General features: G+C 50.1%; 1 protein-coding gene across 1 annotated transcript; it reads left to right on the forward strand.

Annotated features, from left to right (window-relative positions):
* The first annotated feature begins 7,043 nt into the window (after window positions 1-7,043).
* On the forward strand, window positions 7,044-43,205 carry VSTM2L (V-set and transmembrane domain containing 2 like). The gene is made up of 4 exons (XM_063076253.1): window positions 7,044-7,344; window positions 31,745-31,914; window positions 33,702-33,752; window positions 42,495-43,205. Exons 1-4 carry the CDS (start codon window positions 7,224-7,226, stop codon window positions 42,765-42,767), a joined length of 615 nt encoding a protein of 204 aa, XP_062932323.1. The 5' UTR covers window positions 7,044-7,223; the 3' UTR covers window positions 42,768-43,205.
* Window positions 43,206-54,826: the final 11,621 nt, after the last annotated feature.

Genomic DNA, 54,826 nt, shown 5'->3' on the forward strand with positions numbered 1-54,826 from the left:
TTTTTGACATATTGGGTTAAATAGAATGTATCATTAAAGTTAATTTTACCTGTTTCTTTCCACTTTTTTATAAATATGGCTCCTAGCAAGTAAAAAACTGTGCATGTGGCTCGCATTTTACTTCCCTTGGACAGCATTGGTCTAGCTAATTACTAACAACCATGGAATATTTAGACTGGCATTAACCACGCCATTAAAGTTGGTTCAGGAGTTTCAAAACACTTCTACAAGCAGGGCCTTGTAATTGGCAGGGACCCTGCTATCCTGCCGTGTTTAATAAGCACCAGGCTTGCAGGGCGAAGGGCCCTAGCAGCTCCCCTCCCTGACGCAAATAATTACCTTTGATGGGGATTGTCATTAGGCTCCTTGCTGGGACGACACAGATACACGCCATGTGTACTTCTTACTGGCCTTGATAGAGTGCAATTTATGAGCTTGGGTTCAAATCTGAGAACCAAGGCCTCGAGGGATGCTATGTACTGAATGTGTCCCCCCCACCCCCCAATTCATACGTTGAAGCCCTAACTCCCAGTGTGGCTGTATTTGGAGTAAGGAAGTAATTAAAGAAGGTCATAATTGTGGGGCACTGATAGGATTAGTAACCTTAGAAGAAGAGATACCAGAGAACTCTCTCTCTCTTCTCTCCCTCCCTCTCCCACCCTCTCCTTCTGCAAAGAAATCATGTGAGCACACAGTGAGATAGCAGCCACCTCCAAGTCAAGAGAAAAGGCCTCAGAATGAAATCTACCTTGCTGGCAGATTTTGAACTTGATTTTGAACTTCTCAGCCTCCAGAATTGTGAGAATTACATTCCTGTTGTTTAAGCCACCCAGTCTGTATTATTTTGTTATGGTAGCTTGAGCAGACTCAGACAAGGGGTTCTTTAGGCTTTGGAGAGGTGCCCCCTTTGGGAAGTCCCAGAGCTGGATGTCTTTGGAGTAACTGCTTGGCTGCAGAGGTGACGCTGGATCCTGTCTGCCTTCCTCAGGCAGTGACATGTGGAGGAAAGACCCCAGCCTGGAGTCAGGAGACCTGGGTCCTCAGCCTAGCTCTGCCGTTCCCTCCCTGTGCAATCCTAATTTCTCACCACCCCTCTCTAGGCCTCAGTTCCCCCATCTATACAATGGGTACAATGGTGGTTGAACTTTAATGACCTTTCTCTGGTAAAAAAATAGAGCTACTTTAGATTTTAGGTTTTAGATGAAGTCTCCACCCTATGTGGGCCATCCAGAATGAAATCCAGAATAGAAACATCGGAGAAGCCTCTCAGGTCTTCCTGGAGTTACTAGCTTGGCAGAGGCAGGAGCTGGGCTGGATGACACCTGGCCTAGGCCTGGCCCTCAGGCTGGAAGGGCCTTCCTAGGAGGCCCATAAGCTATGGGGGAGACAGAGTACAAAAAAGGCTCAGAATCCATCTGGATGGAGGACCTGCCCCTCCGTGGGCAGAAGGGTCAGAATTTGGAGGCTCATATGACATGGTCTTACTGTAGAGGTTATGCTTTGAGGAGAATGGATAAGGAAATCAGTCATAAGGGGAGAGGAGGTCCACCAGACCTGGGTGAGAGGTCACAGCTGGGCCCCTTGTGCTGCCTGTCAAAAGACAGCTGGGGCAGAGTGGCTCCCTCATCCCAAGAGCCTGGCTGGGTCCAATTCAAGTAACGGAAGAGTAGGACCCCCTGCCTCCCCACCCCTGTTGGAATCCTCACTGTGGCCCACTGGATCCCTGCATGAGACACCCCTCAGATGCTTGGTGAGTGGGCAGATTCCCACATACCCCCCAGCCAGACTGCAAGAGAATTCCCAGGGGTGGGCCTGGGCCTCTGCAAGCACAGCCAGCCTCCCCAGAGATCCTAAAGTCCACTAAAATCTCATAACTCTGTGTCTGGACCAGTGGTGTGCAATCCTGGATGTACACTGGAGTCACCTGAGGAATTTTTAAAAAGCTCCATACCCAGACCTCAACCCACACCAATTATGTTAGAATCTCTGTGGTGTGGCCTGGGCATTAATATTTTTCAAAACTTCTCCCCAAGTCAACCTGGTATGCATCCAAGGACAGACCCAGCCCCAAATCAGTTCCAAGAGCCTCAATATGGATGTTTCAGGGAAAAGGGAAGTCGTGAGGCTCAGAGAGAAGTAACTTGGTCAAGGTCACACAGGGAGGTGATGACAAAGCCAATCCTGGAACTCAGACCTCTTTCTTGACCCCGGGCCAATTTCTCTCCAGAGGCTGCATCTTCTTTGACAAACCAGAGCCCTGGAAGGCAATGCCCATAGTATTTCATTTTAATAATATTGGAATCTGGTACAGTCAGAGCCACCACAGCAATGGGGTGAGAGCCTCCGTGGCGATTAGCGGAGCTGTAAGTCTTTCGCTCTATCCAAATTTTGGGCAGTGATTTAGGAAATTTAATTAAAGGGGGAGAAATGGGGACACCTCGAGCTCCCTGCCTCCTGTTATAATGAGTGAAATACACCGGGCTGTAAAAGGAAATGCTGTCTGAGACTCAGCTCCGATGTTTTATTGCCAAGTTTTATTCGCTGATGTAAACGTAATCGCTGGAAACCGGAGCTCTATTAACACACATATTTTCACACATCCAGGGCCCAGCCTGCCACCTCCACCCCGCCTTCTGGGCTTGTTCACCCACCTCCTAAGGTCAGCTCTGGTGCTTTCTGGGCATGTCTATGCCGAGTCTGGATTTCCCCACCGGTTTCATGCCCTCCCGTGGCAGATAAGACTTTAATGGAATTCCATTGCTCCTTAGAGCTCAGTAATGCATTCTGGAAATTAGGCGGCTACATACTGAAGCCATTGTTCCCCCTTATAAATGGGTTCCCTTGAAGCCAGTGACCGTGGGGTCTCTGATAAGCTCTCATGAAGCCTCGCTCCACATGTTATTGGTGTGTTAAAAGGTGCAACCCCGGGCTTACATTGCTCATTGTTAGGGGCTGATACATTTAAGTAGTTTCTCCATGAATCAGGCAGCTTAGGTATTTCCCCCCTCTTGGCATTGATAGATGAGCGAAAGGAAGCCATTTAGACGGCGCTGTATCGGGCCCTGGCCCACACGGTGAATGATTTCCAACGCCTGGTTTAATTTATTTTTAAATGAAATTTGTTATTGATTCTGGATTAAAAGGACAAATCTTACGGCTGTTACCACTGACAGAGCCACAGTGCTCAAGTGACACCTCTCAAGGAGGGGAGGGAGGGTGGCCTCCCCGAGTCAAGGGAGAGGGGGAAACTCTCCAGGGAGCTTGGCCCAGAGCTAGGGGGTGGGGCAAGATCCCTTGCTTGGGGGAACTTTTAAAAAATCATCTTTCCCAGCTGAAATACTTGACATGATGTTCACCTCTCAGCTCCATTTGTGTAATGGAAGTAGTAGTGATAGTTGCCTCATGTCCCACGTGACCACTAGATGCTTGTTTATTTGCCTCCAGGGATGGGAGGCTTACTATCTCTTGAAGCATCCCCAGAGTGAGATGAGTGACAAGTGTCATTCACCCTAGTGAATTCCTAGAGACTATTTCCTGGGCTCTGGGTTTCCACAATGCCTGCAGTTTGCATTTGGATTGGTGAGGCAGACAAGGGACAGAGTTAGACAGGGGAGGAGTATGGGCTGGGGATTTGTTTATTCACATCCGGCCCCTGCCCTTACTCACTGTGCAACCTTGTGCAGGTTACTTTCTCTCTCTGAGCTTCAATTTCCTCATCTGTAAAAGAAGGAAGGTAATGATAGTGGTCTCAGGGATTGTCATGTGAATTATATGAGATCATGGATGTGAATGTGATTTGTAAACTGTAAAGTGCAGTTTAGGTGCTGGAGGAAATACAAATGGGACAGTAAAGTATAGTGGAAGAGCCCTGAGCTGGGAGATAAGACCTGGATCTAATTTATCATGGTTGGCTGTGTGACTCTGAGGAAGTCAGTCACCCTCTCTGGGTCTTAGTGTCCTAAGATGCCAAGAGGGTGGGTTAAACTAGATGTGCTCAGGCATTAGGCCTGAGAGCATGGACTCTACAATCAAACATATCAAGGCTCTACCGAGCTGTGTGATATTGGGCAAGATACTGAACCTTTCTGAGCTTCTGTTTCTTTATCTGTAGACAACACAACAACAACAACAACAACAATAGTCAACATGTATCATGTATTTATTATGTGCCAGGCACTTTTCTAAAAGCTTTCCATGTAGCAACTCATTTAATTCTCACAATAATCTTGTGAAGGAGATATTATTATCCTTACTTTACACTTGAGGAAACTGAGGCACAGAAAGGCTAAGCAACTTGTCAAAGATCACACAATTCACAATGAGCAGTATCCAAAACTCATAGAGTATTGCTCTAGTGTACACACTTCCAACCACACTACCCTACCCTAATTGGTTTGGTTGTTTTGAGGATTAAATGGGATAATTGAAGTTTTTAGCACAATGCTGGGTATACAGTGATGGGCTAAGAGAGGCCCAGGGGCTGGGAGAAGGCAGCAGACATTTCTTTCTGTGGGGGATTCAGGATGGACTTTGGCCAGTGAGGGACTCAGCTAGACATGGGAGAAGGTGTACAAGCACAGCAAAAGTGTGGGGAAAGGTGAGGATGTCATGGAGCTAAGGCATGCTCAGGGAGGGAACAGTGGCTAGAACAGAGGGCATATGCAGGAGGTGCAGCTGGGATCTGGAATGCAAACTAGAGAAGTCAGGATTTCTCAAATAAACATGGCCATCTGAGGGTTTTGAGCAGAGCCATTGTATCATGAGCCTTTTCAAAGACATACCATCCCTGGAGGTCTCCTTTAAGGAACCTTAGAGGTTACTAGGTTTGACCTTGTTCCAGACTGCCAGGAGAAAGGATTCCTGAAGGTCAGCCAGTGGCTTAGTGGCAGAGCAGCAATGTGCTATTGTCCTGCCTTGGCCGCCTTCCTCTGCAGCCCCCAAGTTTACTCCTCTCTTCTAATCTCCTCTCTGCTCTTCTCCCCTGGCCTGTGCCCCCTCCCTCAGATCTGTGGTTTAGGAAGAGAAAGCCCTAGGTTTGAGCCCAGTTCTGTCACCACAGTCTCCTGAAAAGGCATCAGGCCGGGGTTGAAAGAGTCATGGGTTTCAGTCCTGGAGCTGCTACGTGATTTCGAAGATTCTCAGCGTTCTCATTTGTGTGATGGGAGCAATAGTGCCCCTTTCGTTGGGAGAGAGGCTCAAGTGAATTAATGAACGAGAAAATGCTTTTGTAGAGTCCAAGGCTCCTGGTCATCCCAGGATAGCCTAAACACCACCTCTGTGTGAGAAGAAAGTGAGATATGAGTTAATCAGGCAAGAAATGGCCCCTTCCTCCAGTGAGTGGTCCCAGAAGGAGCCGGGACGACGCCGGGGATCTGTCCGCGGTGCTGAAAGAAGCGCGTCTGGGCCCCCGTCCAGTGGGGGCTGTCAGTGGTGTTGAAACGCAGTGTTTGTAAGTGTGCGACACTTCGGGGTGGGGGGCTGTCCTTAGTTTTGAAAGGATTGGATTGTTACTGGCGACGGCGGGACCCATCCGGTGTGTTACCCGCCATAACACTGGAAGGGGGAATGCGAAGACACAGTAAAGACGTCGAGGGGGGTGTGTCCCTCCGGCTCTGACCTCGTTCTCGAACTCAGGGCGCTGTCCTCAATGCTGGATGCCGGGTTCGCCTGTGTTCTGGAGCAGGCAGTGGGCCGTCTGCGGTGCCGACCCTGTTCGGCGGGGAAGGGGGCGAAAATCGGAGGGTGTGTCCACGGGACTCAACCCTTGCATCAAAGAGCCCCCTGAGGCGCTGTTTGTGGTGCCGAAAAAGTGGGCGTCGGGGTTAGGCGCTGTCATCCTCCGTGGTGCTGACACCGCGGCAGACAAGGCCTGCTGGGAACGAGGCCTGGGAGGGCAAAGTGAGAGCACGAGGGACCCTACCCGGGAGTCAGCGGCCTCGCCTAGACTCGCTGTGAGATCTCGGAGAAGCTGCTTGTCTGATTTAAGGAGCTTCCTCATCTTTTAAATGGGGCCACAGGTCCACCCTCCTGTCTGTAATGACGGCCTGTCCCCACAGCCCCAGTAAAACGGTCAGGGAAGAAATCGGAGCATCTCGCTGCATTCCTGCTCTTGGGAATGCGAGTGGCTCCACACCCCACCCCTCCCCCGACACACACGCACACACACACAGGCACACACACACACACACACACACACACACACACACACACACACACACGCTCTCTAGGCTCATTGGTCCAGAAGGGGGCGATCCAATCCACCGTGTAAGGCCCAGCATCTCTAAGCTAGAAGGAGCCCATCAACTGCCCTGCCTCACTCCCATTACACAGACGCGAAAACTGAGCCCCAGAGAGGGGAACAGCAGCAGTAATAGCCATTGATCTCCTACCACGTAGGCGACATTACGCTAAACGCTCTACATACACAATTCCGCAAATCCTCACCACGACCCCGGAAGGTAGCCCTTAGTATCCGCATTTCTCACATAAGACCTTGAGGCTCAGACAGAGGTAGACACTCGGACATGATCACACAGGGAACCAAAGGCTGCAGCAGAGCTATCACCAGGTCTCCTGGTCCCAGCCCAGGTTTCTGCTCCACCTCTCCTCACCTCCACCCCACCTGCCCCCTGCCCCGGCACCGCCCTGCCAGCCAAGTTGGGGAGTCCCTCTGAGCGCGCTGGGTCTGGCGGCAGATGGGTTGGTTTTCCTCCTTATCCCTGCTGGAGAGTCTCTGTCTGTGAAGCCCGCTGTGTTATGCTTTGCGGGAAGCGGGTCCCCGGGGTGGCTTCCTCCACCCCATCCCGCCCCCACCCCCGCTCTCGGGCGGGGGAAAAGTTGCGGGTACCGCTTTAAAAATCCCAGCCTGGGCAAAACTTTGATGATAAATCAAGCGGCAGATCCCTCCGCCGCCGCCTCCTCTGGGCGGGCGGGGGGAGTGAGCGGAGGGTGCGGCGTCCGCGCCGAGCGCAGTGGCCTTCCGCGGAAGGGAAGAGTCCCGCAGTCGGAGGCGGCGGGCTGGGCGTCCGCTCGCTACCCGCAGCCGGGGTTGGGCCGGAGCCGGGCGAGGGCCGGGACCGGGGCCGGGGCCGGGGCCAGCGAGCGAGAGGCAGCGGCCGGAGCCGGGCAGCCAGGCCGTACGGGGCAGGGGACGGCGGGCGCTGGGTCTACGGTCGCCTGAGCCCCGATGTGAGGCGGCGGCGTCCCCGGCCCGAGCGCGCACCATGGGGGCCCCGCTCGCGGTGGCGCTGGGCGCCCTCCACTACCTGGCACTTTTCCTGCAACTCGGCGGCGCCACGCGGTCCGCCGGCCACGCGCCCTGGGACAACCACGTCTCCGGCCACGGTAAGTTCGCTCGTCGCCCTCACGGACTTCCCCACCCAACCCCACCCCGGGCTGCGCCGCTCCAACTTGGCTGCCCCGGGGCTCGAACCCGCTCTGGCCATGGCGGGAGTCCTGGGGCGCCCCCTGCCGGGGCCCTGGACCCGCCCTGGCACCCTGGCCAGCCCTGCGGAGGAGCGGGCACCGGTGCGCACCCCGTTCCCCTCCCGCGGAGACCCCCCCCCCCCGTGCCAACTCGCACAGATAACGCGCACCTCCACTACCACACGTATTCACAGCCACGGACACACTCGGAGCCACACTCCCTGCTGTCTCATACAATTCCTACCCTCACGCATCTCCACACACCTCAGATCCCCTCCTCACGCATAAACACACACTTCGCCCACCACGCTACCACAGCGGGCAGTGCGCTGGTGGGCTCACACCCTGTCAGCTGGCACCCAGGCCCACACGCTTTGCTACAACTCTTGCCTGCACGCCTGCAGACACATGGACACACACACTTGTGAACACACTTTGCACACCCACTCCACTCTGCCCATCTGCCTCTCCCCTTGGTGGGTTTAACCCTCAGCTGCCCTTGGTCCTGGGAGGTGGGAGACCCTGTCTCTTGAGAACTGGTGGCCTGAGGCTGCAGCCTCCCCTGTGGGTGGGTAGCATCCCAGGGATGAAGGCTTGGTGGGAGCCCCTCAAAGACACTGGAATAGTTGTGATCGCTGCTTCCAGCCAGAGGCATGGGAGTGGGAAAGGAGTGCCAGGTGCTTTTGTCCGCCTCTGGGGGGTAGGCAGGAAGCCCCTGCCATCATCCCAAAAGGTATCCCCCCATCCTGATCCTTGGCCCCAGAGGATTGAAATGTGGGAAATCTCAACTCCAGCCACTGTGGGAGCCGGGGAGCAAGGAAGCATTCCCAGCACCAGTTGCCTGAGTGTCAGAAGCTCCTAGCCCCAGAGGAGCCCAAGTTGGCAGCAGAGTTGGATCTTCTGAGGCTGGCAGCTGTGGGGGGTCGCCCTGCCCCCTGTGAGCCAGGCTGTGGTATGGGGGCCAGGACATAGATGAAACCCAAGAGACCTTTCGTCCATCCACCCCTTCCCTGCACAGGCTTCCAGTCTTGTGGGGGAGGCTGCAGCACCAGTGCTGGGCACTGTGTGCCCAGGGCTGGGGGGCAGTTGGCACAAAGGGCAAAGAACTGAGTGATTTATTCTGATGGGAATGAGTGAGGGGTGAGTGCTTGGGGGGACGATAGGTAATCAGGGAAGGCTTTACTGGGTGGTGATGCATGAGTGAGATTGCTCCAGAGGGGAAGGGGGCTTCTCAAGCCCTTCTTGGGGTCTCTGGTTTTTGGGAGCCACGACTGTCTGCACCCTTCTGCCTCGCCATGTTTGATAGGAACTGCTCTGTGTATCATTTATGCACTCTTCCTATCCTTTCCCTATTTCTACCCACCTGGCTGGAGTGATGGTAAATAGGGAAAGGGTTATTTTGATCCTCAACTTACAGATGGAGAAACTAGGGTGGCTCAGAGAGGTGAAGGGAGTTGCCCAAGGTCACGCAGTGAGAGTAGCTGAGCTAGGACAAGCCCCAGGGTCCATTGGGCGAAGACAACTCTTTTTCCAGGACATTTCTCTCCCTGTTTGATTCCTCCCATTCAAGGAAAACTGGGAATTCCTCCTTCTCCCCTACTCTATTCAATTCCTTGGCACAATTGGAACTTACGCTAGGAAGGTTTTCCAAGGAAGGGCTTCCCTGAGTTTGTGGTCCCAGGAGGTATGAGGACTGGGGCTCTGAGGTTTTCAGTCACCAGGCACCGGACCCCAGGGATTTGGTTGCCACTCTGTCATTCCTGAGACCCCAAGGTAGCCCCCCATAGGGAAGCAGGGTCTGTCCTTTGTGTGATAGCCTCTGCCTGCCCCCTGGTGCCAGGCATGCTGAGGGGTACAGCTCTGCCCCACCAGCTGGAATCTCCATCCGCACCCTGGACAGGTCCAGCTAAGGCCCAGGGGAGGCCAGATGCTCAGGGGACAGCACTGGCTGCTGGGGAACCTGGCTTCTCTCTCTGACCCCTTGTGTGGCTCTCAGCAAGTAAGTTTCCCCTCTGGGGCTCCTTCTGCCCCTGAAGAAACAAGGAGTCCAGGCTGCTCTGCAGGGGCCAGCCTGACTTCTCCTGACATTTCCACATTCAAAGTCACCAAGTAGTGGCTGCCTAGGAGCCCCCACAGCTGCCCCTATGCTGGGCCAAGCGCCCGCCACCACAGAAAGGGTTTGGAGCCACTCACTTAATCACAAAAAGAAACTGTTATTAATGATAGTGAGACGTGGCGAATAAGTGGGTCATGTCTAATAAGCCATTTGTGTTCAGGAGGAGAATACCAATTTGATAAAAGCTGTGTGTGCTGAAAAAGCTCAGAAATTGCTGTTTAGCAGATTGGAGCCTGATCATTTCATTATTCCTGGGCTCCATGTGTCCTCAGCTGATTCAGGAAATGTGGCTGGGTCGGCAAGGTGTCTCTGTATGTCTAGGGGTGGGGGCTGGGGGCCTGGAAGCCAGGGTTCCTGGGGAGGGGCTCACTGACTCCAACTATTTGGTGGCTGCTCACCCCTCTAGCTACATCTGAGCCCAGTCCAGGGGCCAGGCTAGCGCCTTCCACCTGCCTGCCCTGGGCTTGTCACAGGGAGAGGCTGCGGTAAGATGGGTCAGCAAGGACATCTGTCTCACTTCCCATCTCCCTCCAATGCCACTCAGCTCACTTCAAAGAGGGCTTTTTAAAGGCGTGAAGAGTGAACGGGGAGCAAATGGTGCGTGGTTCTCAATGAGGCTTCAGAAATTGGGAGGTGGGGTGGTGATGGTTAGTGTCTGCACCTAGTAGGCGCTCAATAAATGGCAGCTGTTTTGATTTTTCCTTATTGGCAAGCGTAGGTCATTGCCATGGGTGTAGCAGGGCTGGGAGGAAAAGGAGCTGACATTTATGAAATGCCTACTGTGTGCTAGGTGCTGCCCAGCCCCTTGCCAGTGTTAACCCACTCAGGCTGACATCAATATGCAAGGCTGGTGTTGGACATATGAGGAAACTGAGGTTCAGAGAGGGCCAATGCCTTGTCCGAAGTGACTGGGTCTGTACAGAGAGCTAGAGAGCTGTGTTTAGAATGAAGGTGTACCTGGCAGTTCTGGGCCTGCCTCTTCTAGGACAGCCTTGAGGCAGGCTTGGCCCAGTCAGGTGACAAAACTTCCTCTGCATAGCCCTAACCCGAGTGTGCCCCTTCCAGCTTCCCAGAGAACCAGTAAAGCAGCGGATTCCACCCAGGGGAACCAGTGGCTCATCAAGGTGATGGGATATTGCTGAAGCCACCTGTGAGTTAGAAACAGGCAGTTGGACTAGGTTCCTTATCCACTACTCTTTCGTAATCTTGTCCAGGGCAGGGGTCTGGAAGGCAAGATATTTGTGAGGATCTTTGCAGACCCCCAGCCTCAGAGTCCCCCAGAGAATTTGTCATAACGCAGATCCCAGAGTACCCCCAAACCCACTGGCCAAAACAGTTATTGATGGGACTCTGGAATCTACATTTGAATAAACTCCCCAGATGATTCCCGTGCAGCCTGGAATTCGGAAGCCACTGCCTTAAGTATTACCCATACCTGCTGGGAGATGTAGGGATAGGAAATTGGTGCTAGGAGCTGGTTTGGTTTGGTTTCACAAGGGAAGGAGAGGTCCAGACTGGGGCAGGTATATGAACCCTGATAGGAGCCCTAGGAAGCCTCACACTGCAGCAAACATCCATTCTCCCGCCCCCACCCTGACACACACACACCCCTAGGCCAGCGCCTTCAATTATTAATACACCCCAATGCAGACAAAGATCCTGGCTTGGCCTGGCGATTCGTCCACCGAGTGATTCACTGTCCTGAGGTTCTCTCTGTTGCCAGGAGGGAGCAGCAGGGCGCTGGGGGAGGGAGGGGGCACTGGGCCATTTGGCAACCAGCCTGTGCACTGAAAAATGACCCTGGCTTCCTTGCATTCTTTACTGAACTGTTGGTATCTCACTATCAATAAGCCGGCTAGTTTGGTGGCTGGAAGATGGAGAAAATTGAGTCCTGTCTTCGGAAGGTTATGATGTTAAAAATGTGTTCGCCTTTGTCTCGGGCGTTGGTGATTATTCTATCAATTACGCCCGTAAACACTCTGCCTTGGGCTGAGGGTTTCCTGGCGTCCTATGGGGAATTGGCCCTCACAAGAGGTTTTCCCCAAGTCCTTCACACCAATTGGTTTTGACACCTCGCCCATCAACAGCTCCTGCGGGCCTTTTCCCCAAACAAGGGGAGCCACAGGCAGCTGGCAGGACTCGGGGAATTCTGCTCCTTGCCACAGCCACAGCAAGGGTGGTGGGTGAAGTCTCCCCATAGCAAACAAGCAGGCAGGGTGAGGGGGAGACAGGTGAGTGGTCCGTTCTGACCCACCCGCCGCTGGGGCAGGAGATGGAGTCCTTGGAATGAATTGTTAAAGCCCCTTTGGATCATCTCCTTCAACCTCCTCTCTTGCGCATGAGAAGACCGAGGTCCAGGGCAAGGGGGAATTGGCCCCAAATTGCCCAGGAGGTAGCTACTTGGCTTTTGGGATCACTTCTTTCAACTCTGTATAAAGGGAGAAATTAATAAATGGAAGCAAATGCTTATCGAGTGTCATGCCAGGGCCTTAGATGGTAATATCGCATTTGATCCTTACAAGAACTGTAAGAGGAGGGGACTGTCCCAAGCCCAATGTATAGATGAGAAAAATGAGACTCGGTGAGGTTAAAAGGCTTATGCAAGGTCACACCCCTACCAAGTGTGGGAGGCTGGATCTGAACCCAGGAGTCTGGCTCCAGGGCCGGTGCTCACAAATGCTGTTGAGTCCCAGGAAGGAGGAGGGAAAGGCCCAATGTCACACAGGGAGGGCACAGGGAGGGAAGACAGAGCTGGGCCTCAAATCATGGCCCCATGGTGGAAGAGGATGGTGGCCTCCATGTTTCACACCCAGCAGTGTGTGCAACAGTGGAAGCGATGACCCCCAGAGCACAGTCCTGCCTAAGTGACCCTCCAGCTTCCCTCAAGGTAGAGAAAGAGGGTGAAGAGAGAGGAGGTACATGGTGTGAACAGTGACATGGGTGCCCTCGCCAGAGGTAGGAGTCAGAAAGAAGAGGGCAGAGGTGGTATGAAACAAGCCCACTTCCAGGTGCTTGGCCATTGCCTTGGACTTGAGGGACAAACCAGTTGTTGGTGGGGTTGTGGGAAGAGTCTCTCAGCCCTGCAAGGAGTTTGGGGTCTGCTGGGCACACAGATCCCCTTGTGTCCTGGGACCCAGTGCAATGCCCAGCCCAGGGAGGTGGCAGGGAATAAGTGAATGGACAGCAGAGGGACAAGGCAGGGTCTGAGGCCCAAATTCTTAAACTTTTGCTCATTCCAAGTTAATATATTTTTAAACATTCAAATAATTTTTATTTCATAAGGAATCCATATATGTAGTAAAAAAATAATCACAAAATTGGAGCCTCTCTTCATCTCTGCTGACCACAGCAAGGGCATCCTGGGGTGGGTAAAGCTGATTTCACCTTGCAGAGGGTGGACCCAGGCCTGGCCCCTTGGGGTGCATATTCAGATGCTGCTGCCATGAGGGTAATGGGGTCCAAGGCCGTGCCCTCCTCCCCCGACCACAGTGAAATTCTTCCACCCAAAATAGAGGCAGTGGTTGAACTGGGGGAAGAAATCCACCCTCTACCAGCTGGTGACACTGGGATCCAGAGCCCACCCAACTGGCTGTTTCTGGTGCCCGCTGCTGTGGAGAAGTTGGGTGGAGGTGGGGAGGCAGATGGGGCCGCTGTTCCTCCAGGTCCCCCTCCCACAGCTGTGCCTCCATCCCCTTCCTCAAACCCATCAGAGGAGTTTCTGGGACTCAGCTCCACCATCCCCAGTTTAAACCCCCTTCAAGGGCCCTCAGCAAGATTGGGTCCTACCTGAGAGATGATTTGAGGCAGAACACAGACAAACCTCTTAAATTTTAATAGTTATGCATTTTTTAAAAAATGTGTACTAGAAAAATATAACCAGCACATCAAAACTGTGATTTCACAGATATTACTGCTTAGGATGAGACTACGAGATGTATTAAAAAATAGTGGTTAGTTTATAGAAAAACATTAAGAACATAACAGTATGGGTGGCATATAAGCCTGTCCATGGGGACCCATGGGGTATGGGGATGGGTTGACTCATAGGCTGCCCTCTCAACCTCATACTCCATTCTCTTCATACTGGAAATACTGGCCTAATAGGGCTGCTGCCATGGATTAGAAATGTGGTCATTCATTCATTCTTTCATTCACTCAGCAAATATCAGTTGAGCACCTGCCATGTGCCAGGCTATCTTGGCCACTGGAGACATGTCAATGAAGAAGACAGATAAGGGTCTTGCTCTGTTAGAGTTCTCAGTGTAACGGAGGAGACAGACAATTACACTCATAAAGCATATATAAGTATAAATTGTGATAAGATTTAAGAAGCAGAAATGATGTTCGACTTGGAGAAGGGCACTCACCCCTGGGACAGTGAGAGTACCCAGTAGTGAGTGCCCTGTCACAGAAGGTGTGCAGGGTGGGTCCAACCTGTTGAGGATGTTGTAGAGGGGATTTCTGCCTTATTTCCCAAAGGAGCTGACTGGTGAAGTGGGCAAAGAAGCCAGAACACAGTGGGCGGGTAAAAAAGATCTGTCACACAGCACTTTAGTGATGGTGCTGGCACAAGGGCCCAGGTGGGTGGGGCTCCCAGCTCCGAGGATGCCTGGCTCTAAACAGGGGACATGGCAGGGAAGGGGCCTTCTCTGTCCCCTGTGTTGAGGGGTGGGAGCACTGGCTCTTTGGGGACTTCACTTCACCTGTGAGTTAAAGTGCCAAAGTGGTGGGAGGGGTTTTTTGTCCACCTTCCCTCTGCCCCTGCTTTACTGGGTGACTTGGCAGGTCCCTGCCCCTGTCTGGGCCTCAGTCTCTGCACTTTAACAATAACGAGTTTGCCTAAGCTCTAAGTCTCTAGATTTCATCCATCTGCAACCTCCTAAGCCCCCTCTTTTGTCCTACAATCAGCAGGTGAGGATGGAGCTGGTGAAAGTGTTGGAATTTCACGTGGTACTTGACACAGTGGCCTTCAGGGGTCTGTGAACCCAAACACTAGCCAGTGCTCACCAAGCATGTCCTCTGCCTATGGCTTCCCCTGCTCCTCTCATTCAATCCTCACCCACCCATTGTACAGATGAGGACACTGAGACTTAGGGGGTGATGTGATTTGCATGAGGACACACACATATTGAATGGCAAAGCCAGGCTTGTGTGACTCCAAGCCAGAGCCCTTCACCCTCTCATCTGTCCTGCTCCCAGCTGCCAAACCAGGCATGTGGGCAGGGGCTTTGTTCCAGAGAGCGCCCCAGCTTCATCAGATTCTCAGCAGTTTGCGATGCCAAAATGCTGGGAACACCTTGTTCTGGCTGAAAGAACACGGGTCTGAGAGTCTAGGCTCCAGGGTCTGAATCCTGTGCTGTTAGTGGCGGGGCCCTGGGGGAACGTCTGTGACCCTGTGTGTCCCTGCCTGGATTTTCGAACAGGGGGAGTGGCGTTTTTGTCTGAGTGTGTGTCTGGACCGAGTGTGTTTGGGTGGGTGACTGTGTGTGGTTTGAGGGGCTGAGACAGGCTGAGAGGAAGCCTGGGTGGTCCTTAGCTTTCCGGCTGGAGGGGCTGGGCTGGCGCCCTTTGCACTGTAACCTTTGTTTTGATGGCAGCCTTGCCAGCCCTCTCCACCCTGGTGCCCTTGGGAGGTGAGACATAGAGGCTCTGGGAGCACTTGGAAGGTTAGAGCTGGAGCCGGAGCTGGGAAAGGGGCCTTGCTCAGAGCTATCAGTTAGGGTCCGGCAGTGCCCTTCTGTGACAAATGCTCTGCCTGCCCCGCTCCCTCTGGATCTTTTTTTCCCTGGGTCTCTCTCTCTCTCTGAGTCTCTCTTTGGGTCTCCCTCTCTCTAGATCTTTCTCTCTTTTTCTCTCTGTCTCTTTCCTTCATTCTCTTTCCATTTCTTTGTCTCTTTCTGCATCTGCTATATCTGTCTTTCTCTCTCCTCATCTCCACCACCCATTCCCCCCTTTCTCTTTCTGTACACACACGCACACACACACACGCACACACAACTCTCTTCGGATGACATCTTAGGATTACACATACATATTCCGCACATCATAATGACACCCATACAGAGCAGGCACTCAATAGGTGTCAGGTGAATGAATGAATAAATGGCCAAATGGTGAAAATGGCAGGAACACTGAAGCTTGTGTACACTAGTGCTTCCTAATTTTTTTGGAGGTCACAATCTTCTTGAAAATCTGATGAAAATGACAGATCATTTCCTCAGAAAAATGCTGCATGGTTTTGCCCCCAGTTTCAAGGGGTTTGTTGAGGCCCCCAAAGCCCATCTCTGGTCCCTAGGGGAAGCAGCCTTCATTTCATTGATGAGGAAACTGAGGCCCAAAGAGGAGCCGAGGCTGGCCTTAGGACATGGGGCAAGTCTGCGGCAGAGCTGGGCTTGGATCCCAAAGTCCTTTCCCTCCCCTGCAGCCCTCTCCTGTGACCTGGGGCTGCCTCGAGACAAAGCTTCATTCACTTTTCCCAACAAGTCCTTGATGAGCATCTTGGGAACAGGGGTTGGTGTGGGAGATGATGGGGGACAGTAAAACAGAGATAAGAACCCAGGAAACAGGACCTAGGACTCGGGTGGTCACTGTGTCCTGGTACACTCAGGGAAGACTTCCTGGGGGAGGCAGGCTCCTCTGGGCCTCTATCCAGGGACCACCAGGGCTGAGAGGGGACTCCACAGGCCAGTACAGAGCTGCACCTGGCTGCCTGGGTCTGGCAGGGGCTTCATTTGGACAGTCAGTCATGTGTGCAAACCTGGAAAAGCAGGCTGCAGTGGAGCCTCTGGGAACAGGCTGCAGGGTTTGGTTTTCATCTCCAGGACAGGGGGCAGCCCTGAAGCTTTCCAAGTGGGGAAGGCACATAGTCAGGATGGTGTCTGGGTGGGGAGTGGAAAGGGGGAGTTCAAGGAAGGCTTGGGGGCTGGAGGGGCTGCTTCCCCGGAAGGTGCTGAGTTTGGGCTGAGCCTCACCGAGTCTGTGGGCTCATGTGATGCTAGGGCTGTCCACAGTATGCAGGGATGGCAGGAGGAGATGGGAATTGGGCGTGTGTGTGTCTGCGCACACACATGTATGCTAGCCTGCTTGCTAGTCCTTGAACACGCCAGGCTCCTTTCCTCCTCTGGAACTTCTCCCAAGTCCCCCCTGCTTGACATGCTGTCTTCTCACCTTGCCTGCCTCTTGGGTTTTCTCTTGTCAGAGCCTCATCAGGATGCCCCCAGCCGGCAGCAGGGCACCCATTCAACATGCCCATCTTGCAGAGGAGGAAACTGAGTCCTGGGGCCCCATACTTCATTCAAAGCAAGGGAGCAGAGCCCAAACGTTGTTTTCCCCCAGCCTGGCATTTTAAGGGTATCTTGAGGACAGGGGGATCTTCTCTGAATCCCCCTTTCCTGGAACTCTCAGGCTTGGTTCCTGGCTAGGCTAGGGTGGGGAAGGCTGAAAGCAGACAGCAGAGTGTCTGTTTTGCTTTGTGAGGTTTTAAAAAAATCATTTCCGGCCTCGGAGGCAGCAGCAATTACGGCTGGCTCGCTGGGGAGCTGTTTGCCGCCTGTCATCGGCCCCGGGAAAGGGTCTCTAATGGAAGCCCGGCGGCCAGAGCACGTGGTAGTGGAAATAGTGCTCAAAACAAAGCTACAATAATGGTCTCCCTGCAGGCAGACTGAGGGGTGAGGGGAGGACTGGCGGCTGGCATGTAGGCCTCTGGGACAGGGCCCGAGCTTCACCAGCTGGTCTCCTTATGCCCCTCAGACACCTCGGCAGCCAGTGGCAGCAGTTACTGGACTCCAGCTAGATACTGGAACCCCCAAATTCCCATCCTGGCCCTGCTGCTTTCTGGCTCTGTGCCTTTGGGCATGTTAAATCCCCTCCCAGGCAGGGTAACAGTAAGTGCAAAGGCCCTGGGGTGGGGCAGAATCCCTTCAGCTAAGGATTCTCTGGTTCTAGAGTAGTCCTTGTGTCTGAAAAGTCCAGGCCAGGCCACTTTTCTCAGCTGGAAAAGGGGGATGGGAGCCTTGGAGAGGAAGGGCCTGGAGCAAGACCACCCTGTGAGAGGTGGCATGAATAACAGCCTAACCATCACCATCATAATAATGCTCTATGGAGCCCACTGCGTGCCAGTCATTCACAGGCACACATGATCCTGTTGGATCCCCACAATACCCATATTACAGATGAGGAAACTGAGGCTCAAAGAGTTGCCCAAGACTTGCCCACCGAGAAGAAGTGCAGGTGGGATTCAAATCCAGGTCAGCCAGACTCCCGAGTTCACATATTCACTGCACAATCTTGGATTTCCCAAACACAATTGGGTACGGTGGCAAGGGATGGAGTGGGGGCAGGCACTAGGTCCTGAGTGGGGACCAGGTTTGGCCCAGGCCAGATCCTGGCAGGGGTGGGGCCATGACCACCGTGCCCTCTGCCCCTGCCCACTGGGCACCCCCAGAACCTCTGCTCTGGAGCATCCTGGGTGTCTGCCTCGGTCTCTCCGTTCCCGTTGGTCTCTGTACCCAGCTTTTGGGTGCCCTCATCTCTGCCTCGTCCTTTCTGCTCTGTTTTCTTTCACATGCCTGGCCCTCCCTGGCTCTACCCTTGATGCCCCCCACCCCCGCCTGCCCCTGCGTCTCACTCTTCTTTCTCCTTCTCAGTGGGTGGGTCTGGGGCTGCTCCTCTGTGGGGATCTGGGGCAACCGCTATCCCTGTGGCTGTTCCTTTGCTTCCTCCCCTCTCTCTCTGCCCCTGGTCTGCAGCAGGGATGGGTACATGCCTGGGCTTTGGGGTCAGACACTCAGGTTCAAATCCTGGCCCCACTCAACCTCTCTGAGCTGCATTAGCCATTGGTGCAATGGGCTCCTCCCAACGGCTTTGCAGGATGTTCAGGTGAGGATGAAAAGAAATGGTGTCTGCAGACGTCAATGCCCACATGCCTGCTCTGGTCCCTGGCTCCCCACCATGGCCCCCGCCCTGGCCCTGGCTCCCTGCACTTGCCCACAGTCGCCTCTCTCTCTCCCACACTCTCTCACTCCCTGTGGCCCAGCTGTGTGGGAAGAGGAGGCGGGAATTCTACTGGGGAAACCTGCTCAACTCCCACAATCCTGCAAGTGCCAGAATATTTTCACTCTCCTTAAATCTCCCTAGATTTGTAATTCCACTGCTGTCTCCCTCAATATGTGCCAGAGGCCTCCGGAGGCGCCCTGCACCCAGCTGCTGGCACCAGCGCTGCTTGCGTGGCTGTGTCGGGGCTTCCTGGCAGGGGACCTGGGCAAGTCTCCACCCTCTCTATGCCTCAGTCTCCCTATCTGTGAAAAGAGAATGATAATGGCCACTTCCCAGGTTGTTTGGGGATTAGGCAAGATATTTTATTGTATTAAAAAAACATAAAAATTAATGAAATACTAATACTATATACTACAAGACATATTATTAGTATATGATTTTGAGGATGAACCTTGAAAACAAAATGCTGCTTGAAAGAAGACAGTCATAAAAGACCACATAGTGTATGATCCCATTTATATGAAATATCCAGAATAGGCAAATCTGTACAGACAGAGTGCAGATTTGTGGTTGTCTGGGGTTTGGGAGAGAAGAGGATGGGGAGCAACTGCTTAATGGGTACAGGATTTCCTTTTGGGGTGATGAAAATGTTTTGGGACTAGGTAAAGATGGTGGTTGCACAACATTGTGAATGCAGTAAGTGCCACTGAATTAAAATGGTTAATTTCATGTTGTGTGAATTTCACTTCAATTAAAGATAAATAAATAAATAAATAAAAAGGAAACACCTCTATAGTATGTGCCAGGTAGTCCACTTTATAAATATTAACACATTTAATCCTTACAACAACCCTATGAGGTAGTTGCTATTATTATCCCCATTTTACAGATGAGGAAACTGAGGCACGGTGTCACCAGGTTTGTAACATATAGTAAGTACTCAAAAATGTTAGCTATTTTAATTTTTATTGGATGGGGCAGCCTCCCTCCCCCACCAGCCAGGTCTGGGCAGAGACCCCACCTTGCTGAATGTGCTTGTGTATGTCTAAACTCAGCAACGAGTGTTACCACCAGGTAACAGTGGGTGTTGTGGACCTACTGTGTCCCCCACACTGAAACAGGCTCTTCCCCTGCATTAGTTCATTCAGTCCTCAAAGTAAGCCTTTAACCAGTGACACAGGTGGGAACCGAAGCTCAGAGAAGTGAAGGACTTTACACAAAGTGACACAGCATGTCAGGACAGCTACAGCTTGCATCCTCACCTGTAAATCTTGGGGTCCCCCTTGACCCCAGACCCTCACCTTCCTCCTGGTCCCTTTCCCGCTCTAGCCAACACATCGACACTTCCTGTGTGCAGAGCGTGGTCTGAGGAGCCTGAGGCTGCAGAGATGGACGGGGCCTTGGATTGGATTGGACAGGAGGCTGTGGATGAGGGTGACGGCCCCACGCAGAAGAGTTAACAACTCCCCACCAGGGGCAACGTTTCTTTGACGTCTCCTATTTCATTCAAAATTCATGAATTCTATATTCTGTTCCATAATATATTCATGTTTGTTTTAATGCAAAAATAACGTTTTTTGCCCATTTTTCTGGAGTGAAGTCGATGCCTCAGGAAGCTGCTTCCCCGGTTTGAGCAGCGCAAGCCGTAAAGGAGTTGTCCCTCCATTTCTTTGCTCATTCATTCTCCAACTATGCATTTGGGCCTCTTCATTCCTTAAATGGGTGTTAGTCCTCGCCATGTGCAAGACGCAGGGAACCTTAAGGTGACTCAGACAGGATGCAAGCCACACTGGAAGAATCGGCACGATTCTGATAGGTAAGTGGCGGGAAAGGTTTCCAAGTAATGATTCAGCATGAGTGAGGCCTTGAAGGTGGGGACTAGGGATGGACGGTACGATCGGACCAGTGGCCGGAGGAAGCCAGGGCTGGGGATGGTGGTGGCTGCCTCTGCTGTCTGTTCAGCAGAACCTGCATCTCAAGCCCCTTCTGATCAAGAAGAAAGTCTCTGCTTGGCGCTGCTCTGAATTTGACACCTAACCCTCACCACTATCTCTTATCAATGAGAGAAAATGGAGATAGATGCTCATAGCCTTTACCAGGTAACCTTTCCTGGCTAGAATTTACAAATGCTGTTTCGTTTTCATAGTGTTTATTTTTATAGTTACCCTCCAGTTGTGGCAAGTGATGCTGATTTTCCATTTATGGCAGTAATAAATGTCTCCTTTTAAGCTGAATTTAAGTAAAAATGGAAAGATGCTTTTAAAATAAATATTAAGTAAGTAATAGTGCAGGTGGTACAGGGATCCTATAGGAATGGTGAAGGTGGTCCCCAAAAGGGTGGACTTGGGAAACCCTCTCTGTGTTCTGAGTCCCCCCTGACTGTACAAATCCCAGTTAGCCTTCAAGTCCAAGCTTGTCCCCTCCTCCTACGAGCTCTGACTCTCCAGGCAGACATGGGCCTGCCTTTCTCCAGAATCTCCCAGAACTTGTACCTCCTTCCAGAGCTCCTACATATGGTTTGCCCTGCACAACTCTAGGGATTACTACGATTCATGGCTGTGTGAATAGTGTATGCCCTGAACAAATGTACATGGCGGTCCAGGCTCAGTCTCAGTCATTGTTTGTACAGATCGCTGGAGTGTGTGTTTGTTCCTTCTGTGTATACTTCTCTGAAGGCTGGGGCCTGGCCTGAGGCATCTTGAGAAGACTGGCATGGGGCCTGGCCTAGGGTGGGTGTCCATCAGGGTTGATCTCTTTCATTCCTCTTGCAGGGAAGACTTGAGCTCCTACGGCACACCCAGGCTGCCATCTTCTCACTAAGGCGTACTGCAATACCTTAAGCTTTTTTACAGAATCCCTTCTTCTCTGCTTCTCGAGAAGAGGAAATCTTGCCCACTTTTGCCCATTACAAGATGGAACAACTTCACCTTCATCAGCTCACACCTTGGTCCCTCTTACTGCAGGCAGGGGCCAAGAGCTGCCCAGGAAGAAACAGAGAACCTTCAAGTGTCTCCCTGGGCCCATCCCAGGGCAGGCACTCTGCACCCATCTCTGGGGAGGAGAGGGCTCTGGTTGTCACCTGCCGGGCTTCCTCTATGCATCCGACCTTTTCAGTCCCTGTAGGGCTTTCCCATCTGTTTATCTGGATTTTCCTCTTGTGGAGGTTTTAAATCTCCTGATTTCAGGACTCAGGTGAGATTTACAAGCTGGTGGGCTGGGGCCTTGTGCAGCCCTTTCCTCACAAAAGCCCCTATTCTGCTTCCCAGCTGGGAGGTAAGGTGACCACAGGCCTTCCTGAACCTGTGCCACATACCCCTGCGGCCCCAGTGCCAAGCTAAGCAGGGCATAGGGTAGGCTTCCTGGAAATGGCCCCCAAAGAGTCATGCTTTTTAGAGCTGAAAAGGAGTGGGGCTTAGAGAAGACTCTGGCTTTGGCTGGGAAATTTTAGTCAGCTCTGGGGTTGAAATCTGACTTCGTTCCTTCATGCTGTGTGACCTCAGGCACAGACACTCCCCCTATGAGCTTTGGTACTCCTCTGTGAAATGGGCTGATGGAAGTACTACCTCAGTAAGTCTGCGAGAGGATGAAGTAGGGTACAGTGCCTTGCATATAGGAGAGATTTTCTTCCTTCAACACGAGGGTAGGGGACGGGCCCTGATGGCTGCAGGTTCTCTGAATTTTGGTTTCTCAAATTGCTTGAAAAGGCCTGGTATGGATGAATGCAGTGGCTGCAGAGGCCGTGCACACCCCCTACTCTGTCTTCATTGCTGCAGCAACAGCACCAGCAGAAACTGGAAGAGTTGAACTCTGGAGTCCCAAGGACTAGGTTCGAATCCCAGCTCCTGCCTCTGACCTTGAGACACACCTCTCTGGGCCTCGGTTTCCTTGCCTGTAATAAAGGGCAATGATCCCTGCCCGGCAGGATTGTTGTGAGGATTACATGCAGTGAAGCACATCAGCTTCCTGGCATGAGGTGCGCCTCCGGTCAGAAGGATGCAGCTACAGCGTTGCTGGGGCTGGTCCCTGGGCTGGCAAGGGTGGGATCTGCAGTGAAGCTGCCATGGCCTCTCCTGGCACTCTCGGCCTTTATTTATTGCCTTGTTTTGTTCTTGGTTGCATTTCACAATATGAGTTTATGGGCCATCTCAGGGGAGACTCCAGTCTGCCTCTCATTCTGTCTGGGTGTTCCCTTGGCTGGGCCTGGGGGGGCCAGGCTGAGCTTGGGCAGCTGGTCTGAGAAGGACCTGGGACAGAAGGAGAGAGGGTGGGGATGGGGCTGGCATGCTGGGGCCTGACTCTAGACCTCCAGATCATCCATATGTCTGTTGTCATCCCTGCTGTCGTGGGCATAGTCCCCCCAGAAATTCCAATCTGGCGCATAGTAGTGCCCTATAAACATGAGTGAATGAATGACTGGATGAATGAATGAATGATCTCTGTGCCTTTTTTTTCCCTTACAATTTCTAACTTAAGTCCTCTGGGTTTTTGTCTGACTTTCCTTTCTCACTTCATTCATTCATTCACTTATTCACTCATTCAGCACACATGCCTTACCACCTCCTGTGCACCTGCCCCATGCCAGGCAATACAGGGTCCCCGCCCTCGGGGGACTCCCAGGTTGGGGGAGACACAAGCACCTTGATATCTGTCATCTAACACATTCCAATGGGGTAGTGAGAGGAAGAATCAGAGACCATTAGGGGGCACCAAGGAGGGCTTCCAACCTAGCCTGGGGAGGGAGGGCACTTCCAGGCAGAGGTCCACCTGTGAGCTGGGATTCCAGGACCTGTGTGCAGGCTGTGCCCCAAGGGGACACATGTAAGTGACCAGGAGGGGCTGCAGTTGGCGTCCAGGCAGGGCCAGAGCCTGCAGCCTGGATGCCCAGCCTGGGAGCTTGACCTTGACCCTGAGGGCTGGCAGTTTCCCGACTGGGCCCAAATATGGGGATCTCCTGAAGCCCCCATGCAGCCCAGAGCAAGAAAGATGGGATTCTCCCTCTGTGTGCCACCAGAGCTGCTGCATATGTCTACATAAGAGTGGCAGAGTGTTCACTGAATACTTACTATGTGCCTAGTATGGTTCCAGCATCTGAGATACAGCAGTAAACAGATAGACTAAAATCCCCTGTGTTTAAGGAGCTTATACTCTAGTTGGAAGAGAGATAATAAGATGAATAAGCAAAAACATAGTAGGTTAGTGATAAGTAGTAAGGAAAAAATATGAAATAGGGAAAAGGGGGACTGAGAGGGTGGGGGAGAAGGGAAGACCTCACTGAGGAGGTGACATTTGAGCAAAGGCTTGAAGGAGGTAAGGGGCAAGGTGTGTGGATATGGGGTGTTGGGGGGACATTCCAGGTACATGTCCAGGAAATTTTTGTTGTGTGAAAACCACTGCAGCAGCAAGCCCCGGGAAGCCACTGAGGCTTTTTAAAAAATTGTGCTAAAATATATACAACATAAAATTTACCATTTTAACCATTTTTAAGTTCAGTAGCATCAAGTACACTCAGATGGCTGTGCGACCATCACTACCTCCCATCTCCAGACATTTTTTATCATCTCAAACAGAAACTCTGTGCGCATTAAACACGAACCCCCATTACCCGCCTCCCAGCCCCTGGCAACCACCCTCCTCCTTCCTGTCTCGATGAATTTGACTACTTAGGAACCTCCTGTAAGTGGAATCGTACAGTATTTGTCTTTTCGTGACGGGTTTATTTCGCGTGGCATAACATCTGCAAGTTTCATCCGTAGCATGTGTCAGAATTTCATTCCTTTTCAAGGATGAATAATATTCCATTGGATGGATAGACCACATTTTATTTATCCGTTCATCATTGGAGGTTTTTGAGCAGGGAGTATCACAGTATGATCTGGTGAGAGATGGGGCCTGGGCTGAGGGGTAACCAAGGGGCTGGTGGAACCACATTGGTTCTTTCTGCCCCACCCCTTTGTCTCTCTCTAGCCCCAGCTCTGCCTTGGTTTTCCTGACCAGGAGCTGCCCCTGCCACTTGTCCCCAAGGGGGCCTTGCTGTCACTCTGGGTGATGGGTGAGCTGGGGACCAATCTCTGCAGGCTTCCTGGAGGAGACAGCTTCACACCCATGATTTGAAGATTGAAAGATCAGGGAGGGCTGTGTAGAGAGAGAAAGGAGATTTGGGGCTGGACCACAGGGTCTGGGCTGGGAAATCTGGGCTCAGAGATGGAGGGAGCTGGGGGCTGGGCTGGGGCTGCCTTTGGTGGTCAAGCCCCTCAGGCCTGCATGAAGTCCCACTGGCTTCTGGGGTGGGGACATCAGAGCAAATGAGGACAGAGAGGAGGAGATACAGGCTGATGGATGAGAGGTCGCAGGGCCCAGGCATGAGCGAAATGCAACTGTTGCTACGTCCACTGCCTAATCCAATGAGGCAACAAGGAAGTGTCTTTAAAAATCTTTCTGGAGATGATAGACTTTTTGAGCAAGAAGGGGAGAGAAGGGAGTGCTATTTATTGAACACCTACTATGTGCCAGGCCTGAAGCATATGTTGCCTTGTGAAATCCTTTCATCAGCCATGTCATTCTCCTCTTTTTTTAGATAAAGAAACTGAGGCTCAGGGAGGTAAGGGGGCTTGCCCAGGTCACACAGCTATGGAGCAGGGGAAACAGGATTTGAACCATGCCCGAAAGCAAAGCCATAGCTGTTTGTGCTGAACCAGGGCGTGGGAGGTTAGGAAGGAGGTCAGGGCCCTGGCCTTGAAGGCAGGCAAGGTCTTCCAGGTCATCTCCTGCCTCTCCCAGAAGCCAAACCCGGTGATTTGGGTCAGGGCCACAGAGCCATTTCCTGCAGCTGATGCACCGATAACTGGGCCTGGGGTTAATTAATACATTGCTTCCCCCAATTAAAAGCAGAAAGGAAGAAGATGGTGCATTCAATCAAGCCCGTTTCTCCTTTTCCTACAGAATCCTAATTTGTGGACACTGGTTTTAATTGTCTTCCCAGCGAGCCCAGCCCGGCTTGGGCCCTGGGGCTGGAGAAGACAATTGCATCCTTCTCAAAAATCTATAATTATACCAGCCTCCCTGGGGACCAGCTGTGAGGTGTTACCTGAGCAGGGAGGGAGACTTCAGGGGCAGGAGGAAGTCAAAGAGGAGAGATGGATTTTATGTCCCAAGCTTAGCAGTGATCCTAATGTGGGGAATGGGGGTCTGGGTGGCTGGAGGGAAGGACTAGGGGTGGGGGACTGGGAAGGGGACGTACAAGGATGGTCTAGAAGTTACAGGCTCCAACTCTAGAGCCTCTAGAACTGGGTTTAGTTTAACCATTTACTTGCTCTGTGGCCTTGAGCAAGTCACTTAACCTCTCTGAGCCTCAGCTTCCCCATCTGAAAAATGGGGATAATAACGATCACCCCTATCCCATAGTATCACAGTGGGAGCATGAGAAAATGTATGTAAAGAGCTTGGCACAGTGTCTGGCACAAAGCAAGTAGCTGTATTTCTCAGAGATTATTCTTACATCATCATCGTTAACATACTTATCGATCAGCATCCAGTTTCTGGTACTGATGCACTGTCCTCGCTCGCAGAGTTAGGACAGGGAGGAAGAACCTCTTGCCAATTAGAGCTGCTCACTGTCAGTGGAGGCGAGAGCTGCCGAGCCCTCTGTCTCTGGAGGTGTGCAGGTAGGGTGCAGAAGTATGGAACTTGGTAACTGAACTTTACCTGATTTTTCAGACCAAATCCAGGTGGGCTGATGGACCCATTGGCTTTTGGTCACAGCTGCTGGTCAGACCTAGGTTCAAAATCTGTGCTCTTCTGAACCTCACTGTCTTCGTCTGTTAAATGGGAGTGGATTTGAGAGTATTAGAGACAATGTCTGTGTAGTGCTGGGCGTGCAGTAGATGCTTGATAAATGGAGTGGATTTAACAAAAAAACCCAAAGCTCTCTGGATTTCCCTCCTCCCTGCCTTTGCTTACACCGTTCCTGCTACCTGGCTTACTTTCTCCTTGCCTCTGCTGTCAGTATCCACCCATCCTTCAAGACCTGGCTTACATGTCACTCCTTTGTGAAGCCTTCCCAGGTTCCCCTCCTCCCCCAAGTGGAAGTGACCCTCTTCTTCCCAGTGCTCAAGGCCCGTCCTAAGGACATACATCACTTTATCCCTCAGATGGTCCGAGCTGGTAGGGCTGTCCAGACCGTCAGGACTAGTCCCCATTGTACAGAGGAGCATACCGAGACTCAGGAGGAGAGAGATTGTCCTGAGCTCACATGTCCTCCATCCCCGCTCCCAGTCTGAAGCTCCTGGTGCTTACCTGCATGCACAGACTTCTCCCTCTGGGGCTCCTTGGGGCAGGGCCCTGGACAAACCTTCACATTGCTGACTGAACAAGGAGACTCAGAAATGCCATCAAATAGCCAGAGCCTCGGTTTCCCCGCTTGTCCGGTGGACACACTGCCCCTTCACCACTGAGACTGGAGCCAAAGAAATCCTAAGAGAGCCTCCCCCACCCCACCCCACCTAGGCAGCCACTAGCAGGGTCTGGGGATCAGAGAGACCCTGGGACCAGAGCTGCACTGTGGAGAGGAAGAGCTGGTGGCCGCACCCGTCGCTAACTCACCTGACTCCCATGAGGCCTTGGAGCCTGATTCTCACTCCATTCTCCCACACTAAGTCCCTCCCTGCCCCTGGCTCAGGACTAATCACCTCACTAGGGCTGAGGTGGAGGCAGCACCTCCTCAGGGAAACCCCCCCTGTTTGCCTCCGGCTAGGTGATATGCTCCTCTGTGCCCACCTAGGCCTTTGCCCTCAGAATGAAACAGACTCCCCACCATGCCCCACAGGACTCTGCACAGTTCACCATTTGGAACTATTCCTTTATAAGAAAGAGGTCTTCAAGCAAAAAGAGGTTGAAGACTCTGGGAAGAGCACGGACTTGGGAGTTAGACAGGCCTGGGTTCAAATCCAGATTCTGCTGTGTGGCCTTGGAAGGGCTACACCCCTGCCCTGGACCTGGGCTGCCTTCTCTGAGCCATGGGTCCAGGTGAGGGGAGGGGGCCTGAGGCTGGCACCACCTGTCACCTGCTAGGACACCTGCCACATGTGGCAACTGAGCACAGGAATATGGCTAGTCCTAATCGAGATATGCTGTGAACAGGTAGAATACACTCCAGGTTCCCAAGACTTAACAGAAAAAGAGAATGTAAAATGTCTCATTAGTAATTTTTATTACATGTTGAAATAGTAAGTTTTTGATATCTTGGGTTAAATAAAATACATCATTAAGAAAAATTTCACTTGTATTTTTTTACTTTTTTTCATGTGGCTACTAGAAAATGGAATAATCCGTGTTTCTCACAGAGTGGCTTACGTCGTTTCTGTTGGGTTGCACCATCCTAGAAGGCCATTACTAGGGTTCAGGTGGAGAGGGGGCTGTCTGGTGGGGTCCTCCCCCATGCTCTTGCCCACCCTGGACTGCCAAGCAGCATCAGGCTCCAGGCTCGGCTCTATTTGGGGGTCACAGGGCTTGGCCTCGCTGACGCTGGCCGCTGAGCGACCCCGCCAGATACTGCCGTTTCTGAGCCTTGCTTTCTGCATCAGTTTAAAGAGCTGGTGGGCCAGCATCTGGGTTTTCAGTCAATTTGGGAGGAGTCTCTGGGCAGAGGGGGCTTAGTGAGGATGGATGGAGGTCTGGCCCCTCCCCAGGTTGCCCTGGCAGAGCCTCTGCCCGAGGACAGCCCACCTCTGCCTTCCTTCCACGCATGAGACCCACACACAAACCACATCCCCACCTGCTCTCCAGACATGGTTCCCCAACTCACCCCTTTCTGTGGGGAGGAGAAATGTGGTGGCTGCGTCACCCAGGCCTGGGGTCCAGGGCTGGCTCCCCCTTCCTAGATCTGTGCTTCTGTCTAGGCAAGCCCCCTAATAGCTCCAGACCCCTTTCCCCACCTATGGGGGGGGAAATGTGGGACACTTTCTGATTTCTGTGGTTCAGGCAATGGTACCTGGAGGAGGTCACGGCTGTGTCCCTCCCACTGCCTCCTGGCCAGCCAGGGTCACACTGCTGGGAACCTCAGATCTAGCTAGGGGGCCTTGTCACTCTCCCCCCCCCCCCACTTGCATAGGGCCCCTGGTGCTGGGAGGGGAGGGCCCTGGGTCAAGGCAGAATCTGGCTGTCACAGGGCGAGGGGCCAAGGGCTCACTCTGGTCACCTCCTGGCCCCTCCTCATGGCTCAGGTTCTCAGTGGTATTCTGCTGGAGTGGGGATCAGCGAAGGCTCCAAGGGCTGGGCCTGGCCTCAGGGTGAGAGCTCCTGGCTCTGGACTCTGCCCCAGTATGGCCCAGCCATGTCTGTTCATTCATTCATTCATTCAGAAAGTATTGCACACCTACTATGCGCCAGGCACTGTTCTTGTTGCTGGGGATAGATCAGTGGGCAAGACAGGCATAGTCCTTGCTCTTGGGAAGGAGGGCAGATAATAAACATAAAGAAAATAAGTGCATTAGCTGTGCTGTCTGTACGGTGGCCATTACCTGTAAGTGGCTATTTTCATTTACGTTTAAGTGAATTAATGCTAAACACGATCTAAAATTCAAGTCATCAGGCACATCAGCCACATTTCAAGTGCTCAATGGACATATGTGGCTGGTAGCTACTGTGTTAGCTCAGATATAGAATACCTTCCTCATCGCAGAAAGTTCTATTCACCAGCGAAGATGAGGTTGGAAGGGAAGGGTGATTGGAAGTGCTGCAGTGGGGTGAGGGAGGCAACGTTAAATGAGATGGTCAGGGTAGACCTCACTGAGAAGGTGGCATTTGAGCAGAGTTCTGAAGCAGGGGAGGACAGGAACCCTGTGGGAATCTGGGGGATCCGTGTTCCAGGCAGAGGGAACGGCGAGTACAAAGGTCCTGAGGTCGTGTCTTGACTGCAATGTTCAAGGAACCGCAAGGAGGCCATTGTGGCAGGAATAGAATGCACAGGGGTCAAGTAGAAGCTGACACCAGAGGGGAACAGCCCAAGCGTGGAGGGCCTTGTCAGCCGTTGTAAGTAATCTGGCTTTTACTCTGGGTGAGAGAATGCCATGGGAGTGTTTTGAATAGAGAAGGGACAGGGACTGATTTATGTTTTGCCAAGATACCTCTGGCTGCTGGGTGGAAAATAGATTGTCAGGAAGACAGAGCAGAAGCAGGGAGGCTGGCGAGGAGGTTACCCACTGTTCCAGGTGACAGACGATGGCGGTGGCGTGGCCCAGTGGAGGCAGCGGGGTGTGGGGGAAGGGCCAGATTCGGGAGATATTCTGTAGGCAGAACCCACAGGGTTCCCTGAAGACTCATTGTGGGGTAGAAGAGAGTGAAGGAGGGAGGGAGCCAAGGCTGACAGCGTTTTTGGCCTGAGCACCTGGAGGATGTGTGGCCTCAGCTGTGATGGCGAGGTGGGGGGTGAGGTTCCTCCCCCCAGCAGCCCTGCTTTGCCTCCTGCCCACGCTGGGGATAGGACACTCCCAGCTTTCAGGTGGGCTGTGTGTACAGGCCCTAACACCCTCCCTGACACATATTCAGTAACCGAAGCAACATTCATTCTTAGTAAACAGGCTTTGTTTGTATAACAGTGGCCAGATCCTTCCAAATTGCAGAGAACTTTTTAAGCCTCCAGGAAATGCTTTAGAAACCTTTGACCTTGGAGACCAGGGACATTTCAAACTTTCTCTTAGCCCAGAAGCCCATTGCTCAAGTAAAGCTCCACATGGAAACCCCATGTGCAGAGCAGAAAAGACAGAAGCTTCCAGACGGAGGCGTCTGTCTATCCTGATCACCCAAAGCCCTCAGTGTCCTGGGGAGGGGGGATGAGGCAGGTGGCCCCAGAGCTAGGGCTCAAATCCAGGACTCCACCTCCCAGCCCAAGCCACTCTCTTGCTCCTGCCCCTGCTCAGCGGGGACAGGAGGGGATAGGAGGGACGCCAGGGGCTGGGAGTTGGCATGTCTGCTCCTCTGGTGGGGGCAGGGAGCTCCTGGTAGGCTGCAGCAGCAAGGAGGGGCACGTTGGGGGTGGGGGGACCGACAGACACAGCTTTCTCTGGGTGACCTGCACGTTGCCAGCCATCTTTCCAAGGCAAGATAATCTCTCCTGAGAAGAGGAAAGAATTCTAATTACATCTCAGGACAATATTTGTTTGGGGAGACAAGAGACAGAACATATGGTGGGGAGGGGCATTGGGCTGTATTAAGTGGGATTTATTTTCTCACCTGGCAGCAGGGCGGGGACAGCAGATGGGGCGGGGCTCCTGCTGGGTCAGGGGACTTGCCTGCCCTAGGACATGGTTGGGGAGCAGGGCCTTGAGGGGGCGGGAGGCAGGTGTGGCTCCCACTGCCCCCTGGGCGCCCTGAGAGGATGGAGAATGTCCCACCTGTTCAACACCTCTTGAGTGGCTCCTGTGTGCCACCGGAGCTCCATGTCCCTGTTCTCATGGAGCTGCCAGAGGCAGTGGGGCCAGGCGGGAGGTGGGGGGACCTAGTAAAGGCCTCTCAGGGGAAGCGATCTTTGAGCTGAGCTGTGACTGATCTCAAGGAGCCAGCCAGGCAAAGAGGGGCCAAGGGAAGGAGCTTCCAGGCAGGGGGAACAACCAGGGCAAAAGCAAGGAGGGACAGCAAGGCATGTTCAGGACAGAGGAAGCCAGGGGAGGGGGCCTGGCATCCCCACTCTCTGGGTGCAGGGAGAGTCTGAGTTTTACTCTGGGTGCACTGGGGAGCCACAGGAGGCTTCTGAGCAGGGCAGAGGCTGGTCTGATCTGGTTTTACGAAGATGGCGCTGCCTGCTGTGCTTTGGGGCTGGTAACAAACCAGGAAGGAAACTGAGTGGGGTGACTGGAAGAATCTGGAAGAATTGGTGGGAACAGCAGCCTCCTCCCTGGCCTGCTCACCTCTTCCACTCCAGCCCTCCTCTGATCCCCGGAGTATGTCTCTCATGGCACCCTTGGGCTCTTGGACAGAAGCCCAGGTATGGCATTCAGGGCCCAAGACCTACTCCTCCATCCCCATCCTTTGCCAGCTGCTGCCACACGTACCCTGCGCCCAGCCTGGCCGAGACTCTGAGCAGATGCCCTCTGGAGCCGGCCATTCCCACCAGCCCTTCCCTCTAACTTTCTCTGCCTCTCCCTCTCACTGGCCCTTTGGCTGCTGGCCCTGCTGCTTCCTAAGCCCCGGCCACTCCTCTCCCTGTTTCCCACACAGCCCTGTTCACAGAGACACCCCATGACATGACGGCACGGACGGGCGAGGACGTGGAGATGGCCTGCTCCTTCCGCGGCAGTGGCTCCCCCTCCTACTCGCTGGAGATCCAGTGGTGGTACGTGCGGAGCCACAGGGACTGGACTGACAAGCAGGCCTGGGCCTCGAACCAGGTAACACCCTGGGAGATGCCTGTGCTGGGCGGGGAAAGTCCCGGCCCCTGGGGTAGGGGTGTCTCTCTGCCCCTCATCTCCTCTGAGGGATACAGGCTCCAGATCTGCGTGTCCCCTGCAGCCCCCAGTTGTCTCCCTCCCTTCCTCCTTCTGGGACAGAGGGTTTTAGGTGATGATGGTGGCCAAAGCTACCTTGCCCAAAATGGGGATTTCTTCTTGGGAGGGGGCAGGAGACAGAGCTAGGCTGAGCCATAGCAAGAAGGGCTCTCCCTTCAGTGTGCAAGTGGGGAAACTGAGGCCAGGGGGACAGAAGAGGGCTCCAGGTTAGGGGGTGAGATGGGTCTCATGACTCACTTTCCAGCACTTCTCCAGGACGCGCTGCATGGGTGGCTGTGTGGTAAAGGACTGTGTAGACATGAGGCACGTTGTTGCTGAGTTCAGTCACAAGTTCATTTACAAGCACGCATACACACATGCAGGCAGGCCCCAGCGCACCCAGTCACTGCACACTCAACACGCACACGCTTATGTGGACACACCTGCTAGAGCACGTGCTGGGGTGCCCTGCCCATGTGCCTGGAATGCTCCAGCCCCTGCCACCAGCCCCACTGCCAATGCCACCTCCTGTGACTTTGCCTGAGGGTTTTCTCTGGACAGTGGAGCCTGCTGGCTGGCAAAGCAGGCAGAAGGAGCTGGGGAATCAACATGCAGGAGCAGCCCTCAGCCAACAACTGGCAGGAGCTGGAGGATAAATATCCCAGATCCTTTGCCCCTCAGCTGGGATCACAGAAGAAGCTCTACTATGCCTCCCTGAGGTGCCCAGCGGCATTAAGCTCCGATTACCCACAGTCCTTGGGTACCATGCTCCTGGCTATTAACTTCCTTCCCTTTTTTGTCTCACTCTCCTGCTCTCCTTCTGGTGTTTCCTGGAATCACCTCTCTCGTAAACTGCTGGCGCTTTAGTCATTGTCTGGAGTTCTGCTTTTGGGGGATCTCCATCCAAGACGCTTATGTTCTTACACATGTGTATACACAAATGATCACACGAACGCATACATCTCTACCCACCCATCCATACACAAACACATGCATTTACACACCTTCATATACACATGTCAGCATGCCCCCATATTTCAGAAAGAGCCTCTGACATACACCAGTACATATCAAAGTCTGTCTTGCTCCTGGGGGTGTCGTCTTCCCAACACTTCCAGCCTGCCGCACATAGGCTTGAAGGACGCCAGTGGCCAGAGAAAGCCCTTAGGCAAAGAGTGGCAGGTATTTGTGGTTGGAAGCCTCTGGGGTTGGCTTGCTGGGGAACAGTACATTACGTGGGTAGGGCTCTGACAGCATCTGCTACAAACGTGTTCACGTGTGCAACACACCTGGAAGTACAGACACATTCACAGATAGAGAGACACAAGGGACAGACATACACACTCCCACTGACCTACCATGCAGACGCTTACATTTCTGATGTTCACACATACACACCCCATATATGCCAAAACGCCCTTACACATCTAAATACAGAGCACGTGCAGTCGGTGCTGTGTGCACTGCCTTTATCTGCTTTTGTTTTTGCACTGACACCACCACCCCCCTTCCCTAAGTGGACAAAGAGAGCTGAGGGACCTTAACTCTAGACCACACGGCTCTGAGTGTCATCTGCTGTAGCTAGAATCTTAACGGTCCTCCTGTCCCTACCTCAGCACACGTTTCCCCCGACTCCCACCCTGTGCTAACGCCTTGTCTCTGCTCTCTCCGCCCCTCCCTGCTCCCCACAGCTAAAAGCATCTCAGCAGGAAGACGCAGGGAAGGACGCCACCAAAATAAGTGTGAGTTTTGATAATGACTTCTCGAAAGGGCTTTAATTGAGGACACGGCTGTGACTTAAAAAAAATTGGATCCAGTTCAGCAGGGAGCTTGGGCAAGAAGATGGAGAAGAAGAAAAAGAGAAGGAGAAAAAAAAAAAAAAAGGCCCTGCTCTGTTTTTTAAAAGCCAGAGATTTTTCAAGTTCATTGAATGATGGGCACAAAAAATGACAGGGGGAGAGAAGATGCATTCTCTCCTGTCGGAGCCAAGGCTGTGTGCACCCCGATGCTTTGTGGCTGTCTCAGCAGCATTCTTTTTCCTTTTTTTAAATTTATTTTTCAGCAACGTTTTTTATATGGGGAAACAACAAGGTCTAATGAGACTGAGCAGACTTGTTTTTGCCCATCACGACTGACTGCTGCTGCATCTTGTGGTCACTCAGTGATCTGGCTCCGGGGGGCAGATAGGGGCTGATGGACTTCAGGACTGGCTGGGTCTTCTTAGGCATGACCTCACTCTGTTTTTTGTCATAGACTCACTCTGTAGGAAAGGCTGAGCTTCCATCCATTTTACAGGTGGGGCAGCTGAGGCCCATGGGGTCAAGGACTTGCCGGAGGTCACACCAAGAGTGACAGGTACTGCCGAGCTGTCTGGCTTCAAAGCTCAAACTCTTTGTCTTCAGGCTATGCTGGAGCCCCGTGAGGCCCAGGGCCCAGGGGAGCTCAGTGGAGAATGGTTTTGTGGAGGAGGGGCACCCAGAGCTGGGGAATAGAACACCAATAGAGGGGACCAGCCTGGGGGACATATATGGCCATGCGACCAGGCTGGATTATGTATGTGGCAGGAGGTTGGCCTGGCAGGAGGCTAAAAGCCGACCAGCAACATATTCAGAAAATGCACGTGCCGTGGGGGTGTGCATGTGTGTGTGTATTGTAGGGTGAGTGGCCTCTCCAATTCACTCTTTTCTGCTTGGTTCTTCCACAGCTTTTCAAGGACTTGTGGGGGAGCTCAGGACCCCCAGGCCAATTAGACACAGATTTATAGAGGAGCTGCACCCCAAAACCAGAGGTCACGGTGTAGAGAGTGGGCACCAGGAGACATGGGGGCACTGTGTCAGGCATTGGAGAGGGCAGCATGGAGGCCAGGGAGGCCAGGGAGGAGGCTCCTTCAACCACTCAGGCAAGAGGGAGGCAGATGAGAGAGCAAGGACTGTCAAAGCATCGTTTGTGCCATCTGGGCAGGGGCACAGTCAGGATATGGAAATTCAAGCCATTTCCAGCTCAGGGTGGCTGCCAGTCCACCTCCCTCCCTCCCACCCTCCCCCTCCCCCTCCCCCTCTGCCAAGGGCGCATCTACATCTAATGCTCCATTTCTTGCCCGAACACCCATCAGTTAAGTCCGGGCTGGTAGAGATGTGTGTGTGTATTAATATACCCCGTTCTTGGCAACTCTCTTTCCTATGATTTTTTGGGGGGTTTAAGGAGCAGCTCAGGAAAGAGAGAGAATAATCTAATTGACTTAGAGGATTAGAATTCAAGGCTGCTGGGCCTCACATGAAGGGAATGCAATGATGCTAATCAGTTAAATAAAATAAATGTGCTCAGTGTCACTATGCAACCCCCCCCCGCCCGACTCCCACCCCAGCCTGTGCAATTCCCGCACCGCTGGGGCTCTGGGGTTCTGGTTAGGAAACCCACAGGTGGGCGTAGGCCCAGATCCTCATGCAGGCAGAGCCACGTAAATGACCTTCTTAAATGCACAGACGCGTGGTTGGTGGACGCCTGTAAACGGATGCATGCCCTGGGTTCCCGCAGTCTGAGAAGGCGCACGCTCTTCTCTGCGGGCTTCAAGGCCCTGCAAGATTGCTCTGCTCACCCTCCGGGCTCATCTCCCCTTGCTTTGCCTCACTCCCCTTCCTTCCCAAACCTGGCAGCTTTCTGCCTTCCATTCCTTCCCACCGCCAGCCCTTTGCACCGGCCAGTCCCTCTGCCTGAAAAGCTGTTCCTCTCTCCCTTAGAACTCAGCTCAGGGAATCCGCCCTTGACACTGTTACTCAGCTGACACCCCTTACTTTTACCTGCTGGCTGTATTTCTGGTTGTAAGTAGCCGTTTGTGTGAGTATTTGCTTCATGGCTGCCTCTCCCAGAGATGGTGGGACCAGGACTGTGCTTGCCTGGTTCACTATTACATTTCCAGGGCCGAGCACAGAGCCTGGTGCATAGTAGGTGGTGCCCAATAAATATTTATCAAATAGCTATCACACACAAAAATGTATGCCCTGGCCAACGTGTTAAAAATAAACAGATTTTTATACAGGTACATGCCACCATGACGTGAGTCCTATGCCTGTACATGTAGGTGTACGGGTGACGTGAAGAAGTGACGGAGCTCAGGCAGGGACCATGGGGACCTGGGAACCCAGACTGTGTATCCTCAGGGGGCAACCAAGCCAGGCAGGGATCCAGGCCCAATATTTCCATGTCTTCTAAAAATCCCAATTTTGATGTTAAAAATCTCCTGGTTGTTAACTGTTGGGACCTAACTTGATCTTTTGAAAAACACTGTGTGAGCTGAACAGCGCAGTCTACAGGCGGAACAGCGTTGGAGCTTGAGGGCTTGAGTTCCTGGGGAAGGAAGTGCTGTCAGCTTTGCGGAGCTCGGTGCGGGGAGGGCTGCGTGAACCTGGTGGGTCGCCACGCTAACCTAGGGAAGGTTCAGACTCTGAGAGTCATCTATGCTGATGGCCAGGTGGGATTGGGAGGACACAGTTGGGCCGGCACTTAATGTCCCAGGAGCTTAGTCCTGGTTCCAGCTCTGCCACCTCCCTCCATCTCCTTTTCCCCATTAGCTGTTGTCCGAGGCAGATATGAAAACACTTTAGAAACTGCAAAGTGCTATGGATTTGACTGTGTGAATGACAGTGGTTACTGGGGTGGAAATCTGTTCAAATGAATTTGTGAATCGTAAGACTCCTATTCCTAGCATGAGGGCAGGCAACAGGCAAGGGAGTGAAAGGAGCTCAGAATCTCATAGGGCAATTGTTTATGTAGGAGGACAGGCATCCGTGATACAATAATAATAATTATAATAATAACACAGTATTCCCCCCTTATTCGCGGTTTCACTTCCTGCGGTTTCAGTTACACCACGGTCAACCGAGGTCTGAAAATAGGTAACTACAGTACAATGATATTTTGAGAGACACCACATTCACATACTTTTGTTACAACATATTGTTATAATTATTCTATTATTAATGTTGTTAATCTCTTACTGTGACTAATTTATAAATTAAGCTTTATCATAGGTATAGGAAAAAACAGTATATACAGGGTGTGGTACTATCCATGGTTTCAGGCATTCCTTGGGGGTCTTGGAAAGTATTCCCTGTGGATAAGAGGGGACTAGTATAATAATATAGCAGCTAGCATTTATTGAGTGCTTATCGTATGTCAGGAACCATGGTGAGCACTTTACATAAATAATCTCGTTTAACTTGGGGCCTGGGAAAGGACCCCTGGCCTAAAAACATCAACCTGGGTAGCTCGTACATGCCAAGGATTCCACCATTAGGGCCTCATTCCTATGGCTCAGGCAAACACATCTGCTTATTGGCCATTTTCAAGTTCTGGAAATTTTTCTTTTGATCTAACTAAAGTCCTTTGTACTGGAATTGAGGTTAATTTCCCCTTACCCAGTTTTGCAAGTAGAGATAATCCTCAAATTCCTAATTTTTAAGGCAAGGTGAAATTCTCCACATATAACCTTCTTCCCAGGGCCTTCATCACTGTAAGTTTGTGCTTGGGGCCAAATTAAACAGAAGATGCCTCTGTAAAGGGCATATTCACACTCATCCAGTTTCTGCCTTCTGGGTGCTCCCGGTCCAGTGTGGGAGATGGGCATTAATCCAATAATCATGAATGACAGAAAGTAAAATTACAACTGTGATACTCAAATGGGGAGAGCTGTCCCAGGCTCTGGGAGCCAGTAACAGGCCAGGAGGGCTTCCTGGAGGAGGTGCTATTTGAAGTGAGCACTGAAGTGTGTAGGAGTTGACAAGGGGTGGGGGGAATTTGCTGGGTGAGTGTGTTGGACCAACTGTTATTGGTTGAGGGGCAGGCAGGGACAGCACCTCAAAGGGCCTTGTCAGCCATTTGGGGGAGCATTGAAGGGTTTTACGGGGGCATTTTGAAAAGATCTATCTGTTTGTCATGGAAGAACAGATTGGAGAGGGCCAGAGTGGCCTTGGGAAGATCCAAGAGGAGGCTGGTGTGATGATCGAGATGGGAGAAGCCAGGACCTTGCCTTGGCCAGTGCTGGGGGATCCAGATTCTGAAGAGAAGCCCAGTTACGTTTAAAGGGAAGATCAGTGAGATTCAGGGATGGATTGTGGAAGGAAAACCGGGATGACGACTTGGCAGGGAGAGTTTGGCTGGAGTGGGTGAGGCCTTCTGGGGCCCAGATTGGGGAGACCCTGATTTGGGTTCTGAACATGCTGAGGGGCTGGTGAAGCAGCCAGGTAGAGCTGATGGAGGCTCAGAGCAGGGCCCGGCTTGGAGCAGGAGCCATCTGACCCCCATGCTCCACCCCAGGACCTTCCCCGGGGGCCACCACCTCAGCCAGGAGGCACAAATCGGCACCACTCATTTTTCCTGCTACTTGGGAGGAAAGATCCCAGCCTGCCCATCGTGAGCTGGCCCAGAGGTGCCCCTGATGTGCCCAGAAAGTCCTGGGCCACGGGGCCAGCAGGGAGGAGGCTGAGCTTGGTCTCTTTCAGCATAATTAGGTGCTTAATTGCACTGCTAAGGCCTGTCAATGTCTGTGCCGAGGTGATTATGATTTACAGCCAGGCCACCATGTGGGGGTCTCCTCTCTTCATGGCCTTCTGGTCACACTGGAGGGCTGCACCGTGAGGTTTCCTGCATCATTTGTGAATGATGAAATCCAACAGGCTTCTCCTGCCACCGCAAGAAGCTGGAGTGGGATGTTGGGCCCCCTCCCATGGGATAGGCCTCTGGAGAGGTTTTGGGCTGGGCTCCCCCATGACGTGGAGTGTTGGGTGCCTGGGAGCGAGGTAGGAGGAGTGGGAAAACAGACCTATAGTTTTCTGTTTATAGGAGGCTCCCCAAGGTGTGGTTAAGGCCTGGTCTCTGACACCAGCTGGGTGCCCTTGGGAAAATAACTTTACCTCCCTGAGCATGAGCTTCCTCCCCCATACAATGGGCATCCTAGCAGTGCTGACGTCGTGGGGTTATTGTGAGGTTAAAATGAGACTGATGAAGCTTTAGTACACTACGTCACAGTGATGGAGCTCTCTGTAAACATCATGTCCCAGCACCACCATTACTGTCATTACTGTTTTTATTATTTGCCTTCTCCAGACGGTGCTTAGAAGCGTAGACCATTGGGGCTGGGGGTGGGGAGCAGTGTCTGATGTGTGTACTGTACTCGCCCTTCATCTTGGTGGGGGTCAGCTCACTGGGGTGCTGGATTGTGGGTTTGAGGTTTCCCATTAGACTGTGGCTGGTGCGAGCACTGCTGGGGTCTTGCTGCTTCACAGCTGTATCCCTGGCACCCAGCTCAGAGCGGGCGCTCACCAAGTGCTTGTTGAATGAATGGATGAATCTAGCTCAAGGAAACTGACGCCAGGGTGCTGGTGACTGGCCGGGATCAGAGCCAAGTCTCCCAGCACTCCCTAGTGCTCCCTGTCCCCTGTCCCTTCTCCTCTGAGTGGAGAAGGGTTCATACTTCTGAAGGCCACATCTGTGTGTTGGCAGAGGGGGTGACAGGTGGGAGGGAGCTGCCTGTTCCTAGGAGTCTGGTCCAGATCCTCATAGTCTGTGTGGGGGAGGGGCAGGGCATGGGTGGGGGCTGGGCCAGGCTTGGTGCTCCCTCCCTAGGAGCGTCTGCTCCCAGAGCTTCGCATTATTACTCCATTAGCGCCTTGTAGGGTTGACAAATGAAGGATAATTAATATCCGTGAGGGAAACAGATGTTGAGGTAATTCGCTCCCGCTGCGCATTTGCAACAGCTTCTCCTAACTCGCCTGAGAGCATGGCAGGACCACAGGGCCTCTCCGTGCCCTTGGTTGGAGGTGATGGAGTCAGCAGGATGGGGCGGGCTCCTGCTGGGCCTGGCATTGGGGAAGGGGTGCCTGGTTCTCAGCCCCCACGCCGAGAGGGGCTGGAAGAGTTTCCCACCACTTGCCATTGGGAAGTTCTGCCTGTGTCCCACCTCGGTGCCTCCAAGTACCATAAGCCCATGATTTCCTGCTCCATGGGGGATGATGACCAGCAGGAAGGCTCAGCACATGGGAGGATGGGCCTGTTCTCTGCTGCTGCCCACCCACCCTCCTCCCTTCTGGGGCCTGAGGAGCCCCCTTGTGGCCCAGCCAGCTCTGGGTGACACTCTGTGGGCCTGTCACACCATTTGGAGGGTGAGAGTGCATGGAGTCAAGCTTGGTTCAGTTTCCAGCTCTGCCACTCACCAACTTAGTGCCCCTGGGTGAGTCACTTCTTTTGGAGCCTCAGTTTTGCCATCTGTAAAGTGGTCATAATCATGTGTATGTGACCTAAAAAATCAGAAAGCAGGACATTTGGGTACCACTTCAGTTGGAGAAAGAAGGAAATGGGGTGAGTCCATTCATTAATAATAAACAAATGTTTATTATTTACTGGGTGCTGGGCTTTGCGATAGCATTCACAGAAACAAAATAGATATCGTCCCTCCCCCCATGGAGGTTATGGTTTAGCCAGGGAGAGAAACCAAAATCAAGTCAACAGACAAACGAATTAAATTATTCAAAATGTGATGACTGCTGTGCAGAAAATAGAGGGATATCAAATTCATCTTGGAGGAGGTGACATTTGAGAATGAATGGGACAGTCAAGTAGGTGAAGACAGATAGGGAAAGGCACCCAGGCAGAGAGACCAGTGTACAAAGGCCCTGAGGTCAAAAAGAGTTTCACATTTGGGAGTTGATGAAAAGAGGCCTCCCAGGGCAGCTGGAGCAGATTAGTGAGATGATTAGAAGGCACACTTGTACCGGCCCCGTGGTGCTCGGAAAGACGCCTGCAGGCTGAATGCACTCTCTCAGAGACCGTCTTCTTTCTCATCCTGGCCTCGCACTGTGGGGGTGGCCAGCAAGGGCATCCCACTTGGGGCCCAATGCTGGGCTTCTCTTCCATAAGTTGGGGCTTGGCAGGAACCCAGCAGCTGTTTGCCCTTCCATAGGAGAGGGGCCAGAAGGGCTCAGGGCTGAGGCCCCAGATCTGAGGCCCACTGGCCTGGGGCCTGGTGAACCTGTATGCCAGCAGGTGGTAAGATTATGAAACAAGGCTGTTTGGGAAGGGGGTTACCAGCCAGTGGCTGGGGACTAATCTCCACTGTTCTGTCAAGGCAGGTGGGGGCTGCAGGAGGTGGGGCAGGGCTTCTTTCTTCCCTAAGTAAAAAGAAAGGCCAGAGGAAGATGGAAGCCCCCTCCCACCACCACCACTCTCTCTATAGGCCCAACTCCCTCCCTTTTTAAAATAAACTTTTTATTTTGAATTATAAACTCACAGAAAGTTGCAAAAAGAGATCATTAAGTCCCTTGTACCCTTCACCTAGCTTCCCCGGTGGTATATCTTATGTAGTTGTCCAACTGCCTTTTCTCTTTTAATTGAAAAAAAATTCATAGCAGCTTTATATTCACGGCAGATTTATTCATAAGATCTTTAATCTGGAAACTATACAAATGCCCATCAGTAGGTCATCGGATCAACAAATTGTGATGTATTCATATGATGGAATACTACACAGCAACAAAAAAGAGCAAACTGATACAGACAGCCACATGGAAGAATCTCACTGATCCTATGTTGTGTGAAGGAGGCTGGGCACAGGAAAGAAGCCGCACATACAAGAGTTTCCAAACAGGAAAAAACTAATCTATAGGGATAGAAGTCATAATGTGGTTAACCCCAGCTGGGCAGTGTTTATGGGTAAAGGCCACAAGGGTGTGCTCTACAGGGTTACAAATGTTCCATGCTTTGCTCTGGGTGGTGGTTACACAGGTGTACACATAAGTAAAATTTCATCAGGCTGTGTGCATTTTACTGTATATAAGTTAAAATTTAATTTTACATAAAATTGTAAAAAAACAAAGCAAACAAGCAAAAACCCAAAGTACAAAGACAAATATAACAGACACCCTTGCTCCCTGCAACAGAACAGTTACTGGCACCCTGATATTTTTGTAACCAGCTAAGAAATGTAACCTTTCAGACTAAGCGAAGAATCACTTTGCAGTCTACCGAGGTCCAATCCCCTCCCGTGTTCTGCCCCAGAGACAGCCTCTGCTGTGAGGCTGCTGTTTCTTCCCGTCTATTTTTAAACTTCTACACACAGGACTCCAAAACCAGTATAGAGTATTTTTATGTGTGCATTTACACAGATGGCATCATACTGTAGGAGTTCTGCAGTGAGATCTCTTCCTTTTCCGTGTGCGGTTCAGCCCTAAGATGCCTACTTCTAAGCTCATTCTTTTGGACTGCCCTGCAGCATTCCACTGAATGACCGACCACTGCTTACTTATCTGTTCCGCTGATGGACATTAAAGTTGTTTCTACGTTTTTAGCTATTTAACCCACTCTCATGCAAACCCCAGCGTGCCTTTGTGGGCGTGTCTCGGGGCCCCAGCCCTAGGAAGGGATCCCGGGACCACCCCCTCCATTCTCTCCGCTGCTGCCCTAGGGACAGGTCACGGTTTCTCTGTCGCCCCCAGGTGGTCAAGGTGGTGGGCAGCAACATCTCCCACAAGCTGCGCCTGTCCCGAGTGAAGCCCACGGACGAAGGCACCTACGAGTGTCGTGTCATCGACTTCAGCGACGGCAAGGCCCGTCACCACAAGGTCAAGGCCTACCTGCGGGTGCAACCGGGAGAGAACTCCGTCTTGCACCTGCCCGAAGCCCCTCCCGCCGCGCCCGCCCCGCCGCCCCCGAAGCCGGGCAAAGAGCTGCGGAAGCGCTCGGTGGACCAGGAGGCCTGCAGCCTCTAGACCGACGCCGCGCCCACCTGCCCGCCCGCCCACGCTGTACAGAGTGCATGGGGACCGGACTGCCTGCGTCTAGCCGCCTCCCCATCCCCGAGGCCTCCTGCGGCCACCACCTCGGCCCTCTGCCCACCACCCCTTGCTCAGCATGTAAACCCCGCCCACCCCTTCCCTTTCAGACCCCTGCGGTGACCTGGCTCAGAGAAGGTAGCCCCAGGACACCAAGGGGAGGACTGCCCTGAACACTTGCGGTCCCTGGCTGCGTCCCCTTCTGTCACCAGCTTCAGTGGAATCCTGTGTTTTGCTTTGCTTGCTTGTCCCCCATCCTGTCCCAAGCCGGGGCCTCCCAGCCTTACCTCCCTTCTTCCTATCATCTCCTATTTGGACCTGGGGGTGTGGACAGTGACCCCTCCCCGAATTTGGACTTGAATCTTCTGAGCAGAACTAGGCCTCTCCCTGGTGAAGAACTGGGGCTTGGAGTCCCCCAGAGGTCACTCACAGGGCCTTGGGAGGAAAGCAAGATGCCCCACTACCTACTGGTAGGTCCTTCCTGTTCAGCCTTCTTATTCCTAAGAACAGCTCCCTGTCTGACCCTGCAGGAGTGCAGGGCAACCAGGAATCTCTGCCCCTTCACACAGCCAGTCAGAAGGGAGGGCCCTTCCCCTCTGACCCACAGCCCCTTGCAGAGTTTTGCACCAGCAGGACCCCTTCAAGGGTCTTCAAGGCTCTCCCAGGAGCCCCCCTCTGCCAACCCCCAATGTCACAGTCCCCTCTTGGGGCCCATGCCAAGTCCACCCAAGGGCCTGGGGCTGTTGGGAGTCAAGGGTCCCCCCAATACCAATTCCCCCACAGTTCCTGATCAGGAGCACACCTGCCTCTGGTGATTTGTAAATATTTCTATGGGGCCCAACACCCCCTCAGAACTGGCTCAAGCCTCTGGCCGCCCCTCCAGCAATGGAGCAGGGAGGTGGGAGAGGCTGAGGGCTTTGTCTAGGGGTGGGTGGGTTGCCCTTATACATGATCTAATCCGTGACTACCAGCCAACATGAATAAAGTGGTTTAAAAAAACCTCTGGGTGGTGACTTTCTGGGGCATCTGTGTCTGGGAGTGGTGTGGTGGGGGGAGGGGGAGGTGGCTGGCTCACACCCATGCCTCACTCACCGTCTTTGTCTGTTTCCCAAGCAGGGCCTGGCTTCACAGTGCAGAGCACAAAAGCTAGTGGGTGCACAGGGAGAGGGTGAAAGAAAACCAGCCTTTGCCCAGCTCCAATAATGATTCTTTGGTTCTGAGATAATCACACATACAGAAGAGTGCATAAAACATGTTTACACAGTGTTGGGAATAATTATAAAACACCCATGTAGCCATCACCTACCAAATATGGCACCCGGAATAGAATCTCCATCCCTAGTCCCATGTGTCCTTGAGATCATATACCCCCTCTTCCTTCATAAAGGTAACCACTGTCCTGACTTTTAAGGTAATCACATTCCTAATGTTCTTTTTATAGTCTTACCACATATGTGTATGTCATTTTAAACAATATGAAGGTACTTCAAAAAGCTCATGGAAAAATTGGTATTATCTTTCAATTCTATTTTTCCACAAACTTTTTGAAATACCCTTGTATATTTGAGTTTTGTCTGTTTTTAAATTGTGTATTCATGGAATCATACTGTATGTATTTTTCATGCAACATTGTATTTGTGAGATCCATTCATGTTGCATGTGTCTATAATATGCTCACTTTTATTACTGTATAATATTTCACTGTATGAATATCCCAAAATGAGTCAACTTATTTACCCATCCTACTGTTCACAGTAACGTGGAGTGTGCTCCTGACAGGGTGATTACCAACATTGCTATGAGCATATTAGTCCATGTCTCCTTACACATGAGCAGGAGATTGTCAGGGGTGGATTTGCCAGGTTAGAGGTTTAGACAGTTTGTCTGGGATCTCATTTTCTCCTGTGAAGTATCACTAGCCCCTTATTTCAGTTAAGGAAACAAGCTCAGAGAGGTTAAGCAGCTTGCCCAAGTTCACACAGTTGTTGAACTCAGACCTCCCTTAGCCCTAAAGCCTGTTTGTCCTGCTCTGTCAGGCCTGGTCTCCCCCACTCCCACCCACCATGTCCTGGGCTCTGGATACTCCTTGGCTCATCCCACCCAAGGGATGATTCTGCTGAGAATCTGCCCAAGGATGTGTCAATCTGGGGTTCTCAGGTCAAGCCCTCATAGCATGGCCAGCTGGTCACTCCTCTGTGTACCTGCAGAAACCACAAGTACCACTCAGGGGCTGGGAACTGTTGAAATGATGGTTGACATTGGCCCTGGGCTCCATGCCCCAGGCCCTGTGCTGATCACCTCAGCAGCCCCAAAGCAGACATTGTATCCTCAATTTTCAGATGAGGATACTGAGGTTCAGAGAAGGGTGGGTTGGAGGATGGATGAATGGATGGATGGATGGATGGTTGGATGAATGAGGACATATGTGAACCAGGCTGTGAGCAGGCTCTGGATCTGTTGCAGAATCCCGGTATCTTGGGTCTGGATGGTCTATGACCTGTACTCCTCTAAGGCCAGTGGCTAGCCTTTATTCAATGAATATGGTCCCTTCCAGAAATGTCCAGTGAAAGGCTGACCCTGGAAGGCCTCTAGCGAAGCGCTTTCCACAGGAAATTCTGAGATTCCACAGGATCTCATCTAACCCTCCCAAGTGCCTATGTTCCATCTCCAGTCACCTTCTCCCATACAGGGGTCCCCTACTTCCTTGGAGGAATTTTTCTTGTTCCACTGGGAAGAAAGGCAGATGACAGGAGAGGAAAGTGTCTAGGTTAGACTCCTGCCTCTGCCCATCCCTGCTGCATGGCTTCAGGCAGAGCTCTGAGCCTCTCTGATCCTCAGTTCCCTTTTCTGTATAATTGGGATGCTCCCAGGGAAATGCAAATCAAAACCACAATGAGGTACCACTTCATACACATTAGGTGAGCTAGAATCAAAAAGACAGATCATAACAAGTCTTGGTGAGGATGTGGAGAAATTGGAACCCTCGTACATTGCTGCTGGGAATGGAGAATGGTGCAGCTGCTTTGGACAACTGTCTGGCAGTTACTCAGAATGCTAAACCTAGAGTTACCATATGATCCAGCAAATCCACTCCTAGGTATATACCCAAGAGAACTGAAAACATACATATGTCCACACAAAAACTTGTGCATGAATATTCATAGCAGCATTATTCATAATAGCCAAAAAGTGGAAACAATCCAAATGTTCATAAACTGATAAATGGCTAAATAAAATGTGGTATATGCTAGTTGCTGATAAAAAGGAATGACATTCTGATACTTGTTACACCACGGATGAACACTGAAAACATCGTGCTAAGTGAAAGCAGCCAGACACAAAAGGCCACATATTGTGTGATTCTGTTTATATGAAATGCCCAGAACAGGCAAATCCATAGAGACAGAAATCAGAAATCAGACTGGTGGTTGCCCAGGACTCGGGGAGAGGAGAGTGGGAAATGACTTCTACTGAATATGGGTTTCTTTTTGGGGTGATGGAAATATTCTAAAATTGATTGTGGTGATGGTTGCACAACTGTGTAAATATACAAAAAGCCACTGAAAATATACTCTAAATGGGTGAGTTGTATGGTGTGTGAATTATATCTTAACAAAGCTGCTGAAAGAAATGGGATGCACGGCTAGATGGCTAGCTCAGTTGGTTAGAGCACAGTGTTATAACACCAAGGTCAAGAGTTCAGATCCCCATACCTGCCAGCCACCAAAAAAAAAAAAAAGAAGAAGAAGAAACAGGATGCTCCTAACTATAGCACAGTGCCCACCTATGGGCGGGCACATGGGAGGCACTCAGGAAATTCTGGCTCCTGTTATTACCATTGCTGTGATTTTTATGTGAAAGCCACAACCAAGTTGTGCTTGACCTCAGGGTATAGCTGGTGGTGGCAGCCAGCGGGGAGGGTGGGCACGAGGCTGGAGAAGGGAAGTCCCTAAGAGCAGGTACCCAGGCCCTGTTCTGAAGGCTCAGAAAACCCCCAGTGCACCCCCAGGGTAGATAGATGCAGGCCACTTTCCCCTTTGTGCCCAACCTAAGAATCACCTGGGGCAGGGGTGCTTGTTATAAATTCAGGTATCCAGTCCCCCTCTTCGCCTTCAGACTCCCCACTCCAGCATCTACAGTTAGCTAGTGACCTGAAGATAACCATGTATCTTGGTGAAGTTTCCACCCGGGTAGTTTAATGGCTGTAGAATGTCCCATTATATAGACTAACCGTGATTTATGCAGCTAGTCCCCAAATGATGAACATTTAGGTTGTTTCCAGTCTTGTGCTATTATAAACAATGTTGCAGTACATTTCCTAGTTTATAAATCTGTGCATTCATATGCAAGTATCTTATAGGATAAACAGCTAGAAGTTTGAATTGCTGGGTCAAGGATTTTGTGTATTTTTAATTTTGGTAAATATTGCCAAATTACTTTCCACCAAAGTGGGACCAATTTGCACTCTTACAAGCTTTGTATGAGGATGTGCATCTGACCCCTGATTTCTCCAGTCTTGCCAACCTTCAAATCAAACGTTGATCTGGGTCAATCTGTTGGTTAAAATGGGATCTTATTGTGGTTTCAATTTGTGTTTTTCTTATAAGTGAGATTGAGCTTCTCTTTGCTTATTTAAGAACCGTTTGTGCTCCCTTTTCTGTGAACTGACAGCTCATAATTTTTGCCTATTTTTTTTTATTGGCTTGTTGCTTGTCATCTTATTGATTTGCAGGAGCTCTCTGTGAGATGAATTGCAAATATTTTTCTCAATCTTTTTTTTTTTTTTGTCTTTTGACTGCTTTCGATGGTACTTTTTTTTTTTTTTATTTTAAAGATGACCGGTAAGGTGATCTTAACCCTTGACTTGGTGTTGTGAGCACCACGCTCAGCCAGTGAGTGAACCGGCCATCCCTATATGGGATCCGAACCCATGGCCTTGGTGTTATCAGCACCACACTCTCCCTAGTGAGCCACGGGCCGGCCCTTTGATGGTACTATAGTTTGTTATTTTCCAAGTAAAATATTTTTTTATTGTTAAGTAGTTTGCATTTCTTAATTTTTTATCATTTATGTGTTATCTTTTATTTATATAAATGTAAATTTGACCCTTCAGCAACTTAAATTGCTTTAAGGTATGAGATAGGGTCCCAATTTTATTTTTTTTCTTAGGTTTTTAATTTTTTCTCTCTCATCTCAACACTATTTTCCCCCTATTCATTTGAAATGCCACTATTATATTCCAAACTCACATGTATACATGGACTACTTCTCAACTTCCTTTTCTCCCTTGATCTCATTCATAGGTCTGTACACTGTTTTAATTATTATAGATGTATAACACATTTTAATATAGTCTAACACTGTTTTCAACTTCCCTCTCTGTTTAATTTTTGTTGCCAGAAATTGCCTAGATTCTTCTTTGCTTTTCTATGTGAACTTAAATAATCTTATATAGCTTAAAAATTCAATTAGTATTTTAGTTGGGATTATGTTAAATTCATAAATTAACACAACAAAAACTTACATATTTAGATGATGTTTTCCTATGTTGTCTCAACACTCCCTTATTTGATATTTCCTCTCACTTTGTGTACGACTTCTTTTGTGTGCTTCTCCAAAGAGTGTTGAAATACCAAATGAGCCAGCAAACCCACTTCTGGGTATATACCCAAAGAAATGGAAATTATCAGGTTGAAGGGACACCTGTACTCCCATGTTCATCATGGCTCTATTTACAATATATAAGATATGGAACCAACCTAAATGTCCACTGATGAATGATTGGATAAGGAAAATGTAGTATGTATACACAGTGGAATACGACTCAGCCATAAAAAGGAATGAAATTCTGCCATTTGCAGCAACATGAATGAGCTTGGAGAAAATTATATTAAGTGAAATAAGCCAGGCACAAAAAGAGAAATACCACATGTCCTCACAAGTGGGAGGGAGGGAGGGAGGGAGGAAGGAAGGAAGGAAAAAGAGAGAGAGAGAGAGAGAGAGAGAGAGAGAGAGAGAGAGAGAGAGAGAGAGAAAGAAAGAAAGAAAGAAAGAAAGAAAGAAAGAAAGAAAGAAAAAGAAAGAAAGAAAGAAAGAAGAAAGAAAGAAGCAAACAAACATTGAACTTTCAGAAGGAGAAAACAGACCTATAGTTACTACAGGTTGGAAAGGCGGAGAGGGAGGGAAGTTAGGGACTAATTGGGTAAGGGATGCAAAGAGTAATTACAATTTTTAATGATGAACATGCTAATAATATTGATTTGGTCATCACATACTATACACAAATACTGATAGTCTACTCTTTCTCCCATAAATACATATAATCAAAAATAAATACATTTTTCAGGAAAAAAAAGATGGTACTTCCAAAAGTTTGTGGAAAAATAGAATTAAAAGATAATACAAACCTTTCTATAAACTTTTTTTTTTTTTTTGTGACCGGTAAGGGGATTGTAACCCTTGGCTTGGTGTTGCCTGCACCGCGCTCAGCCAGTGAGAGGATCTGAACCCGTGGCCTCGGTGCTCCCAGTGCCGCTGCACTCCCAGCACTGCACTCTCCCGAGTGAGCCACAGGGTCGGCCCTCTATGAACTATTTGAAGACCCCTCATATATGCATAGTTAGGTGACAGATATATGGATTGATATAGATAGTATGTGTGAGACATAGAAAAATGTTGATTGTAAACTCAAAATAGATACATGAATGTTTTCTGTACAATTATTTCAACTTTTTTGTATGTTTAAAAATCTTTATAAGATGTTGAGAGGAGAGAGCATTTACAAGTTTTTTCTTTTAGTGCTTGCATATTTTTGCTGAATTAATTTCTAAACACTTTTTGTTGTTGTTATTGCTGTTGTAGCAAAGTCTTTTCTTCTGCTATGTCTTCCAAATAGTTGCTATTTAATGTTGCTGTATAAATGTGAAGGTTATTGGTTTCTGTATTTTAACTTTTGTATTTAGCCACTTTATTGAATTTTTATTGCTTGTAATATTTTTTGTTTGATTTTCTCCTCCCTCTGTGCCAGGTAAATGATATCTGCAAGCAAGATTATCTTCCCCATTTCTTTCCAGTCTATATGCTTTTTATTTCTTTCTCTTGTGTAATTGTGTTGGCTGGTATCTCTAAGACAATGTTAAATGATAGCACTGCTAGAGGATGTCTTTGTCTTGCTTTTATCTTTAATATTAATGCTTCCTTTGTTTCCAATGCTGGCTTTTGAATATATGTCTGGAGTCTCCTGTGAATGTTTTATGAGATTCAAACCTTATTAGTGAGGAATCCAAACACTTTGATGTGAATATCCACTTCAAGTGAGCACCATCCAAGCTGGGTTCCAGGAATATGTCCATATCCCCTGCCCCCACCCCATCCCCCAAAAGGAAAAAGTTTCTGGAGTGATGCTAAGTGCCTTGCTGTAGTCATCTTCAGGTGCAGCTCTGGAAGCTAATAGATACAACATTCAGAGCATAGGTTCCTATCCCTGCTCTGCCACTCCTGAGGTGTATGGCACTAGATCCACCTTCTCTCCCTGAACCTCAAAGTTTCATTGGAGAATCTAATGGGACACTGTGGTTCAGCATCTCCCACCATGAGGTGTTCTCATTTGTCAGCATGGTGGGAGGACGGGGCAGGGCCTGAGGATCTGCATTGCTAATAATTGCTAATCCTGCATGCTAAAGTTTGTGAGTTGCTGGGATATTACTTGTGCGTAACAAGTTGTTTGAAAAGACAAACACCAAGTTGAGAACTGTGGTCATTTGTAAGAAGTGGGATAGAAGAGATATATTGTAGTAGGCTGACTATTTGTAAAGGGCAAGTATTACATCTGTAACTTGAAACATATGTAAATATTTAAAGAAAACCAATCAGGAAACAAAAGTAAATAGAATGGGGGAAATGAAAGAATGCCAAGGTTGGCAGGAATCCTAGCATGTGCACCATCTGGTGTCTGGGTCCCCTTGACAATGTCTCTTCCTCCAGTGATAAGAAGCGTTCTCCTTCTGAAGGAAGCCCTTGCTGACACTACATGAGCAAAGCAGACCTCAGGCTATGTCCACCCACTCCTCCTCCAGCCTCCCCACACTCTCCTCAATCCTACTTGGTTTTTTTGCTTGATTTAGTCCTGATTTAGTTTAGGTTTCCACACTCAGCATGCTAATCTTGATTAGTCTAAGCCAGGGGCTCTTAGCACGAAGTCCACAAACCACTCCACCAACGGGTCTGTGGATAGACGCATGGGGGGAAAAACTTGCATGAAGGGAAAAACTACATCTTTATTTTAACTAATCTTTAACTGAAACTTAGCATTTTCTTTTATTATGAATGAAAGGAACAAACCACGGTAGCATAAGCAGTGACTTTTGTCACCAGTAGAAATCACAAATGTTTTCCATATGACAAAACAGTTGTTGCAGGTAACTCAAAACATTTTTACAGTCATCGCTGCTCCAAAATTATGTTTATTGTTTGACCTGTTGCTAGATTTTGTTATTTAATGCACTAATAAAAAAGCACACTTATTCCTACACCATACATTAAAAAACTTATTTTGAGAACTGTATTTCAATATAATTGGTTTCCTTTGTAATCCTATCACTTTATTTTATGTAGGTGAAAACAGTATTCTGACAAGGCATCCACAGGCTTCACCAGACTGCCACAGGAGTTCATGGCGCAGAAGGGGTTGCTAAGCCCTGGTCTAAGCCAATCCTGACGATTCTGTTATCCTTGTTGGGGACTGGTTTAGGAAGTGTCATGTGTCTTGGAGATGGCCAGTGAGATGTGAAGGAACATCTGCTGGAGGGAAAGGGGAATCCCTCTTGGGAAAGGTTTCTTGACTCTTAAAAGGAGACATAAGGAAGACATACTTTCTTCCTCTGCTTCTTGGTGTTTGAGCATGTGAGGCTGGCAATTTCTTCCACTACTGCACATAAAAGAAGAGAGCTGCTGAGCCACCAGAGATGGCAGAGATGACCGATCTTTGCCCAGGTCTTTGAGGACACAGTCAAGCTGGTGTCTTAGTCAGACACAGAACCACCCCACCTCTGGGCTTCTGTTATCAATCCATAAATCTCTCACAACTGAGGCCAATTGTATCAGTTGTCTGCTAACATGCAGCTAAGAGCAACTTCTCTAATCAACCATGCTATTTTTGTTCCCCCATTTTCCACACTTGGTCCTAACTATCATTGGGGTTACATGGACCCTTATTTAGATTGGTCAGATCTTCCTTTCTCAAGGTTGAACATCTTTGGGTCCTTCAATTAGACTCAAGAGGCATGGTTTTGAGACTTTTATCCACTCCCAACACGTGCGTCTGTCTACAGCAGTTCTCAGACTTTAGCATGCATAAGAATCATGTTAATGTTTGTGAACATTAACTTGTTAAAATGCAAACTTCTGGCCACCCCCCTAGAGTTTCTGATTCAGTAGGACCGATAATTTGCATGTCTAACAAATTCCCACATGATGCTGATGTTGCTGGTCTTGGGACCATAGTTTGAGAACCACTGGCCTAGTTCCCTTTGAAGTCATAGTTCCCCAATATGACACCACTACTCAAGGTAAGCAGAGCAGAACTATCACTTCTCTCAATATTGACAGCATACTCCTATTATTGCATCCCAGATTACAAACTGCTTTCTCATAATGTTGAACTCTATGTCAATCATAACTCTGAAACCTGTTTCATACATTTGATTCCTAAACCCTCTCCCTATTCTATAAATGTGAAGTATCACTTGTTGATTTCTTACTGTGTGCTGAGTGCTTTAATGAGTTATATCATTTAATCCTCACAGTAACCCTTGAAATAGGCAATGATCTCTTTCTGGAATCTCTGCTGCCCAGAGAAATAAATTAAAACAACAACAACAACAACTTTCCAAGGTCATCCAGCTGGAAAATAAACGAGAGACCCAGGATTTGAGTCTGGGTTATAGAACTCTACAATTAAGAATACTCCTCCTGCTTAACAGCCTCTATTAATCAGCTGCCCTTTGGGGCTCAAGACAAATTTACCTAATGGTGCCTCATCTAGCTCATTTCCCTTTCTTGTCCACAAGGTCATCACATGTGATTTTTGTCAAATGCCCCCGGTTACTTGAGCCTCCAATATCTCCATCCCCAACTCAGCCCTTTCACTGCTCCCACCCCTGCCCCCCAAACAGAAGGAGGCTAGGCTTTCTGAGTTGCATCTGGAGACACACAAATTTGGTATCTGAAAGTGTTAACTGTGGGCACATTTTAATAAAGGCCATTTTCTAGGCTATTTCTACATAAATGTTCCAGTTTAATATGCAAATGTACCATAAGTGATTTAGGGTGTGATAGGCCTTTATCATTCTAGTCTCAGTTATGTTGATTTAGCCCACAGCTTTATGGTTAATAATTTAGTAAACAACCTTATTTTTTAATCTCCTTTTGTCCTCATGCCTCATCCTTTTCCACATTAACGGACTTAGGCCTGCATGAATATTCAGTTTAATGAACTATGAATCCTTGAATAAATGTAGCTGCAAAAGGACTTTATCCAAATGCTAGGGAAGGCTTTAAGTTCATGAGTTTTTACTGTCTCAGTGGGAATCTTGCTTTTATTTTTAATATAATGACCCACTTTATCCCTAGTAGTGCTTTTGCTTTATATTCTGTTTTGCCTGATATTAACATTGTTAGACCAGTTTTCTTTGGTATTTGCCTGGGATATCTTTTTCTGTCTATTTTCAACATTTCTGTGTCTTTATCTCAGGTACTATCTCTTATATACAGCTTTATAGCTGAATTTTTATTTTAAAAAAAACCTCATCGGATAGTCTTTATCTTTAACAGGTAAATTTAATTAATTCACATTTATTGTGGTTACTGACGTATTTGGGCTTATTTTCTACCATCTTATTGTGTGTGTCTCTGTGTGTTTTCTATTACCATAAGATTTGGAGGTGGGGGCAGGCCCTGTGGCTACTTTGATTTTTTTCTTCCTTCTTGACTTTTGATGGATAGAGTTGTTTATCACACCCATCCCTTTTCTTCCCCACTGATTTGGAGGCTATAAATCACACTTCTTTTAGTGATTTTATTTTAATTTTTAATGTAGTTACTTAACCATATATTTTTCCTAATACTATAGTTATTCAGCATCTCTATTTTCCTCCTGATAAGACAATTCCTTGGACACAATGTAACTACCAATTGAACTGCTCCCACTTCTTCTTCCTTGTTATTGTCTATAATAATTTTAGTTGCACTTTGATAAATAAATATTTTATATGATAAAATGAATATTTTTATGGTCAGAAATTAGATATACTAATATATCTGACCGATTTCTGTACTTAATGGTTTCCTTCTTTCACTTTTGCTTCTGCTGAAGTACATGCTTTAGTAATCCTTTCGGTGAATGTATGGGTGGTAAATTCTCTTAATCTATGAAAATCTAAAACTGTGTGTAATTTCCTCTCCTTCTCCAATGTTTATTTAGCTGTGTATTGAGGTAGGTTGATATTACTTTCTCCCTCTACATGTACAGAATATTACTTCTCTTTGTATGTCTTCCATTTTTGCTAATAAGAAACCTGCTGTTAGTTCAACTGGCATTCCTTTGCAGGCAATTTGTCTTTATGTTCTTGTAACTCTTGACATTTATCTTTTTATCTTTGATATTCTACCCTATCATTACAATGTTTGGTTGACATAATTAATCCTCTTTAGTTCAGGATGTGTGCTTTCCATCTGAAGACTTTCTTTTTCAATTTAAAATATTCTCAGCCATCATCTCTTAAATATTGCATCTCCATTACATTCTTTGTTCTATCATTCTGGAATTTCTATTACACATATGGTGGAATCTTTTAATTTGCTCACCATGTCTTAACTGCTCTTTCACATTTTTCATTTCTTTATCTCTCTCTGCTGCTTTCTGGGTGAATTTCTCAGGAATCTTTCAGTTCACTAACTGTCTCTTCAACTGTGTCTGATTTAAAGTTCATCCCATTTGA

This window comes from Cynocephalus volans, chromosome 1, assembly GCF_027409185.1.
Source record: "Cynocephalus volans isolate mCynVol1 chromosome 1, mCynVol1.pri, whole genome shotgun sequence".
NCBI lineage: Eukaryota > Metazoa > Chordata > Mammalia > Dermoptera > Cynocephalidae > Cynocephalus > Cynocephalus volans.

Coding starts and splice junctions, on each gene's coding strand:
- VSTM2L (XM_063076253.1), top strand. CDS start 7,224: ATGGGGGCCCCGCTCGCGGTGGCGCTGGGCGCCCTCCACTACCTGGCA. Junction 31,915..33,701: donor AGGCCTGGGCCTCGAACCAG/GTAACACCCTGG, acceptor TGCTCCCCACAG/CTAAAAGCATCTCAGCAGGA. Junction 33,753..42,494: donor AGGACGCCACCAAAATAAGT/GTGAGTTTTGAT, acceptor TGTCGCCCCCAG/GTGGTCAAGGTGGTGGGCAG.